This window comes from Chondrus crispus, genomic scaffold (assembly GCF_000350225.1).
Source record: "Chondrus crispus Stackhouse genomic scaffold, scaffold_66, whole genome shotgun sequence".
NCBI classification, from domain to species: Eukaryota; Rhodophyta; class Florideophyceae; order Gigartinales; family Gigartinaceae; genus Chondrus; species Chondrus crispus.
The window spans coordinates 76821-148909 of NW_005178610.1; the positions used below are offsets into that span (position 1 = coordinate 76821).

The 72089-nt window shown below is 51.6% G+C and overlaps 2 protein-coding genes; both read left to right on the forward strand.

The window, feature by feature from the left end:
- Positions 1 to 27474: 27474 nt before the first annotated feature.
- On the forward strand, positions 27475 to 27855 carry CHC_T00007206001 (hypothetical protein). The gene has a single exon (XM_005710692.1). The coding sequence runs from the start codon at positions 27475 to 27477 to the stop codon at positions 27853 to 27855; it is 381 nt and encodes a 126-aa protein (XP_005710749.1).
- Positions 27856 to 28360: 505 nt separating this feature from the next.
- CHC_T00007207001 (hypothetical protein) lies at positions 28361 to 30327 on the forward strand. XM_005710693.1 is given in 2 exon segments: positions 28361 to 30106; positions 30107 to 30327. 1 exon segment carries the CDS (start codon positions 28361 to 28363, stop codon positions 30104 to 30106), a length of 1746 nt encoding a protein of 581 aa, XP_005710750.1. The 3' UTR covers positions 30107 to 30327.
- The last annotated feature ends 41762 nt before the right edge of the window (positions 30328 to 72089 follow it).

Consider the following 72089-nt stretch of genomic DNA (forward strand, 5'->3'; position numbering starts at 1 on the left):
TCATCTTCGCGATTTCCATACCTTTGAGCTCACTCGCTATCTCATTCTTCCTGTCAACCATGCGTACTCCTCCACTCTTACCGCAGAATGCCTCTCCAAAATCTCCGATCCTAGACACGGCAACGCCATAAACCACATCTATGCGTTTCATTTGCTTGCGACGAGCTCACCCACTCTTTCCGAAATGCTTTTCGCGCTGTGGACGATGCCTACGCCACCACCATCGCGGAACGTTCGAAATCCCTCCCGAGCCCTGAGTCGACCGTCACCATCAAGCCCCATTACAATCCTTACTCTATCATTGCAAACCATATCGACGAGCCAATTGGAGAAAACGCTGACTATGTCAAGCCAAAAAAATATCCACTAGCACAACGGTCCCGAACGTTACCCCCATTTGCACGGGCGTAGTCGCCAAGACGCACACGAGTGTCTGTGCTCTTTCCTGGACAAAGCTAATGACTAATAGAAACGGAAAATGAGGACACACCCTACCTCGTCCCAAGCCACGAAACCAAACCGAAAAACGTTATGACATGCCTCACAACACTTGTGGAACTTCGCCAAAACGAATTTAAAAAGCTCCCGTCGTGGCTGGTGCACGAATAAACTTTCTTGTTTCAGCCCAGGAATTTGTTTGTCGACTTCAGATGGATTCGACGCACGTTTGGGGGTGCAGGCGCTGAGACCATGCATCAGGTCTCAACAGCTAGTTTTGCACACGCGGGCGTCGACAGCAAAACGTGTTTGAATTTTATTTGGATCGGTCACAAGAGACCGCGGGGACTTATTGACTGCTTGGGAAATAGTGTAGCCGGAGGACAAAAAATGCGTCGAGTGAGGAAAGAAGTCCTTCGCGAAGAACGCTGAAAGCTCGTCCCTTGCACAACTGTTGTCCAAGTCCTCCGTGTTTTCGATGTCCGTGGAGAGTGCAAGGGCACGTACAAGCCCCTTTGCAGTGTCAAAGTAGTCGCTGGTGTCAATCCCTATGTACGTCGCACGTAGCTGCTCGACGCTGGTATTCATCTGGCTAGCTAAGATCTCAAGAAACTCGTTCTCGTCGTGATTGGGAAAAACGCTCTTGTCCCTGTAGTTCTTCATCATTATCCTTGCGTAAGAACGTCGCAGATCCATGACCGTTGTTTGGGCCAGCGACGGCTCGCAAACCTTTAAAAAGCCCTGAAAGGTCTTGGTGATCTGCGAAGTGATCAAATCGAGTGCGTTCTCAATGTGTATCAGGAGGGGCCTGCTTGACACATGGGCCTCATCAAGTCCTGCAGCATCGATAATTGAGGGGCGAACAAAGGCGCAGTGGAATTCAATGTACTTCAGCACGAAGGCGGGGAAGAGAACAAAGGGCATACGGAGAGAGCGGTTCGTCTTCTCCTTTGCTGTCGCATCTGAATGAACCCATTGTCCCTACCCTCACGCATGTCCGTCAGATCGCCGTCTGATGGCAGCTGGAGTTGTGTGTAGAGCTGAGGCCTCTGACTACCGCCGGTCAACACTAACAAATTGATCAAATTGATGCTCCACTTGTTTCGTAAGCGTCCCTCCCGGAACAAAAGACAAACAGCAGATTTAACACCCTTCTCCGCGCGTCTGTCGCCAAAACTGACAAGTATGTCATCTAGAGCTTTTCGAATCCGCTTCGTGCAACGCGCAAAATCTGCCGGAAGAAAAATAGCAGCCCGGGCTACACGGTTATCGATTACACGTCTGTCCGCCGCGCGCTGGCGACCAAGTCCCTTTTAGACATTGTATATGGATCGGAGATGAATGCAGGCCTTTTCGGCGCTTGCAAACAGCAGATCGTCGCTCGCCTGGAAAAAAGCTTGCCATGCTCTGCCAATTTTTTGAAGTTAAATGCCTTGGTCATAACGGTAATGCAAACAGCTCTGACGCGGTAGTGATAAATCAGTAGATCTACAGTGGAGTTGTCCCACACTGCTCCGAACAACATACCGGGTTGGCACATATCGTCAATTTTTATGACGTTACAGACTACTGCCAGTCGTAACAGCTGGCCTGCCGCTATACAGAGCTGTTTAAACGATCCGTCATTGCCACCGCCCGCAATTTTAGGCTCATATTCAAGTCGAAAAAATTCCTTCAGGTCATGATTGTTGGAAGCCGATACAGTAACCGACTTATACGCCGGCCGCCCCTGCCCGATTGCGATTTGGTCTTTCAGCGTCGCCTCCTCAGAGGAAAAAAATCTGGAGCTGTGCGCAAGATCTTGCGCACCGGCTCAAGCCGGTGGAGAGTTTGGCTCCATGCCTCACGGACCGTAAGTTGTTCTTGAGGCGCCTGTGAATTTTTCTGGCTGTTTGCTTGGACGACTTTCCGCACGGGCACGGATACAGGGCTAGGAGACGTTCTAGCCGCGATGATGGCAACCTGTGTCTTGCGGACTTGGGCGATGTCGATTGTGCCCTTCTGAAATTGGGGCAGCATTGCAATGGTAGTGTGTACTTGGTCGTTGTTCTCATCTCCTTGTATTGTTTAAAACGACCGCCTAGGGGATTATGTGTAGTTCTGTCGTCAGTTCCCGCAAGACGATACGTTTTGGGTATATGTCAGGATCACAGGCAATATTTTTAACTTCATATTTTATCACGTACCGTGTCCCGCTTGTTTGTTTTCGACTGCCTTTTTGAAAACGGGAAAGGTTTTCTTCTTTCTTTTTGGAACTGTGTTGGCTGCCTCTTCGGTGCTTTCGGAGTCCACCGGGGTGCCGCTAATGGGGTTGGACTGGTCCGGGGTGCCCTCTGTTTATCGACTTGAGCTGAAATTCCAGGCGAGCGATGCGTCTGGTCATGGTCCGGGTGTGTGGATCCGACAGTTCTTGGTTGATCTGTCTTTCTCTGTGTATGGCTTCAAGTTTTCGTTTTCTCTCTCTTTCTTTTTGTTCCTTACAAGTTTCCTGAATGCAGACACTTTGTGTGAGCTTTTCAGATCGGGCTTAGAACATATGATTACAGTGACTAAGTGTAGTCTCAGAATCTTCTTCTGAATTGAGAGGCGAGATATCATTTCTCTTCATTTCTCTTCAGTGTATCGAGTCCGTTCTCAACAAAGGATAGAAACGTGTCCTTTGTGTTATTGGTTGTTGCCTTTTTGGCTGTTAATTCAGCTTTGCGTGCGTCTATTAGTGCTTGTAATACACTCTTTTCGAAGGTGATCTTGGCTTGTTGGAGGGCCCAGTCCATCATAGATTGATGCTCTTGGCTGACGCTTATTTTTATGGTGGCTCGTACTGACTTTGGTATTTGTTCCTGACTTAACATCGTTTCCATGTGTGCGATGTTTTTCTCTAATTGGGCAATGTTGTGGATCGATTGCGCAAGTTGGGAATATTGCTAAGTATATTACGCCATGAAAGTGTGCGCTGCAGGAGCGTTCTTGGCCGTCAGAAGAACAGAACGGTTATGACACAAAACGCTTCTGCACGTATCAAATTCGATGTATGTGCGAAAACAGAACTGCCAGTAGAACATGCCCCCCATGGCCCCGCCACGCCCGATTACTCGTTTCCAAACATTCCCGTCCGCAGAACTGTTTTTCCCACATTATCACGTCGACCCCGCCATGCGCCCTCTGTTATGCACCCACCCATTCTCCGCACATACAACAAATTTACAATACTGACAAAAAAAAATATGATTTTTGCCACCCCCATGCAGGCGCACGAGCAATATTTTTAATTTCAATTTCTAACCTTTCTGTTCAACTGACTAACCCTTCTGTTCCAACCCGCTAAACGCTTCTGTTTTCACGCCTTTTCATTACTACGTACTTACCCATGTGCACTCATTCAATAGTGCATCCCCTTCCCTTTTGCACGCCATTTCATCAGTCAAATACGACCATAAAACTAATCCCGCCGCAATTGCCCCAAAACACCTCATTTCAAAATGTGCCTCCCTCGCAGAACCGTTCTGCAGGGCACCCCCAAAAACACAACCGTACGGCACGATTTCCGTCCTGTCTGGCAAAATTCCTTGAAAACCGGTTCTGCAGGGCACCCCCAAAACACTACCGCACGGCACGATTTCCCTCCTGTCTGGCAAAATTCCTCGAAAACCCGTTCTGCAGGGCACCCCCCAAAACCCCAAAACACTACCGCATGGCAGAAATAATGGGAGTGAACGCAATTCTCCTGATTGCATTTGCAACAAACCCGAAACGACTCCTTCCCTTTACTGATAGTTATATGTACCCTGTGCTTCGTAGAGCGAGGGAAAGAAAGAGGAACACAAACAATAAAACGACCAACTGCAAATATTCACGTTTCATTTGCAAGAATTTGCTACCGCGTTCGTACGCGAGCTGGCCTTCGCTTCTGCGCGAGACCTCTATCCTTCTAAATACCGTTACACATAGATACTGGAAGACTACCCCTCCCCTTCGCCCCCGAGATTTCACAACATACTGTAGTAATGGCTGATTGTGTAATGTTTCCTGATGGCGTCCTAAGGACGGGGCGCTGAGCAGCACCATTGTTCTAATGATGGTCGCGGTCAAGCCGTCTGCAGCTTGTGCCGATGTCTGACACTGTAATGCACGCAGATCGCGTCCTAATTAGGACGCGGCGCTGAGCAGCACCATTGTTCTAATGATGGTCGCGGTCAAGCCGTCTGCAGCTTGTGCCGATGTCTGACACTGTAATGCCCGCAGATCGCGTCCTAAGGACGCGGCGCTGAGCAGCACCATTGTTCTAATGATGGTAGCGGTCAAGCCGTCTGCGATCCAACCGTCTGCTACTGTAGTGATGTCTAATAATGTAATGTTCTCAGATGGCACCCCACAGACGCCGAGTTCGGAAGACGCTGGGTTCGGAATTACCTTTCGCGGAACACAGAGTTCGAGCATTGCATTGGCTCGCCCACCCATTTTGATAGAAAGCTCATGCAGCCCCACATCTGGCATCGTATGATGCTCATGCCTTTAGTTTGTGCTCAGGCGGATGTTGTCCGCTGCCTGCTCAAAGTCCATCCTTTTCTAAGTCGTTCATTGCAAAGTGTTTTATGGTTGCCGTATTATCTCTTTCTAATTATATACCCCATCTGTATTTTGTATGAACGGCTTAATACAATCTTTGACATGCTGTTGTCTGTATTTCTTCGTATGGTTTGGGGGCTGATGGCGCTCGTTTGGGCCCGCTCGCCGTCGTCCTGACCGCGAACGGGCTCTCGCCTCGCTCCTGGGATCGGTACCGAGCCCGCCTGGCCCAGATGAGCGTTTCCCTGGACGAGACGGACGGGCTCATGGAACCCGTTTTCGAGGAGGGCGAGGCATTTATCTACGCTAACCGGTGGGTCCCGGAAGACGCACCTGGAGCGTCCAAAGTGGCCGCCGAATACAGTGGGTACCTGGTTCCCAACTACACCGCGTCAGTAGGGAGTGGACAAATTCCAGGGTCCCCGTATGGGGATGTGTCGGAGGAGTCGCGCCCGATGCGGCGCCGTGCGGTATTCGGAGTGCCCGACGGCACTGGAGTCCCGCTCGATGTGGGTCGCCTCCGATACCCGTGGTAGCCATACCCCGGAAGGGAGTGTTCCTCCGGGATGCGCTCGACATGCCGGTCGCGAGCTCCGACATCCTATGGTTGCAGATGGTGGCCGTGGATGGGAACGTGGACGCGGTGAAGTCCGCCTGGCAGAAGTTCATCTGTCAGGGTCCGGTCTAACAAATTCCGGACGAGATCCTGTGCGACCGGACGTTCTGTCACACGATTGGCCCGTCTCATCGACGTACTTCCGGTTTGATACTTGGAGCATTTCGGAGCACATCATGTGTACGAACCGGAACTTGCAGGTCAATACCTGCGATGCCATGGATGACGCCACCGCATCTCAGCTGAGCTCCCATGGCACGACTTTGAGTAGTGCGGATCAAACCAGCCGTACTCCAAATGGCCAAACACAGGCGTATGCGTTTTGCGATGTTCATGACACTGTCGGTAAAACCGTCCATCCTTACATAGATAATTGGGACCGGTTCAGTGACGCCGTCCGTACAAGTGTCAAGCCAGAGGCCGATGTCTGCGAAACGATAGATCAAAGCAATGTCACAAGGCGAAGACTGGAATTTCATGCAGGAGAACATTGTTGCGGAACTGAACACAGCATTTTAAGCCCCCTTCGTTTGGTTTTACGAAGACGCGCGAAGACAACATCATTGGGCACATCAATTCTCAGATCGGTGAATTGACGGCGTGTGAGGAGAAATTCATTGCGAAGGTCATCGAGGAGGCTGGAGCTAGGGATTGCGCGACTACCGAACCGGCCGTCGATGCCAACGATGAGACGCGGGTGTTGGACTGGGCGAGGGTGAATGAGGCCTTCAAGCCGCGCGTGGGAGAGCTGGGAACAGCTTGGGTGAATTGGCAAGTGACGGACGGTTCCTTTCCTGTGAACGCCAATGCCGACATCAAAACAGCGTTTAGCTGTTCGGATCCAATCAAGCTCGGAGAAGAACGTTTTGCCGGCAAATGGATTTAGAAAGGACTGATAGTTGCTGGGTCGTTTGGGAAGGTGTTCCACGCACTCGACGTCAACACTGGGGCTCTCGACGTCATGAAAGTCGAGGCCGCATCTCAAGGCTGTACAAATGAGACGGAAGTGCAGGTGTACAAGGCATTGGAATCGGTAGGCAACGTTCGGGGGTTCCCGAAGTTGCACTATTTTGGAAGAACGCCGAAGCAGAACACCATGGTGCTGTCTCGGCATGGCCCGTCACTGCATGACTTGATAACAGCAATATACGAAACTTTCTCGGACTGTACCGTACTCCTTCTCGGCTTGCAAGCGGTCAAGAGACTCAAAGTGCTCCATAGTACCGTCATATACACCGTGACCTAAAGCCTGAAAACATGTTGGTCGGTCTGGATGATCCGGACACATTGTACATCATCGATTATGGGCTTGCGAGCAGATTTGTGTATGATGATGATACTCATGTGCAACTTGGTCTGGTGGCAGGCCAAGTCGGAACGGTGGAATTCTCTTCTGTGCATGCAAACATGGGGTATGAGCATTCTAAAACGGATGATTTAGTTAGACTCGGCTATTCCCTGGTTTACATGCTGAATGGCCGGCTTCCGTGGTTTCATCCGACCGGCGCGAGCTATTTAGTAGAGATAATCAAGACTCTGAAACGGGAAACGGATATCTTTGTGCGGCGACCTGGAAGAGCTTACGGAATTCTTTGACTATGTTCTGGCACTGAAATTTGGAGAAACTCCGTGCTATGAGTTTCTCGAGGACATTTTTGCTCGCGAACTGTCTCAACGAGTCCTTCTTCGCGATACAAGGTTTGATTGGGTCCAGGTCCAGGTCGGGAGACCAGATGTAGTGCAATGCACTCGAGCTCAACAACAAGGAAAGCAAGAGTACTTCTACTGGGTGTTCGGAGCCCCTTTCCTGGTAGGTCAGGGTTGAACTGGTAGAACTGCAGAGTTCTGAGCGGTAGGGCGACACCAAGGGTGGCTGAAAGATACGGGTTGTAAGGTCGCGACACCAAAGTTGTAGATAGGAGGGACTTGTGACTATAGAGTCCATCTAGAACTGAGGGATAGGAGATATAGAGAAGGCAAAAAGGGTAAAGACAGAAAACATGCACAAACAGATGAACAAAACAAACAAAGGGGGACAAAGAAGGAAAGCGTATACACGTCGAGGGATCCCTTGGGGCGCTTCGCAGGGCGACGAGCAGAAGAGCGGGTGACCGAAGAGCGGGCTTCGCAAAATTGGGCGCACAAGTCGCAAGACCACCAAGGTTAACGTTTAGTGTAGGGGTACTTAGGCGCAAACCGTCGTCCCCTAAGTACTGTATGGGTGGAGTACGCGCTCCCTACCGGTCCGAGGCGAGCCCCTAATGGGTCGTAATAAAATGCTGCAAATATCTTAAATCTAAACTAAAAATCAATGCGATTTGTCTTTCTAGACAGCCATTGGTGCGCTGCCCTGAGGTTGGATGACGTCATTGCAGGACAGAGCGAAACCCTCGAATGGAGCCGTTGCACTACAGTTGGAAGTATGGTTGGAATGAAATGACATGACTTGGAATGTCTATTCTTGGATGTGTTCTATTTCTGTCACTGGCATTGTTGGACGGATTACAGTTAGATATGGATATGGATGCCACGTTGGAGATTGGAAGCAAGACGAATCTGGAAGCACTTTGTGCGCTGGGATTTGGACAGTAAGTTGTGCGCTGTCGTGAATTGGCACTGTCGTCTGTCGCTACGTGGCTCTGTCCTCCACTGCAATCCAACGTGGCAAGGACAGCGAGGATTGCATTGATGTCATGGTATAATTAGAACTGCATCCAGAACAACAAGGATTGCATTGATGTGATTACGGTATACTTAGAACTGCATCCAGCACAGAAAGTCCTGCATTGATGTCATGTTATTATTAGAACTGCTTCCAAGTTTACACTTGTTGCTAGGAATGTATTGGTAGTTTTGGATGTCCCCGCAATATCTTGGGTGACATCCTGTAGTGAGCTGAGATAGTTTGGTAGCGATTCGTAGTCGATCGGAAGAGCATATAAGCGATCGGAAGTTTGCACTTCGAAGTAGATCGCCACACTCGGCATCACATCTTCACTCAACTTTCAGCTTCAACTTCCCTTCACCTTCTCCCAAACCTAATCTTCAACAGTTTATGGGCCCGGAGCTACTCGCTGCATTGTTCTGATCTTCTGTTCTTCGTGTTGCCGTCTTCTCCGTCGTCAAGTTCTTCATCGAGCGTCTTCAACTTTGGGTTGTTCTTCGATATTCTTCGTTCTTCACCTTGTTCTTTGTTTGCACTTTGGGTGCTGTCTCTGTCTCTGTTTGGTTGCTGTCTCTGTGTCTCTGTGGGTGCTGTCTCTGTTTGGAACTGGGCACTTGTGGGCTGGATCGCCAAATGTCTAGGATTCTTCGTGCTTTTTTGGGATTACATACGTGTTGATCAAGCATTCAAGAGGTTAAAGAAAGAAAACAAGGACCCGCTAAACCTAGAAGTATATGGAGCACAGGTGTTGGAGGTATTGGAAGAGCTTATATTACAGCGATGCGGTGTGAAGAAATTCCGAAAAGAAAAGGTCCATGACCGCAAAAAGAGAAAGTAGATGAATTAGACCCGCACGACCCAAAGGTACATATTCCCATTAATTCTTGCGCTGTCGGATACCACCTGAAGTTAAAATTCAAACAGAGAAGTGTAATACTTACGGCCATTACATTCTCTTTATCGCTGTTCTCGGAAGAAGCCCCTTCACCTCCTGCTAAAAGCTTGCATTGTGCAACAAGAATCTGCTGCAAGAGAGAAGCCAATATCTCAAATCCCTTCTTCACAGTACAAGCCAAAGTGGAGCTCTTCTCTTGTGTTTCCTCTCTATAGGCCCACAATTTGATTGCAAACAGAGGTCGTCATTTCGGTCGTGCACTGACTCAAATTCACCATCTCATCTACCACCCTCCCTTCTCAGCTGTAAACGATTTCCTGGTTGCTTCGAAGTCGTCCGCAAAAACCTCAGCGGCGGTGGGCCTTCTCGCAGTAGCATTTTCGACACGTTTGCGTTTGGAACGGTCTCCCTTAGCGGAAGGGACAGCCGTGGGTGCTCGTGATCGCTCGTTGGGAGAGGTTGCGTGAGCAGATGCAGCGAGTCGAATCATCTTGGAGTTGGTCTTCCAAGCGACCAAACCGTTGTCCAAGAATGAAGCCGAAACCGAACAAGAGGGGCTCCTTTCGTCTTCGATTCCAATAAATTGAACCGTTGGCTCGTTTGGAGCTTATCCATCACATTTCGAGTGACCAAAACTGGCGCCAAAGTCGAACCGAAAGGAGAATGCAAACACTTCGCAATCGAGATGGTCGGCGAAGCGAAAGATACCTTTGAAGGTCCGGCTGGTCAAACTGGAAAGTAGCAAGGCCCTACCAGGGCATCTAGCAGATGATAAATCAGTGCGCTGGAGCCTCAACTAATAATGGGCCAAGACGTGGAGGCAAAACATACTTTTTTCAAACTTTTACATGATTTAAAGGTTTAGACATCTGTATTAACGCGAGATCACGTAGAATAGGAGGTCTTCTGGGAGAGAGGGACCAATCTCTCGGAGATTGGTACGGACGGACGGCCCTTCGTTGTCTGAAAGGTGACGTCATCGACTGAACCGCCGAATTTGATGCAAAAGAAGCATTGACAACAGTGTTGACGATTGGACGTTTCTTGGACGTACTTCGGACGCGCCGTCGCCTCTCGTACAGTTTCAAAAGCAAGGGCAAATCGTTTGCTCATGCCTTCGTCACAGAAACCAGGTTTAACAGGTCCTGTTGTCTACGGAAGGCGAAGTTCGTCTCTCAACTCCTCACCCTATCCTTTTACCTCCAATGTGAGATAGCGACTTCTCAGAGGCGACAAGTAACTGTGTACCTACAACCTGTAGCCATCTGCAGGCGCGCGGGCTTATGCACGCATATAAGCTCATATCCCTCGCTGTTGTCCCCCTTTTGTCATGCCAAGGTGGTTTGCGTGCAAGCGATGCCCGAGAAAGTACAAGGAAAGACTCAGACTACGTCGTCATGTAAAGCATGACCATGCTCCTCTCCCTACAAATCGACCTCGGGCCAACGATGGCTCTCAGGCAGCTGGATTTTTCGGTGCGTCAAGAGACCAAGAAGAAAAAACGACAAACGGGGGAAGCAGTCATATGGAAGCAACTCGCAGCGGATCCCAACCCTCTGTGTCTGTGAAAGGCCCTGACAACGCGCCCGCTTTATCCAATGAAGATGATTTGTATGAATCCCCGTCGGATTCCAACCTTCACTCACAGAACAATGTTTTAATAATAAAGTCCGTGGCGGAGGGACGCCATTTAGCGAGGTCTCATTGTTTAGAATCTCGCAACCCTGTTTCTCTGGATTTATGTGAGTTTTATAACTCCTTCGGAGATTCTACCTACACTTTATACCCAAACTTGGCACAGCTCCCAGCACCAAGAATTGATCTACCCCCTTCTGTCAGAGATATTCTATCACATTGTGCCAGTAACCAACTGACCCTTGGCGAGGCCAAAGCTGAATATTTATTGCTTAGAAAGGTTGAGACACATCTTCCCTCTGCCCTTCGATACGTGAGTAATGCGTTTCAAGACGAAAAGGCATTCATCAGATATTTCGATAAGACCAGGAAATGGGCAGTCAGAAGCGAAGGTTGGAAGGGGCCAACTATAAAAACATCATTTGGGGAGAACCGGACTGGAGCGTTCCGGTCGATCCCGGAACTCATGAAGGAACAGATCGACGGCGCTGGTGGTATGGACTCTGTAATTAATTTTCGAGAATCCATGTCTCACGGGCCTCATCGTCGTCAAGGCTCACCGCGTTGCCGCTCGTCAGTTCCACAACACGAGCTCTCAACGTTTTTCCGGCGCCTGTTGCGATATCGGTGCACAGCGTACCGTCATTGGCCTACAACAGGCCCGAGCCTACTGCCGAAAGAACCAGTTGAAGGGAAAATACCGTCCGTCGGACCACGCGTACCTCTTCGGCGACGGTCTCTACATGAGTCTCGGACTTTTAGAGATACGATTCCCGACGCCAGATGGTTCGTTCCTCGCCTTTGACGCTGACGTTGTAGATGCGTCGATACCCCTCCTCATGGGTATTGACGTCCTGGACCGCGAAAAGTTAGTCGCTGACAATGTAGACAACGTTCTACACAGTCGAGCCCAAGGCTGGAAGGTGCCCATCACCCGTCGTCACCAACACATGTACGTCATCTGAGATGTCGCAGCGCTTTTATACACTCGCTCCGAGCTGAAGAAGTTTGTGGATGCTGGTTGCCATAAATGGCAACATCTTCTGTTGCGGAAAGAAAAGTTCTACTGTACCCATAAGCGGAGTTATTTCGTGTTGTGTTTTACTGCGTGTGCTACCGAGGCTAGCTCGTTAGCACTCCGTTTACTACATAGACACTCTTGCCTCCCCGTCTCGACAGAGGGAGGCAGAGGTCGTTGAGTCATCATCTTTCAATTTCCGCTGGCGCGGAGGTACACTGTCTACAGAAATTTCTGTTCACCTGCAGGGGGACATTCTTTTCTCCACGTCGGTTGTTTGGTTTGTTGTTTGTCTGCCTCTCCTGTCGTGCAACCATGTCGCCAACCACACGAAGTGGAGCCGGGTCGAGCGACGACACATCTACGTTTGGCGCCTCAGGCGCGCTGTTTGCTCCAGTTCAGCACCCAGTCTTGAGAAGCGTAGACCCACAGAAGGTTGCTGCTTTTCAGAAGGAGAGGGAGCGCTACGTGGACGAAGTACTTGAAAAACAGAAGGAATTCCCAAATATGACTGTGGCGTCCTTCAAGGTCTCTGTCGATCGCAGTTTACTGAAAACAATGCACGGACTTGGCCGTCTAAATGATGTGGCAGCCGACGTTGCTTTGGCTGATCTTACTACCGAACACATTCAGACATGGGTTGAGGGACTCTTGTCAAGGGCCTCCCAGAAGAATGTGAACCCGACGGTGATTCGTGGTGCGCTTCGTGGAGTTAAGATGCCAATGTCGATCTCAGACCCGGAGGCGCGTGTCTTGCAGTTTGTTCATGAGATCTTCGAGAGACTAGATGGTGTAGGCTACGGGAACTTCAAGGAAAGCAACCCGGAAAAGACTGTAAAACTCATTCAGGAGCATGTCTATCCTACACACGTCAAAGCTGCTATGGCTGAGCATCTTGAGTTCCAGGCGGGACTGAAGAAAAAAGTCAATGAGTATGTCTCGCTTCTTTGTAAAGAAGCCATTATACAGGACAACGTACTAGCTCCTTCGAGCAGAGGTAAGCAAGAGGATGGTACCAAGTCAGGTTCATCCCTAGGAAGAGGCTCAAGCAAGAATAAGCCAGGTAACTTCAAATCTGGCAAGGGCACTGGGAGGTCAGAGAAGGAACTTCCGTGCCTGAACGCGGATTGTAAGAAGAAGGGTGTCCGCCATAAAGGCGGTGTTCGAAAATGTCCAAACACTAACGACGATCAGGCGAAGAAACTAATCGCCGATTTCGTGGGGGATAAGCGTCGGAAAAATGCCAAGCGCTTTGTGGACAACGGACCTGATGCTTCCTCCATCAATTCTACGCAGATGGGTGTTCTATTTGCTGGCATTGTCTCGTCTCGGCTCTGTGCTGACGGCGGTTCGGGTATCAACCTCATGCCACAGACTGTATTCAGTGAGTTGCTTCAGCAGCGTGCTGAGATGCAAATGCGGATGCTACACACTCCTAGGGAATTCGGTCTGGCCGCGTCAGAACTGTACGTAACATGTGACAGGGAGGTCACGCTCGACACTGAGCTTCTTATCCGTTATGGAAAGTCCCTTTTAATTCGGAACCTCCGCTGGTTTGTTTCAGTGAACCCGGTTGACGAGCCCCTGCTTGGTCGTCCCATTCAAGAAGCCCTCGGGCTCGATACCAAAAAGATGCTGGAGGCTGCATGCGATCGTTACGGCGGAGAGGTCGACGGCTCAAAGATGCTACACGGTGACTACAGGGACGGCTCTGTTGCTCGCATCCTTTCATCCGGTCTGTTCCACTCTGACCGCGGCGTCGATTCAATCGACGAAGGCCTCTGTGAGCAGCAAACTGAGATTGGTAAGGACACACCTGAAGATCTTTCGAAAGCCTTCCAGAAAATGTTGGACGAAGCTTCTGTGAATGGGGTCAGCTCCACGGGACTTCAGCTGTTGGAAGAATTGCTTCGCGAGTTCCGTGACGTCTTTCGCGTCCGGCTGGGCCCCGGCCCCGCGGCCGATGTGGAACCAATGGCAGTGAGCATCAAGCCTGGCTCTATGCCTCATCTCGCCAAGGCCCGACACTATCCTGCCGACCAACGCGACTACATGAAGCGTTTGAAGGAAAAACTAGTCGAATATGGCATGGCGGTTCCCAATGCGCATGCTGAGTGAGCCTCGCCCCCCCTCCTGGTGCCTAAGCCTGGTACAGTGAAATACAGGCTGACATTCGACCTCAGAAGAGTTAATCAGTGCACGCAGGCAATGGCTTGGCCTATGCCGCATTTGAACTTGGAGCTTATGGATTTCGCCGGCAGTCGCTGCTTCTCAAGCATCGATTTCTGTGCTGGATACTGGCAGATGCCATTGGCAGCCGAGAGTCAGCAGTATCACAGTTTTCTCACTCCGGCTGGTGTGTACGAGCCCACGCGCACGCTTCAAGGGGCAATGAATGCCGTACAAAACTTCCAGTCTCGTGTACAGCCCTGCTTTCAGTCCATGGAACAAGCAGTTAAGGCCTGGTTGGACGACTTCGCAGTCCACGCCGGTACCGAAGGTGCTCTCATTGCGCATCTTCGCACCTTCTTCCAGATCTGCCGCGACCAGAACCTTAAGGTGTCCGCCAAGAAGACTACTCTTTTCGACACCACTCTACAATGGTGTGGCTATGTCATTGATGGAGACGGGGTTCGCTGTGACCCTCGCCGACTAAGCGGTCTGAAAAATGCTTCGCATCCAGTTACAGCCGCCGAGCTCTCCCAATTTATCAACTGCCTCCAATGGATGTCAATGTACCTTCCAGACTATGCTTCCCGCGTCACGCCTTTGAGGGAGCTATTGGAAAAGGCCTACGAAATATCGGGCAAGCGTACGTCGCGCTCAGTCCAGAACATTCAACTTAAGGATATGTCATGGGGCAGCATTCACATTGACGCCTTCGAGCAGCTGCAGGAGCAGCTGCGGCAGGCCGTCAAGCTCGCGCACAGGGGCCAGTCAAAGACGCTCTGTATATACACCGACGCATCCGATGAGCATTGGGCTGCCGTCATTACTCAGTGCGAGTCATCCCGCATGACCCGGCCGCTGGAGGACCAAATGCACCAACCGCTGGCCTTCCTTGGATCCTCCTTTAACCAGACAAAGCAACACTGGAGTACTTTCGAACGCGAGGCCTTTGCAGTGTACCAAGCTTTCGAAAATATGGATTACATGTTGGCCTGTGAGGAAGACATTCATTTGTTTACTGATCACCGCAATTTGTTATTTGTGTTCAACCCCACCGCGCTGCGACCCACTCTCGGTCGACACATTATCAATAAGGTACATCGGTGGGCTCTCTATCTCTACAGATTCATGTATACTATCGAACATGTAGACGGGGATCGGAACATTGCTGCCGACATGATGACGCGTTGGTTTGCGGGATATCGTGGAAAGCGCCATATGGTACGCCGAATCAGTAGCACCTTGCAACAGCAGGACCTAGTCCCGTCCCCTCATGACGCAGATTTCATGTGGCCAACTGAAGAATCCGTGCGTCAGTCTCAACAACAAGCACTGCCGCATCCTGAGAATTTAACTCTGGGTGCTGATGGGCTTTTGCGCCGCGACGGGCGCATATGGATTGCCCCTGACAATGTCGAGCTCCAGTTCAAGTTGCTAGTGATTTCGCACTGCGATACAGCTGGGCACAGGGGAATAGAGTCCACCTTAAGCACCCTTGCGGAGGTGTACATATGGGATGACATGGAATGCGACGTCAAAGAGTTTGTCGCTAGTTGCCTTCATTGCATTGTGGCGAAAACCGGCCAACGTATCCCCCGCCCTCTGGCTCTTACGCTACACGGCTCATCCCCAAACGAAGTCTTGCACTTCGACTTCCTCTTCATGGGTGTCGGCACTGACGGTCTGAAGTATTCGCTCATTTTGAAGGATGACCTCTCCACCTCTCTATGGATTTGTCCCTGTGTGGCCGCGGACGCAAATACTGCGGCTCAAGAGGTCGTGCGCTGGATAAGGGTCTTCACTCCGCCCTACTACTGGGTGTCGGACCAGGGATCGCACTTTAAGAACAAGGTGATGGACGCGCTGGCACGACTGCATAAAATCAGGCATCAGTTTACTGTAGCCTACTCTCCATGGGTTAATGGGACCGTTGAAGTATGCATGAGGCATGTCCGCGCTGCGTGCACGGCCCTGCTCTCCGAAACCAAGCTAGGCCCACACGATTGGCCTTTGGTCATCGAGACTGTTATGTCTGCGCTAAATGAGGCCCCTTTAAAGCGTCTAGGGAAAAGGGAAGATGGGACTTTCCGCACACCACTCGAAGTCATGACTGGAATTCGTCCGAATCGGTCTACGCTGTCTGTTCAGCGCCCCGACGGCAGTAATCCTCTTACTCTCGGACAAGTCCGTGTACGACAGCTCATCAATATCTCGTTACTCCAACATTCTATTGATGCGATACACAAGGACGTCAATCACAAGGTCACACGGAATAGAGAGCGTCAGATACAGCATCATAACAAGAGAACAAACTTGATCGTGCCAAACTTTGAGGTTGGGGATCTCGTGGTTGTCAGGCGCGCACAGGACCGTGGGCACAAGCTCACCTTTCGCTGGACAGGTCCGCGCCGCATCACGCGCGTTATTAGTGACATGGTTTACGAGGTATCTACCTTGTCCGGCGGTCCTGTAGAGATTGTGCATGCAAGTCGCTTGCTCAAGTATCGCGCCGCCCTCGACGGTGCTACAGTCTCTGAGAAGCTATTGAAGCAGGCTGAGCACCTCGAGACCCGATTTGAAATGGTGGATAAGTTGTTGGATATCGGCGAGGTCAATGATGGAATTTTCGTGCAGGTGCAGTGGCTGGGGCAGCCGGATCGTACCGACTGGACTTGGCAGCCTCTACAAGAGCTCTTCACAGATATTCCTGACCGCGTTTCAACCTTTCTCCGCACTTGCGACAATACGAAAGTCGCTGCAAAGGCACTTTCTCAACTCGGCATCTCGGATTGATGCAACCAACCGACTTCGTGCTTGCTTGCATTGGGCAGTGTGGATGCTGGTTGCCATAAATGGCAACATCTTCTGTTGCGGAAAGAAGAGTTCTACTGTACCCATAAGCGGAGTTATGTCGTGTTGTGTTTTACTGCGTGTGCTACCGAGGCTAGCTCGTTAGCACTTCGTTTACTACATAAACACTCTTGCCTCCCCGTCTCGACAGAGGGAAGCAGAGGTCGTTGAGTCATCATCTTTCAATTTCCGCCGGCGCGGAGGTACACTGTCTACAAGTTACATCAACACTTCTTCCATCCATCAGCTCGGAAACTCTCTATAATCTGCTCAAGCGAATCGACCCCTCTCAGACTACTAATGACCCACTCAAGGTTTTGGACGACATCTCCGCTTCATGCCGCTCGTGTACAGTACACTCAGCCGGCCCGCATCGTTTTCGGGTTTCGTTTCCCTCAGACAAATGCGTCTTCAACCACGAGCTAGCTTTAGACCTCATGTGGTTGGATGTAAAACCAGCTCTACACGTCGTCGACATCCACACCCACTTCTCGTCCGCAATCTTTCTCCGCGGCAAGTCTACTCAGAATGTCTGGTACGCATTTATCGTCTGCTGGGCCTCGATGTACCCAGGTTATCCGGACAAGTTCCGCGTCGACTAGGAAAGCATCATCAAAGGTCTAAATTGGAAGCAGTTGTCCACCGATGCTGGCATTGAAGTGAAGCTATCAGGTATCGAATCCCACAACACGCTCGGAGTCGGCGAGCGCTATCACGCACCTCTGCGTCGTATCTACCACAAAGTGCGGGAAGATCTTCCCTCCATCAACCCAGACCTACCGCTAAAGCTCAGCGTTAAAGCCATAAACGATACCCAGGGCCCCGAGGGTCTTGCCCCGTCTCTACTCGTTTTTGGACCCCTCCCGCGTTATCCTCTCACGACAACGACGCTCCTATCCCATGTGGACCGAATGGAAGCCATGGAATTCGCCCGTCTGGAGATGTCCAACGTCACCTCCCATCTATGCATCCAACGCGCTCTAAGTTCTAAACTACCGCCTGCTACTCATTACCTCGTTAATCCCGGAGATGCAGTTTACGTTCACCATGAGGTGCGCGACAAGAAATGGTGCGGTCCCTACATCGACCAGCGCGTCTTCGACGAGCAGGTTTTCGTAGACCGCGACGGAAAGGAAGCACAGTACGGCCTTGACCACATTCTCCCTGTCGATCGCGCAACCGGCAGCGATATCATCAATCACGTCTACAGCTGCCTCCCTCGTCGCCACCCACGCCGCCCTCCCAGGTCTTCCTCACCGAAGTCCTGAAACCGTGAGACCGCCGGGGCAATGATGCCCGCTTCGATAAAGCCAAGGAGAAGGAAATTCTCGGCCTTATCGAAAAAGGCACTTACGACGTTGTACTCTGTGAGGATATCCCGACAGACGCCAACATCCTCGGTGGCCGCTTCGTATTAGCAATCAAGAATCGCCACACGGACGAAGAAGTCTTCAAGGCTCGCTTCGTCGTGCAAGGTCACTTGGATAAGGAAAAGCACAGAATGGTGCACAACAGCACCAACCTACGCCAATCCTCCATCCGGACCCTCACTGCCCTCGCCGCTATTTTCGGTTTTCGAGTCTGGTCTCAGGATGTGGCCCACGCTTACCTTCAGTCGGCCGACAAACTCCTACGGGACGTCTACGTACGCCCACAAAAGAATTTCGCCTTCGTCGGGACCAACTATTCAAGCTTTTAAAACCACTCTACGGTTTGACAGATGCGGGAGACTATTGGGACGTCACAATGACGCGCCATCATACGTCGATGATGGCCTTCATGCCGGTGATGCCGACTTTCTCACGCCGTATGATAAAACCCAACAGAAGTTTCAATCGCACCCTCGAGAGATAGACAACTTTACTTTCGCAGGCATACAGGTATAATCTACTCCAGCTGATATCCGTCTCCACCAAGAGACCTACGCTATGTCCATCAAGCCCCTCCCTCGCGAATGTTCATTTCGCGATATTCGCTCTTGTCGGCAGAAACTCCAGTGGCTGGTACTGTAGACAGTTACACTGCCACAAATCGACACCAGTGACTTGCGCACGACAGAAGGCGAAACGCAAGTCACTGACAGGAGAAAAAGATAAATTCACCGACACAAGCCGAGACACAAACCGAGAGGAAACGAAGCGAAACACTGGCAGCAGCGAAATCAGCTTCGAGCAACCAAAGCCTTCAGACTATAAGTAGCTAACTTGTAGGAGTAGAACGAGATATAGGGCCGAACTCAGAAGTAAACTCTCCTCTCAACACCAGTGGCCGACCACCCGAGTTCGACCACTACCCGGACGCTGTCCGTACCTCCGCACCCCTACCTTTCAGGGTACAGTTGTCTCCAGAAATTTCTGGCCGGCCGAAAGACGTTTTGTACTCTGTCTATGGGGCTGGAAACACGCGCTAAGCACTACCGAACCTCCCCGCAACGCTTTCATGCGCAATCGCGTTCGCCTGAAAGTTCGCTGCCGTGTACGATGGTCAATGAACCCGCTGATGGCACAAGCGGTGCTGTGACCGTGTTCCAACCAATCTCGCATCCTGTCCTGCGTAGCCTCGACCCAGTGAAGGTGAGCGTTTTATCGAGGAGCGCGAGCGCTACGACTTGACTGTTGTGGAGAGGAAAGCCGAACTGCCGACCCTTACAGCCGCCCCCTATACAGCATGCATCGACCGAGCCCTGTTACGCAACATGCACTTCCTCGGAGAGTTCAATATTATTGCCCGGGATGTCTCGGCAGAGAACTTGACTTCCGAACAAATTAAGGCGTTCATCCACGGTCTTGTCAAGAAGCCATTGACTGGTTACGATCCCAGGGCAATCGACGACGCCCTGAAGGACCTATCAATGCCAAACAGCATATCTGACGCACAAGCGCGGGTCCTGCACTTTGCCAACGACTTCTTTGAGCGGCTGGAGGCGATTGGGCATGGCGCGTTTAAGGCCACAAACAAAGAGAAGACTGTTGAACTCATGTGCGACCACGTGACGCCTTACCGGCTTCGTGAAGTAATGTCCCGCAAACTTGAGTTCGATAAATCGCTCAGAGAGGATGTGAAGGGATTTGTTAAGGCCCTGGTGGTTGAAGCACCATCATGCCAAACCTACTTTGTTCAGAACAAACATCATCGCGACTGTGGGCGCACAAATGATTCGAAGTCAAGCGCTAATAGCACGACTAAAGGCGACCACACTATCTTGAAGAAAAAAGAGAAGGATCCGGCAGTCTGCCTTTTACCGGTGCACAAGGCCAAGGGAATTAAACACTGGCTAAAGGACTGCCCGGACTGTACCGAAGAAAAACGCAAGAAACTTCGAGAAGAATATAAGAACTCGAAGAAAAGCAGCAAGAACGACGGAAGTGCCAGGCGTGTAGAGACAAATCCTGGTGAAGGCCCAAGTAGTGTGGTCTTTAGTGCTACCTTCGGAGACCGCCATCGGGACATCGTAATGGCCGATATTGGGGCCGACGTAAACCTAATGGACGCCAAGACACTTCACAAAATCGAAGCTGCTGGTTGCGACGTCAACATCAACACTCTCCCACACCCACTTCGCCTCAATATGGCTGCAAGCACTTCGGCATCTGGTGAATCTGCTATAATTGAGTGCGACCGAACTGCGGTCCTCACCCTTGAGTTACATGTGCGGCACGGCTCTACACTTGTGTTGCGTAACCTACGCTGGGTTGTCACGAAGCAACATGTTGGTGAATCCCTCCTCGGCCGCCCTACACTGGAAGCTCTCGGACTTAACTGTGTCGATATCCTCGCAAGTGCCGCCGATCGCCTTAATGGAGAAACCGATCTGAGCTCTTTGCATGCCGACATTATCAATACAACCGAAGGAAAAGTCTCTAGATTGTCGCATGAAGCGGTGTTTCACAGTGACAAGGGCGTCGATGACTTCGCCGAAGACGAGGAATGGCTTGATATGGGTGATGACCAACCGGAGGAAAGAGCATCCGCGCGACAAGCCCTATTCAACAAAGCTGTCACAAATGGGATCTCAGGTGAAGGAGCGACAGAGCTGCACAACATTCTAACTGAGTTTGACGACGTCCTGCGTATCATACTTGGACCGGGACCCCCGGCGGATGTCGAGCCTATGACCATCGATCTCATCGATAATGCAAAACCTGTCCAAGCGCGAACACGCAGATACCCTCCGGACAAACGCAAATTCCTCGAGAGGTACACAGGCAAGCTTCTCGAGTACGGTTTCCTCAAGACCACCAACAACGCTGAATGGATAGCTGCGCTACTCATCGTGCCTAAGGCACCCCTGGCTAACTTCCGCCTAACCGTCGATCTACGTCCGGTCAACGCCGCTACAAAGCCCATGGTCTGGCCGATGCCCAACCTGGACGCTGAGATATCCGACATGCATGGCAGCAAGTACTTCGCTTCCATCAATTTTGTCAGCGGCTATTGGCAGCTGCCCATGGCCGAAGAATCGCAGCCTCTACATGCGTTCATGACCAACAATGCTGTTGTACAAGCAACCCGGACATTACAAGGTGGCCGTAATAGCGGTGCTAACTTTCAGGGCAAAGTTGAACCTTTATTCTGCGAACTTCGTACTTCGCTCAAGGCTTGGCTCGACGACTTTGCCCTACACCACGAAACAGAATCAGGATTGCTACAAGTAGTCCGCAAGTTTTCCCATATATGCCGAAAGCGTAACTTGAAGGTGTCCATGACTAAGTCTCACCTGTTCTCGAAAGAACTCAAGTGGTGCGGGCGGATTATTACGGGCGACGGTACACGGTATGATCCTCGAAAGTTTGACGGACTGCGCAATTGCCGTTCGCCTATCACCGCGGCAGAACTTTGTGAGTATGTACACTGCGCGGCATGGGTGTCACAAGGCATTCCAGATTTTGCCAAACGAGTCTCACCTCTCCGTGCTCTGCTCGAAGCAGCATACAAAAAGAGCGGTAAGAGAACAAAGAGGTCGATTTCCAAGATCACTCTAGAATCTATCGGCTGGCAGGAAGATCATGAAACTGCGTTCCGCGACATACAAGCCCAACTCCGCGAACAAGTCGAATTGTCGCATCGCGATCCTTCGAAGAAACTCTGTGTCTATACTGACGCAAGTGAAGCATACTGGGCCGCTGTCGTAACACAATGCGAACCAGCAGAACTCCTGAAGCCAGTGTCGGACCAAACCCACTCGCCACTTGCATTTCTCTCCGGTGAGTTCAAGGGGCTGCAAATTGGCTGGACTATTTACGAAAAAGAAGGGTTCGCTATCGCCGAAACATTCCACCGTCTGGACTACATGCTTATGTGTGAACCAGACACACGTGTCTTTACCGATCACCGTAATCTCCTGTTCGTCTTCGCTCCATCTACTCTCGAACCAAGCCTTGGTAGACACAAAGTACTCAAAGTCCTACGCTGGGCCGTTTTTTTGTCACAGTTCATGTACCGTATCGAACATATCGATGGCGAGGCAAACGTAATGGCAGACATCATGCCGCGCTGGCTCCGCGGCTATCGAAACCCAAACAAAGCGATCAAACGCGTTGCACACATCCTACAGCAATACGATGTTGTGCCCTCATCCGCCGACCCCGACTTCGACTGGCCTAACATGAAGCAGATCTGCAAGTACCAAGATGAAAACTCTTCAACGCGCCCGATGGAAGCAAACATTGACGCCCATGGTGTTTATTGTATCAAGGGCAGAAAATGGATTCCCGATCAAGCTGACGAACTCCAGCTACGACTTCTTATCGTCGCGCATTGTGGTACCTCAGGTCATCGCGGTGCCGAAGCAACTGCAGACGTCCTCCGCGAAGAATTCAATTGGTCTACAATGGAAAGTGACTCTCGTGCATTCGTGTCTGACTGTATCCATTGCGTCATGGCTAAGACCGGCGACAGAATCCCTCGTCCTTTCGCATCCACACTTCATGCAACGAGACCCAATGAAGTCGTGCATTTCGACTACTTGTACATGGGGCCGAGCTCTTCAGGTGAAAAGTACATACTGGTTATCAAAGACGATCTCAGCAGCTACCTCTGGCTCTTACCAACTACAAACGCCAACGCAGGGTTCGCAGCAAAATCATTGGCTCGGTGGATCCGAACATTCACCGCCATGATCGTTTGGGTGAGTGACCGGGGTACCCATTTCAAGAACGAAGTCATGACCCTACTGGCGGAAGACTACCGCATTACGCAAACTTTTACGACGGCATACTCCCCGTGGTCAAACGGAACCGTTGAAGCCGCCAATAGAAACGTCATGGCAGCTTGTCGCTCTCTTACTACCGAACTAAAGCTTGGCCCGCATGACTGGCCCGAACTGGTGCCTATTTTGGAGTCCATCATCAATGAATCCCCAACCACTAGGCTCGGTAAACGACCTGATGGTGTATCCTACTCACCGCTCGAAGTCATGACCGGCATACCCCCTCGCCGTGAGCTACTCCGCGGCAACCATTTGCGAAATGGCAGGGTCGAACGTCTCGCCCTCGACCGCATCCGTGCCCAACAAGTGACTTCTATATCAAAGCTACAATGTACCCTTCACGCCATGCACAAGGTGGTGAACAACGCTGTGTCAAAAAACCGAGCTCGACAGCTACGCTTTCACAACATGCGCACCAACATCATTGAACCAAACTTTTCCCCGGGTGATTTCGTCTTAGTACGCCGAGGGCAGAACAAAGGGCATAAGATGAACTTCCGCTGGATGGGGCCGCGTCGAATTCTCGAACCCGTGAGCGAACTAGTCTACAAAGTGGCCAAGCTCGACGGTTCTTCTGTTGAGCAAGTGCACGCCGCGAGATTACGCCTCTACCGCTCTAGCCACGAAAACAAGCCAGTATCTTCGGAACTCATGGAACTAGCCGAAAGGACGGAAGCTGTGTACGAACTCATTGAACGGGTTGTCGATATTGGTGAGGATAGCCATGGGATCCACTTACGAGTCCAATGGCTTGGCCTCCCGGACGAGCGCGATTGGACCTGGGTTCCCCTCATGACAATGAATGAAGACGCCCCCGCTATGCTCTCAGAATTTCTCTCTACTTTCAAGCGCAAAAAGAGCTTGATGACAAAGGCAAAGCAGTGTATCCTCCAAAACAAGTGACCTCACTACTTCGTCGCAAGCTCAGGGGCCGTGTAGACAGTTACACTGCCACAAATCGACACCAGTGACTTGCGCACGACAGAAGGCGAAACGCAAGTCACTGACAGGAGAAAAAGATAAATTCACCGACACAAGCCGAGACACAAACCGAGAGGAAACGAAGCGAAACACTGGCAGCAGCGAAATCAGCTTCGAGCAACCAAAGCCTTCAGACTATAAGTAGCTAACTTGTAGGAGTAGAACGAGATATAGGGCCGAACTCAGAAGTAAACTCTCCTCTCAACACCAGTGGCCGACCACCCGAGTTCGACCACTACCCGGACGCTGTCCGTACCTCCGCACCCCTACCTTTCAGGGTACAGTTGTCTCCAGTACACACCCGCCCGGATATTGCGTGCGGCGTTAATATGACAACGCAGGTCACCGAACCCTCTTTCGCTCATCGACACGTCGACGTTATCAACAAGATTGTCCGACACGTCCATCAGACCCCTACACGCGGCCTCGTGCAGCGCAAACTAGATCCGGACACCCTCTATCTCCGAGTCTACCCCGATGATTCGTTCGCCGATAACGAGGACCTCTCCACGCAATTGGGTTATCTCGTATTACTCTGCGACGCTCACAGTCACTGCAACGTATTACACTACAGCAGTCACAAGAGTAGGAGAGTGTTCAGGTCAGTTATGGGAGGCGAATTCTACGCATTAGCTGATGGAATGTATTTAGCGTTAACACTATGTCCCGATTTGGAGCAGATCGCGAACAAGGTTCTATCGTTAAAGATGTTTACTGACTCTCTCAGCTTCTTCGATGTAGTTACGAAGAACACAACCACCACGGAAAAACGCCTGATGATCGACGTCCACGCTGTCCGTGAGTCGTACGAGCGAATGGAAATCAGCGACGTCGCCTGGATACCATCTACATCTAATCCCGCGGACGCACTGACCAAGCTCCAGCCCAAAGCTGTATTAGACCGCATCCTCGACGAAGGTATCGTCGAGAATGACGAAACAATGGATCCCTCTCACCCAACCGCAAAGTGACGCAACTTTCACTTCTTTAAAAGGGGGACTGTAGAGGATACCCGGACACGGCAACCGAAAAGGATACCCCGGACACGGGGGACAAGAGTGACACGGAGGACAAGTGTACAGGTTAGTAAAAGGTCGCGTCCTTTAATACTTTAGTGTCGGTGGGAATCCATAGAAGATAGAACAGTAGTTAACCGCAGCTCCTCCACTCTGTGGAGAGAGAGACAGAGGTAGAGATGTCTCGAGAGGTTTCATCCACAAGGTAAAGGCAATCGCCACTGCAACACCTTGGACGCTCTCACCTTTGGCTCGGCGTTTAGCCCGTCTCGACTCCCGGGGTCGAAACGTTGAGCTCCTGCCAATCGGCAAAGCCAATCGGCACACTACAAGTGTGTTTCCACCACATTAATGAAGGTGAGAGCGTCCAAGGTGTTGCAGTGGCGACGAGTGATAGGTAACTTCCAGCCTTGGGCTCGACTGTGTAGAACGTTGTCTACATCGTCAGCGACTAACTTTTCGCGGTCCAGGACGTCAATACCCAGGAGGAGGGGTATCGACGCATCTAAAACGTCAGCGAATGCAACCCGATGTTGGATGCTTCAGTTGGAAGCTGAAGACTGTAGCCGATAGAGCCGATGGATACTTAAGGTAGCTTTGTTCTAGACGGTGTAGTTTGTAGACACAGAAGGTCAACATTTACATCAGCTTTAAGGTTCAGAAGGAACAACACAACGGCGGCAATGCCTCAACCATTAGCAGGCTCAACATGATGCTTTGACATCTCATGATGCTTTGACATCTTTGGCGCAAGCCTTGAGTCCTGCTGTTGCTAGAACATGGTCTTCTCGAAGTGTTCCACAACACTTACGAATGTAGAAACACTGTACTCGCCAAATAAATTGACCCTTTATTGTAGCTGGTTTCTTGACCCAAGTGGCTTTCCCAAGATCAAGCTCACAAGGGTCAAGAAACCAGCTACAATAAAGGGTCAATTTATTTGGCGAGTACAGTGTTTCTACATGGAATGCTGCAATTTTGCCGGTTTGGAAGGACCAGATCAAATCTGAATTCACGAAATGGAGGTTTTTGATTGGCTGAGGACAAAGAGAGCGGACTTGTGCAGCATCATTTCCATTTGGAAACCGCCAATTGGCGTCCAGAAGGGTGCATCATGGACCTGTCATGCCACAGTTCCTTTGAGAGGCCATTTTGTCTCACAAGCCCAAGCCCGCACATTCGATCTAACCTCCGCTTCCAGCGCTGAGCGATGCCTCAAAGAAGCAGCAAAACTATCCCGCAAAGCTGAGCTACACGCTCAATCTGTCGTTGCCGTACCTGCGAAAGCGCCGTTTACCAAAATGTACATCGATACCTCATCTCCACACATCCAGCCTTTCACAGGAAGTGGCCTCATCTAACCAATAACTTAATTCACAAAAAAACAGCAACACCGCTCATGACGACGTCTCCGAGTCTCGTCTCACCATCTCATTCCAGATATCCTTCAGCGCCTCAACTGAGATCGTACTCATTCCATCCACGCGTCCCTCCGGTCCATCTTCCAAGCTCCCATCCTCATTCAGCAAGCTCGAACTCGTCTCCCTCTCACCTCCCAGCTACCGCACCGACAGCCTGTCGGGACCACCGCCCATCGACCCCTCCGCCCTCACACTCCATAGCTCCGTGCTGATAGACAACGACCTATCTCCGTCAGTTGCCCGCCGCCCGGTATCCTGTGACGAAATTGCAGCGGAGCTCGACGGCGCCTTTGTCGTCAGGGAGCTGCTCACCTGTGTAGTATCTGTCATGGTCCCCTCTGCGATGACGGAATCTATCTCCGGCGCGGACGCCGCGAAAGATCGATCGTCGTTTTCGTCGTAGCTGGATGCGTCCCCGCTATTACGTGGTTCCAGCTTTTCGAAAGAGCGAAGCTGAGTCTTCCGACTGCCCCGCAACGACGGTTCAGACCCCAGTCCGTCGCGACGGTCTTCTGTGAAGCGACGCGATCCAGACTCGAAGTTGAAAGCCATATCCTTTGGCTCGTCGTCGTCCGAGCTTGAAGATAGACTGTAGTTCTCCGAAAAGTAGTCGATTCCCATTGAGCCTTGTCGCGCCAAATCGTCATCACTTGTTGAATTCGCAGATCCGCCACGGCCAGAGATAACGCGTCCTATTCTGGTGTTCGACTATCCTTGGTGTTCGACCTGTTGGCAAGCGCGGCTAGTGTCAGAGCAGGACCGGACCCGACTCTGGCAGCTGAAGATGGCTGAGTACTTGACTCGCCTGCGCTCGCAGCCGTGCTAGCTGCAATAGCTTTTCGAGTCACGAGTCGTAGTCGAGGTATCGGTGGTTCCGCTTCTGTCGATCTATTGCTTGAAGTTTTTGTGAGAGCGCCGGCGGAGAACTTTCTTCGCAGCGCTTCTAATACTTTTGGTCGTTTTGTACTAGAAAGAGCTTGCAGAGCCGAAGAGTCAATGACAGTCTCCTCAGCGACGTGTTCGGACTCGGCATCGATCGACGCAAAGGCTGCCAGCAGCGTGTCGGCCTTGGCAAAATTGGTACCGCCATCGCCACCTCCGCCTCCCAAAAGGGAAGATAACGCATCTTGGCCACCGCATGAAGAGCTTCTCGACAAGAGTCTACTCGAGTTTGTCCTCGTCGACGGGACTGTGCCCAGTTGGCTATTCAGGCCATCTCGTGAACCACTTGCTTCCGACAAGTTTCGGAGCGAAGTCCGAATCTCCAACTTCTTCCAAGCTGCTTCCAAGTTAGCCTCATCTCTCGCGTTCTTGAACGCCACACTATCCAAGCTCGGTTGCACGCTCTTGTCGCCACCTTCGAGCACGGCGTCATAACAGTGTTGCTCGACGTTACTTTCCTTTCCCAGCGGCGACACATCAAAGGGAAGCCCAGTCTCCGAACATAGCCTCAAAATCGTCTCTGTGCACTTGCCTCACGTCACTGCGTCAACAACCGCCCGCAGCGCCGACCAAGGTGGCGAACGCATCGCAAGCAGGACGTCTGTATGCGGATCGCGGCTTGTGCGATGAGGAGCTTGGCGACGACGAGGCGCAATGTTGGCGACGGGTAGGCCACTAAGGTTACCTCGATTGGGAACTGTATCCCCCTTATTATACCCAAGGGTACAGAATGATGTCGGAAGGCCCCTCTGCAGATTCCAGATCATTGTCGATGAGCTGATCTCATCTCAAGATGATCTCGATATCTGATCAGATAAGATCATCTCACGACTTATCTAAATGAATCATAACGCGATTCGATCACCCATGCCTCCAGTGCATCCGAGCTTAAGGTCCACTGCCTCCCCAACCCAGTCTTTCTTCATCACGCACCCCCGCCATGCCGTCGTACCCTTATCCTCCCTCACCGTATTCCGCTGCATACTGGTCTCAATCTCAAGATCAAAATTACAGAATCAGTCTCCAGTTGCCCCCAACTCGCCCGCACGTTGTCTTCACCTATACGGGGCACACCAGTACGGACAACGTCTTCACTAACATCTTGCCAAACCGAACCTCTTTCGTCGCATGGGATTCTTTTGCCTCCGCTGTTCAACAAGCCAGGGATGACAATGCCGAACACAACACTAATTTGTCGTCTGAAGAATTGCTACAGGTGATGGTCGCATTCGTAGCCGCTCATAGAAACCTCACCAGGCAAGTGGAAATCACAGACGAGGCCTCTGTCTCCGGCCTCGTTTACGACGCCTATTGTTCCGTCGCAGAAATCCACGGACTTCTGGACAACGCGAATACAAGACTTCGAACCGCCCATCGCGCACAGTTACCTTCCGCCTTGTTTCGTTTCGGCGGTTCCCCAACAATCGACTTCGTTTTCATGGTTTCGGACCTCCTCCTCGCTGATGTCCGGTCTCGCCATCGCCTCGTGGCCGTTGAATTCAAAAGAGCCAGATTCCCGCTCACTGCCAGGGGTGTGGTACCCAACACCCCCGCCCATCTAGCTCAGCTACATAACACAGACTACAAAAGTGGCGCACCGGCGTGGTACATCAGAATGATGTCACAGGCTCTTACATATGCGATGCACACCAAGAACGGATGTGTTATCGTAACAAATCACAACCACGCCATGTTCATGAAGGTTGAACCCACACAGAACCACACCGATATATGGAAGCTCCAGGTGAAGGTTTCCAAACTCTACAAATGCAACGCTCTGGCCAGCTCCTTCCACGCTGTTCTGGCCATTCTACGAAAGAGCATTGCGGCCGAAGATATATCCTCCTCCTTGAAAGACGCTTTCAGACAGTTGCAAGGTCAACGTCTCCCCGCTCGGCGTACTCGTAGTCAGACCAGATCTGCCACATTGCCCCGGAGAAGGTCCTTGAGGTCTGCGAGCCGTCGTTCTGGTTCTGGTTCTGCCTCTTCCACGGCGCCTCCTGTCCGTACAGTATATGACGCAACTCCTCAGCCTCAACATGTCGACTCTGCTGCTGAAACCGTGCTCGCGTCGCTCTACCAGCCACAGCTCATTCGCGAACTGATGGAAAGTTCTGACAACATCATCACGGCTGACGGACACTCAGCTGTCTTGCGTAGCCGGTACAATGAGCTGGACGTAGCCGTGAAGTATTGGAACTGCGCCACGAGGCTTGGTCTACGGATGCTATTGAACGAGATTGACGTGTACGAGGAAGTGGTGTCGAAACACTCACACTTGCTGGGCACAGTGTTGCCTCGCCTCGTTGCTCTTTGGAAGCAGCCGCCGACAGACGCTGTGATTGTCTCAGAATACGTCGGGGAAGCTTTGACAAGGCGGACTGACAGTTCCGCAAAAACGGAACTACTCCTTGGAAGCAAAGTGTTGGATACTAATGACTGTCGCCTCCTTCAAGATGCCGCTTTCGAGGCGCTTGAAAAGCTTCACAGCACTGGGCTGCGGCATAGGGACGTGCACGAAAGGAACATCAGAGCAACGCGTGAGGTGGGTGAACGGGGTGATGTCATATGGAAGGTATGGTTCATTGACCTTGGCCTTGCTTCCCTTTCCGGAAACTTGGATGAAGCCGCACAAGATGAAGATGAGCTCTGGAGGGCCACGTACTACAGTGGTCCCGCGCTATAAAAACCACCCCGTGCATTCGTCCTTGGAGTGTTTCTTATCAAGGCGTGTCTCTCAAAGCGCCGGCCAATCATATCTTCATTCTTTAATTTTTTCAAAAATGAAGAATGAATAGCGCTCGTACGCATTTTTGCTCCCAGATCTCATCCCTCGGACGAACCCCTGTGCCGCAGACCTCAGCGTGCCTCTTACCGAGGCGTGTTTAATAAAGATGGGTTTAATATCGCGGGACCACTGTGCTCGGGAAACGACGCGGAGTGACGAAAAGCTCGATCTCTGTAATGCACCGCTTTCCGATAACTACTGTAAGAACAAAACCTTGTTTTTGTCTCCTGCATAACTCCTTCGATGAAGCTGTCGACATCGACATCGACAGCTTCCTTAACTTTCCTTGCACATCCTTGTCTATCGTCCAGTGTGCTGCGCATGTAGCGCAAATAGACATGAAGCTGCCTTAGGGCTCAGTCAAACAAGCGGCAGAGAAATCTCACCAATTCACGGGCTTCACAAAGCGTAGCCCATTCTTGCCTGCGCGACTGTCCCGTCCTGATGGCCACAGTTGATCTTTTCTTTATCCACGTCTCCCCGTTAACTCGTGATAGGCCAGTAGCTCCGCAGCAAAGCATTTAGGGACCGAGCGCACACAATGGCCCACAACTCTGCATTTTGGAGATGTTCACTTATCTTCAACCTCTTGTCACATGCTCTAGTCTTTTGTGGTCAGCCGATAAAAACCTTTTTTGAGGGTGTTGGAGTATTTGCTTTAGTCGTGTTCTTTGCAGGTAAATACCGCAATGTCATTACGAGACAAGTGCTTTCACTTCACATTTCATGATCAAACTCAAATCACAGGCTTGCAACGAAATTTCTTAGTTTTGTGTCATTTTTCAGGATTTCGCGAATGACCGGGCACAGATTCGGACCTTGTGAGAAGCTACCAACACTAAGAATAATATAATCTCCTCCGCAGAAGCTTTTTTACGTGTTCATATATGTACAATCACAGTAAAGAAGGCCCGACGCCGAACTGATACCTTTCAAAATACCGACTGCGGTAAGAGTAGTCATCATGGTATCGAAGTTTGACTCTGTGTCCTATTTCGCTTTTGTCTCAAGTTCATTCTCGGTAGTAAAAGTGGCCCCGCCTTCGATGATACCCCTAGTAGCAACCCATTTCAGTGCTTTAATGGAGTTAGATTCGAACTCAGAGAGATCTGGCTCTCAGAAATCTATGCGGTTTGATTCCACAGTTGCGTTCGATATCGCGAAAAAGGATCTGGAAGTGGTACGTTAAGAACGGCAAGCGATTCCATGCGTTCTCTATTCAACTTTTCATCACAAAGCAATACTGACGAGAACTGTTTGCATACGCAGGAGGCTTCCCCAAACTGTGACATCCCGGAAATCGTGGCAGCGATTGAGAATGAGACCAATGTCAATATTTCGCGGATGGCAGAGTTTTTGCGTTCTGGTTCTGAATCGCAACGCGCAGTTATTCTTTTCGAGCTTGAGCACATGCTCGATATTTGCTTCGAAGAGACTATAAAATGCTTGCTTCCTGTCCTTTGTGATAGAATAGGTGACTAGTCCATCGAACTTCATATTTCCGCAGCCGAGGCTCTGGTCAATGTCATGCAAAAACCGATACCGAAGCGCATTTCAAAGCTTATATGCGAGGCAGCATTCCAAATCGTCACAAGATCAATGAGTAGTGACATCTTTGAAGCCTGGGGAGAGATAGTGTTCGTTGTCCTGCCGAATGTTCAGTGGGACGGCAACTACGAAATTTCTTCTGTAATCGCTATTCTCGATGACATCACTTTGTCCTCAGACGAAATTTGCAGAAAGCTCGTTGCTCGGGTACTAGGTTTTCTTTCAGCATGTTTGAGTATGGCTGAAATTGAGTCTTACGTGCTCAATCGGGCCTTGCATCTAGCAGATGACTCTGATACTGACGTTTGTTGCAGAGTCATCGGCATTCATTGGAGATGTGGTGGATATTGAAGTGGTCGAAAACAGTATTTGGCCAAAGCTTCTCTGCTTGCTCAGAGATCCTGACGCCAGAATACATGCCGCGACGCTAAGAACGATAGTTCATATCTTAGAAGCACACAGAGACAATTGTGAAACATCCCCGCTATTCAAAACGCTGCTACCCCCTGTTTTCATAACAGAATGCCGCTTTGCTCGTTGTGCAGCCGAAGAAGACCAAAGAGTAGTTGACGATGATACTTATCTGCTCTTGGAAATCTTTTCAGAGGTTTTCGGTCCTCTTTTGTTCGCGACACACCGCATCTTTGCAAATGAGAACGAGAAAGCGCATGCATTTGAGGCATTCCCCGCAATGTCAACATGCAACGGCCAATAGTTCGCAGATATTGCGCCTTCAACTTACCAGGCGTCGCAAGAAGTCTTCGGGAAGGCTATACATCTGAGATATAAGGGATTGTAGAGTTTTTGGCAAAGGATTCAGATCCTGAGACACGGTGGAATCTTGCGGCTGGAATCCACGAGACATGTCGAATTCTTATGGGAATCGGAACTGTCGATAACTTGTTTCAGACAGTGGTTTCCTTGCTCCAGGATAAGAATCCATTGGTCCGCATGAACACATTGGAGCACTTTCACGAGCTTTTGTCATCTTTGTCAGATGAAAATGATGTTTCGTCCATGAGGAAGCTGAGGCCAGTGTTTCAGAACCCGACATCGCTTTCAGAGGGAAAATGGAGGACGCAAGAATTACTTACCAAGCAACTTGAGAAAACCTCAAAGTTGGTACCCCCTGATTGCTTACGAGAAGACGTGCTTCCATTGCTGAGTTCGATGGCGGAGGAAAGTACATACTTAGTCAGGAAAGCAGCCATGCCAGCTATAGCAATAACTCTAGGTTGTCTTCCAAGTCCTGGTGCAAGAGAATTGGTAATGAAGGAATTCATTTCTGATTGGGCTGAAGGAGGAGTCTATTGGATGAGGACTGCATTCATTCAGGGGTCCGCATCGGCGGGACCTTTCAACGGCGTGGTCACGAGTGTATCATTTTCGGAGAGCGAGGACTCAGTTCTTGTGTCGGGAGAAAAGTTCTGTTCAGTCGTCTGTGCACTGCACTCATCTCGAAAACGCAAGCATGGGGACGATGCAAAAGTGACCGGCTTTGAACCGTACGCATTGAGGGTTGGTGACTCAACACTTGTTTCACGTGTGATTGGTGCATCCAGGATTGCGGTTGTACGCAGGCGTTGGGATCTGGTGCAATACTCTTCCTCCTTGCCGGATGCAATTCCCAAGAAGCCGTTCGGAAGTTAAGAATCATTTAAAGTGTTGTTAACAACATTAGGAACAAATGTTTTCGCCAAGTTGTTATATAGTACTCCTCTTATTCTTCGTATCGTGTCATTTGACTCTGAAGAGTCGAAGCGGTTTCCAACGCACGGTTTCCACATTCAAAGTCCCTTCGCGTTTTTGGAACACTTGAGTGATTGATACAGTATGTCATCTACCAATGTGCTGCAATCTGCAGGTTAAATTGCTCTACACCATCGTCTAAGGTACTTGTGGGGGAGATTTGGGGTACTGTACAGGGTACAGTACCCAGGAGTGGCCCCAGGACCAAAGCCTTCAAAAGATGATTTTATTGGTCTACGTGTACGCCAGGTGTACACGTGGACAATCTCCCTTTGAAGGGCGGCGGTCCTGGGAAGTGGAAGATGCTGGCGGCCCCTCTATAAGAGAAAGGGGCGCGCCGCGACACCCCGCGACAAGAGGGACAGAACATCAACAACACCCAGACCGACCCCCCTCTTGAAATAAACATCTCGCTTTTCTCTCTCCCCTACGAGCGCAGCCCCCCTTTTTAGCTGTCAACATGGTACTCTTGTGGAGGGGTGGCAAAGAAGACGGCTCCCTGTCACAGTTTGACGGGTCGAAGCCGGACGACGTTCACAAGTTCTTCTTCGTCTTCGAGAATGTTGCCACCTCTGGCAAGTCGGACGAAGAAAGGGCATCTGAACTCCTTCGCTACCTGGAGGGAGATGCATTCGACTTCCTTTATCAAGCCTTTGTCAAGAACGGAGATATCAGTGCAGATGGCTCCGACTACCAGAAGGTCAAGAAGGCCTTGGTCGAGCGGTTCGCCCCGGTTGAATCACCTGAAGATGTGATTTGGGATGCGATGGCCGCTCGCCTTTCTTTCGGGGATCTCAGTGGGTCCCTTCGAAACTCAGACCGTCTCTACGAGAAGGCGGGATTCAACGACGAAGCGAAGTTCGGACTGCTTCGCAACGCCGTGATGGAACATCTCAAGTTGGCCCAGTTTGCCATCTATCGAGGTGCGAAGACCTACAAGGCCCTATTCGATGCAATCATGGACTTCTGGTCTGATCGCTGCGCCTTTCAGGCGGCGGCGAACTCCTTGAGCAATTCGCGCTACCAGGGGTCAGAGAGCTCGCAAGTTATGTATGAGCCGAGAGGGCAAGGTGGGTCAAAAAGGGTCATGATGCGTTCAAAAGCTCCCTTATCTCCACTCGAGACGAAGGTTGACGCTTTAGCTGATCGACTAGCCGATATTTCCCTTATTATCAAGAAGAATCAGTCGAGGGATGACGCAACAGCATTCCGCCCCGCCCACGATCGTACTTGTTCTTATTGCAAACGACCGGGTCATGGCGCTAATAGATGCGATGCGAATCCGCATAGGGACACGAAATGCCCTCGCTGCGGAAAATTTGGTCATTCAGAGACAAGCTGTTGGGCTAGAATTGGTCCACAGAGGGGAGGTAGCAGTGCCTACCCTCTTAAGAAGACCCAGACGGATATTGCCGTGTCGGGTACACAGACGGGCTCCGCAGAAAACCAGGTGAGTGTTGTGACGCACGACGAACTCCCTGCTGATGAGAAGTTAGTGGCATCAGTCAACAGAAACGCCGATGGAGAGCCGGTGGCCAAGAAGCGAAAGGATGGTGGCGGCGAGCCAATCCCGTCCCTTCTCAACCCGCGTAATTACTGGACTCCGAACCACATGAGGAAACCTCCTAAGCCCGGCCGTCGAACAAGAAAGAAGAGGACAAGTAAGAAGAACGCCGTCCAAGAGCACTCGGGGAAGTACGACGTGGTTTCTTCCCTCGCGAACGACCCCTCTGGTTTGACGTTCGGTCAACTGATTCGAGGAGATGGCGACGAGGCTAAGAAAGAGATCCGTCGTTTGTTCAACAGTCGCCCTAGACGCCCCGTAGCTGCTTCGATCGGTACTTTGCCGAAACGTCTGAAAGTAGTTTCTGTACAAGTCTACGGGACACAAATGAGGGCGTTGTTAGACTCAGGAGCTATCCCTAATGTTATGAATGCGTCTGTGGCATCGAAGCTCTCTCTGTCTCCAAAGCCGACCTCGACGAAGATTACGGTCGTCAATGGACAAAAGACAACCTGCTTAGGTTCCATCGAGGAAGTTCCTGTCACGTTCAATGGTGCTGTTACTTCACTCAACTTCTTGGTTGTTGAAGGATCCCCAGTTGATATCTTAATCGGGTATCCAACTCTCGAAGAACTTCAAGCCTGCATCGATCTAGGTCACCAGTCTGTTAGAATGTTGATCGGAAACAAAACCGTGAAAATGAGTCTGGAGGTTGATCAAGTAAGTCCTATCGTCGCGGATTCGGAGACTGATAGTGAGGACTTCACTTCTGATGTCGAGTCATTCGCCTCAGAAAATTCGTCGGAAGAAGAGACCTATGTTGTCGCCATCCTCGGCGATGAACCTTTCGAGCTAGACTTAACTCTGGACGGAGCGACCGGAGAAGATGAGGAAGTAGAATCACCTGATTCGAATTTCATCAACAAGGCCGTGAAAATGCTTCGGGAAAAACTTGTGCATCTTGACAATGAAGCTCAAGCAGTCATCGAGACCTCCCTGATGGATAAGAGTATCGTTGCTACATCCCTTGACGACCTTCGGCCTGCTGAAGTCCCAATCAAGCACCATTTCGAGTTAGATGATACTAATCCGATCTATCACTCGGCGAGGAGAATGGCTCCCTTGCATAACGAAATCGTTCGGAAAGAGCTGGACAAAATGCTGGAAGCAGGAATCATCACGCCTTCCAGCGCCGCATGGTCCTTTCCGGTCGTCATCGTATCCAAAAAAGATGGGAATCCACGCTTCTGTGTTGATTACCGTTCTCTGAACCAGAAGATGAAAGCAGACAGATGGCCTTTGCCGAAAATAGAAGAGATATTTGATGACTTGGAAGAAAGTGCGTACTTCTCTTCTCTGGATTTGTTCAGTGGTTACTGGCAAATTCGGGTGGCACGACAATGCAAAGAAATGACTACTTTCGTCTGTCGCTACGGGACGTATAAGTTCGAAGTCATGCCCTTTGGATTGATGAATGCGCCTTCGACATTTCAGAGAATGATGGATACAATCTTTCGCGGAGTGCGGTTTGTGCGTGTGTACTTCGATGACGTTGTGGTGTTCTCTAAGACTATAGAAGAACATCTTCGCCACCTGCAGCATGTATTTGATGTGCTTGACGAGGCTGGTCTTAAGCTTAAGCTGACAAAGTGTAGCTTCGCCCAGGCGAAAATCAAGTTGCTCGGTCATGTTGTTGTCGACAAAGGCGGGATTGCCGTTGACCCGAGCAAGGTCGAAGTGATTCGGAATGCACCGATCCCGACCACTACGACTGAACTTAGGAGCTTTCTGGGGTTAGCAGGCTACTACCGTCGTTTCATCTGCAAGTTTGCGGACATTGCTGCGGTACTCCATGCGGCTACATCCGGAAACGGCAGATTGAAATGGACCGGAGAAATGCAAGAAGCCTTTGATGAACTACGCATAAAGTTAACTTCTCCGCCAGTCTTGGCTTACCCAGACTTCGAGAAGCTCTTCGTCGTTGAGACGGATGCGTCATCGGTCTCCGTCGGGGCTGTGTTGGCTCAAAAGAAGGAAGATGGGAAAATACACCCCATCCAGTACGCAAGCCGTACTATGAATACATCTGAGCGCAAGTACTCCGCTTGTGAGCGTGAGGCGCTTGCGGTCATCTTTGCTTTGAAGAAATTTCGTGTTTACGTGCTTTCGACTACACCTTTCAAGTTGGTTACCGATCACCAGGCTCTTAGTTATGCCTTTCGCAAGAAAGACATCCACGGTCGTTTGGCTCGTTGGCTAGACTTCTTAGCCGAGTACGACTTCACCGTGGAATATCGTCGTGGATCCGCAAATAGTGCAGCCGATTACCTTTCTCGCATTCAGCCCAAGAACGGCGACAACCCAACTTGCCAGGAAGAGGGAGACCTTGCCCTCGCTATCACGACCCCGATCTACTCTCCAGAAGATCTAGAAGAGTCTTGCCAAGATATCATGTCCTATCTGCAAGGCGAAACACCGGTTGGGTTGGATGATTACAGGAAGTCTCGCATGAAGAATAATGCGAAGAACTTTCTTGTCTGGGAGTCGAAGTTGTTCCGCCGCACCATTCGTGGCCTTCGTGTTGTTGCCCCAATTTCCGATCGCGAAAAGATACTGAAGGGTTTCCATGACGACATTGGTCATTGGGACTTGAAGACCACTCGTCAATTTGTCACGGAAAGGTACTGGTGGCCGACCGTTTGTATGGACGTGGGAGACTACGTGAAGAGTTGTGACGGGTGTCAGAAGGCACGTCCGATTCCCAGGTATAAGACAACTTTGCGCCTTCCCATCACAAGCTTGTTTGATGTTTTCTCTATTGACTTTGCTGGACCCTTCCCTGTCACTTCGTCTGGAAATCGCTTCGTGTTGGTTGCGGTCGAACACCTCACAGGATGGCCAATTGCTCTATCTACTGCTGATAGTACTGCTCAAGTGGTTCTCGACTTCGTCAAGAGAGAAATCATGTACTCATTCGGCCCTCCGAGAACCATTGTCTCTGACAATGCTACCTGCTTCACAGCCTCGGCCGTTTCTAGCTTCATGGCTCGGCACGGTATCACTTGTCGCACCGTCCTCGCCTACGCTCCCATGTCTAACGGTAGAGCAGAGAGAATGGTTGGAACTTTGAAGGCTGCCGTCCGTAAGACAGTTCTTGGAACTGGAGTGGAGTGGGACAAAGCACTCACCCAGGTCCTGTATGGATGTCGCCGACGTGCCATGAAGAACGGCGTGTCGCCATTCGAACTGATGTATGGGATCCCGCCTCGGATGGATTCCAGTGCAGAGACAGGTGCAGGCCTAGTTGTTCCTTCTTTAGACCATCATCGTCGTTTGGAGCTCCTGACTGGATCTGTCCCACTAGCGGTTCGCTCGGGGGCCTCTGTGGAAAAGAGGCTCGTAGCGTCGTCGTCTCACTTCTTCGAAGTGGGAGACAAAGTTCTTGTCGCTCGTGGAACTTCATTCGGTGGCACGAAATGGCCTGCATTCGTATCAAAGTTCTATGGGCCATGCAGAATCGTAGAAGGACGCCACCCTCGCTACGTGTTAGAGTCGTGTCATGGCCGAATGTCGAGGAAATCTATTCATGCTCGTCGACTCGTACCCTATCGTGCAAGAAAAAGTGAGCAGGACACCATGGAGTGAAGACGCATATAGATTGTAGCAAAATAGTTAATTGCGTTATTGCTCAAAGCTACGTAAGATGTATGGCCCCTTTTATGCATTTAGAAATTAGAAACGACAGCTCGATTGAAAACCCACTGCATGGGACGAAGAAGATACCTGTGGCGGCGTACGACATCTGGGCGTCGCACCCCAGGACCGGAATGCTCAGGATAACTCGTTTCATCTCCTGGCAAAATGTGAACGACAGCATGCCGTCGGAGGCCGAAAACAATCCCTTGGAGAAGCCTGCGTGGAAGAAGGTGCATGTGATGTTTCTTTCGTCAAGAACAACGCCGGAAGCGCTGCAGTTGACGAAGAGGACGAGACAGCCGCCGCACCGGGTGAATGCAGAGTGACGCACAGTTGATTCATGTTTCCATGCCAAATGAGACCGCTTGCAAGGGGCAGACCCGAGGATTAAAACCTCACCTGAGTCCGCCACACAAACAATCAAGTCAAGTATCTATGTCAAGCAAACGCCCGAATCTGCGTCACGCTATGAACGAACTTCGTGCAGAAGTGAGGAAAAAAAGTAGTTAGTATGTGCACTCAAGTTGTGTGAACAATGGATTAAGGTTAGAGAAAAATACTTACAATGAGGCTCCAGGAACACACGTGGCAACGTGGAGCGATTGGGGAATTGGTGTCGATGGTGACACTAAATTGTGTCAATTGGATCGTCAAGGTCGAGCGCCGGTTCCCTGACTCAAGCCGATCACCAGGAGCAAAGGAGCGGCCAGCGGTCAGTATGTATGTTGCCCCTGCCCGGGTGTGGGGCTGGGGAGGGGGTCGTGTAGGGGAGATTTGAGGTACTGTACAGGGTACAGTACCCAGGAGTGGCCCCAGGACCAAAGCCTTCAAAAGATGATTTTATTGGTCTACGTGTACGCCAGGTGTACACGTGGACAATCTCCCTTTGAAGGGCGGCGGTCCTGGGAAGTGGAAGATGCTGGCGGCCCCTCTATAAGAGAAAGGGGCGCGCCGCGACACCCCGCGACAAGAGGGACAGAACAACAACAACACCCAGACCGACCCCCCCTCTTGAAATAAACATCTCGCTTTTCTCTCTCCCCTACGCGCGCAGCCCCCCTTTTTAGCTGTCAACAGTACTCTGAAAATATGAGAGGGCCGCTCAGGGACAGAGGAACAGAACAAAAGCTTTACTATGGATCAAAGGTCGTAGTGAGCGTTGTCGTTGCTCAGTATCATCAGCTCTCCCCTTTTCTGCTACGGTGGAAGGGACGGGTGTATTAATTAAGTAAAAGGAGAACTTGGAGTGTTGGTGCCAAACAAAATCGTTGTGGGAGAGTGCATGTCATCCTGAGGTTGCATTTCGTGGGAGCGTGCAGGTCATCTTCAAGTTGCATTTCGTGTGAAGCTGCATTTCGTTTGCATTTGGATTGTTCTGAACTGTGTCAACAATCTATCACACATCACCCACAAGTTTCATATTCCCGCCTTTTTGAGAAGTTGCGCTATCCCAGTGAAGCTCTTGAGTCCCGTACCTGAGCTTGGTCCAGGCCCATCTGTATAGAACCATCGAAAAGCATTAACTGTAAGACAGGAGAGACGTGACTATATCTTTTTGTCAACGGATCGGCAAGGTTTGTGGACCCAGGTATCCATATGATTTTTCGGAGCTGCTTTGTTTCATAGTAGTAACGCAGCAGTTCAAGATCAGCCCGAATTGATTTGTCCGCTGGCACTCGACATGTCGATAGAGATGTAAACAGGTCTTTCGAGTCAACTAGAACGGTCAAGGGAACGTGTCTTTCCAACAGTTTAGAAAATGTTTTTGAAATCAAGTTCCCTTCATCCACGCCTTCACGAGCTGCAAGAACTTCACCGGAGGCAATTGACTTAACAGGACGTTGTGAAACATGAGAATTCCATTGAAGCGTATGTATGATAGACCCGAATTTGTGAGGTCCGAACATGAGTCCTGCTATGAATCCTAGTTGAGCATTCGTTGAGGGTTTGCCAGCATCAGCAAATACCACGACCGAAATCTTATGTTCCCTTTCGCAGGTCTACGATACAAGGAGTATGAGCCCAGACTTTGAACTAATTTCAAGAGTGAGCCTTGCTTGACCATATTTGTGACAGTCGGAAGTCCATCTGTTTGCTGAAGGTGACTTGCTGCAAAGCAGGAAAAAGGGCTTACATACATTCCTAGGAAACCCAGTGAGCATTGACGGATTGGAAGTGAAACTTTTCAATCGAATTCAGATGAGATTCAGATTCTTTGCGGCGATATCTGGGAAGCATGTATGTGGAGATGTCATTTAGCTTCTGTTCTGAAGAAAGGTGAATTTCACCATTGTCTTGTTGGTCCACCTTGAGTCCGAAGAACAAAAAAGATCCAGGCATATGGACAAAAGTACCCAACTTGTACCGAAGTGAGAGTTTTTTGACAAAATCGTGACGGTGTGTCTCGGATCCACCAACCAGAATATCATCTGTTACTTTGGCAGCAATCAGGACAAGGTTTCCATTCGAGATCATATAGCATAGCTGTGGTATGTGCACGACGGAAGATAGTCCTAGATCGCCAAAAGTATGATCTGAATGCCACTGCCACTTGGCATTTGCATTCACTAAACCGTATGTCACAACATCTGGAAGCCAGTAGAAATCCTTTTGCGTGCACTCGCGTGGAGGGCAAACGTACACATCGCGTTGCGCTTTGCCAGACTGTAGAAATACACTTTTGATATCTATTTTGCTCAGGTACCATTTCATTATCACTGATATCGAAAATACGATTCGTAGGTCGAGAGGAGGACAGGATGCGGAGTCCGTCTTGAGATCGGCCTTTTCTCTGTCATGGTTACGATGGGGCGCAATGCGAGCCTTGCACAGCTGTGACCCATCATCTAGGGGCTTGATCTTGTACAAAACGTGACTAGATATGACGTTCGATTTAGTCGGAATGCGGGACACAGGAATCATAGAGCAATGCCTGAGGTATTCTTGTTCTTCTGATTTATAAGCATTCAGGGTAATTTGGGAGGGGAGACCTTGTGCTTCATACAGCATGAACTCTTTTGATTTGAAGCAAGTGAAATATTTCTGAAGGTCGTCCTGTTCAGAGTTCGTGAGAAGAGCACCGGGTATCAGTTCAATTTCGATTGTCGTAATTGCGTTGGACGAGCTTCGAAGTTGCATGGAGTGCGTCTTTTGTGCAAATTCATCATGTGGTGTATGCGTGAGGTCTGCTACAGAGATTGGATCTTGAAGATAGCTGCTGGATGCTTCTGCACTTGCGAGTTCAGATGCAAATTCCGGGGCGGGGTCAGTTTCGTCCAAAGGAGAGGAGCGTGTAGGCTCATCTTCACATTCATTTTGTACTTCGGAGCAGTGCTGTTCAAGGGCTTCACCGATGAGATTTGAGCATTCATCAATTCCATCTTGAACTAATTGGTCGAGGGACTCTTTCTTTTGGGCAAAGCGTACGTCCTCGACCGCAGCTTGCAATTTCTGCGTTGTTTGCCAGCGACCGTCACAGTTTGGGAGTCTGGCCCATACTGTAGAACAGGGAGAGGCAGGTTCCATTTTGCTCTTTTCTCGTGACCTATGCGTATAAATACTTCTATCATGTCGCCCACTTGGATTTGCTTGTCTTTAATCGCCTTGGATCTGAGGATTTTGTTCAGTTTTCGTTTCGCCAGAAGCTCATCGTGTGCCACTCTAATGGAGAGAGGAAGCGGAACTGGTTTTGCCTGAGGTAGTATAGGACGTGTGTATCCTTTTGGCTAGTTCGTTTGCAGATGCGACATCATTTCCATATAGATCATTGGAGATGCGAAAAGCGCTTTGAATAATGAGATGAGTATCTGTCTCGGGGTGTTCGTCTTGAACGCGAAGGAAGATGTCCCGTAAAACACGGTGTTTCGACTCAAGAACATTTTTGTTGTGACGTCGTGGCGGTACGGATCGGAAATTTACGCCGAGTTGCTTGAGATAAAGCCTAAAGTCATTTTTGTCGAAAGCTTTATCACCAACAATATGGGCAGGAGACCAAAAAGGAGATATCCATTGAGCGTCAAGCACAGTTATAGCGTCTGTCATGTTCGGGGATTCGACCACGGATCCGGCTGAATATCGAGTGGCTGAGTCCATGATATGAATAACAGTGAGCTTGTCGAGGTACATGTGATCGATACACACGACATCATTGAAGCTGCGCGATATAGAACTGAGTGAGACTTTCCTGCATCCTTGTTAAGGTCGAACAAGCCGACAATGTTGGCATGATTCAATTTTTCTCCTGAGATAATCGCCAATGTGGTCATCCCACAAATTGTTTCGCTGTAGCAATTTTTCATATCGTCATAGTTCGAATGTCCGCAGACATGCTTGTGTACCGTATCAATGATATGCTGCTTTTCACCCCAAGAAAGGTCAGCTCTGTTTGCTGAAATCATAATGTCTTTAAGCTGCTGGGATCGAGCACTAAAGCTTTGGAACGATCGAAGAGTTTTTCTGGGTAAGTAGCTATGGAATTCATGATCAGTCAGCGTAACTGTGAGCACAGATCCCGACCTTGTGGATAGTTGCAAATAGTTTCCATTTTTGTGTATTATATTTGCGTGACTTGTAATGTTTCTCCCAACAAGCCATGGAGATGATCCTTCAATAGAGACTATACGCTTGCGCTTGTGAGAAATAAATATGAGCAACTCTTCAGCAATTGGTTGCTGAAGAGTTAGACGGAAATTGATAAACTCACGAAAAATTTCCTCGTATATGCATGCCAGCCTCAGGAGTGTGACAAGAGTAATACACTCCAGGCCTCAAAACTTCATCGCCCGCACGAGTCGATGCAAGGCCCTCGTCGTGCTCGTCGCGTCGCGCGCCCACCGCCGGCGAGAAGTCCTGCACCCCCCGTCAGAGACGCTCCGCCGCTACGTCGCCGCCTGCCTCGACGCCGCTGCACGCGCGGGCTGGAGATGCTCCTGAGCGCTCACGGTGTCCCTCTCTCCCGTTGCGTTCCACCATGCGCCCCCTGCACCTGACCCGCTTCGTCGTCCTCCTCCTCATGGCCACATGCGGCACTGCCGACGGCGGCCTCGCATCGAATGCAATCAGCCTCTTCATCTCCTTATCAATCCGAACTGATCCCTTCGATCCCCTCCAACTCCCCCTACCCTACCTACAACCGCCCCTTCCACATGCCACGCACCTACACCCCAGCTCCCCAACCTATAAGGTCTTCGTCCTCGACACCACCACCACCGGCCTCTCCCCAGACTCCTCTTCCCTCTCCATGCCAGCCGTCCGGGAGCACGACTCCCCCGCCAAGTCCTCTTCCCCTCGCACTTTTCCAACTATATCCGCCCCTCCCACCTCCCTCTGCGTTCGTCCCTCCCTGAAATCCGTCGACAACATCTCTACCCCGCCGCGCTCACATGCCCCGACGCCCCTCCCCCCGCCGCCGACGCACGCGCCTTCCGACCCGCCCCCGCCGCAAACGTCTCCCACACACGCCGCTGCCGCGCCAAGGTCAACAACAACTTCGACCGCCTGCTCCAGGCCGTCCTGCCCAAGTCCTTTGGACTTACCGCTGCTGCCATTGCTGCAACATCCTTCCAACGCCTCCAGTTGCAATTTAACCACCCGCGTTGTGCACCCCTCCCTCTCCGCCGATTCCTCTCACCGGCGGCCCTGCCGCACGCCGGCCCAGCCGGCATAACCCATTTTTTCTCGGGAGGAAGCGCAATCGAGATGGAAGACACCTGCAGGCGCGCACGTCAGCATTTCGCGATAGTCCGATGACCGTGGCCTAGTTTTTGCTTTGCTCAGAAATATTTATTCGCGCTTACTGGTAAAAGCTTCCATCATGACTTTAAGCTTCTGTAGCTCGAGCTTGTTCAAGGCCTCAAGTTGTGCTGGACGCTCGTCTCTGTCTCTCTCCCTGTCAATGCGATCAGGAGCGAAGCGTTCGCGCTGCAAGGCCAATTACTCGCGTTCCAATTCAATTCTTGCCAAGTTGCTCTCTTTCAGTTGTTCCCCAAACGCCGCCAACTCTCCTCGAAAACCTGAAGCCATCATCTTCTTGCGCTTCTGTAGTGCAATACCCGTCTCGGGTAGGGGGAAAAAAGGAAGTGAAAAAGGAAAAAAATTGGATATTGTAGTCCGGGTTTGGGGACACACGTGTGCGACGAAGCGCACGATTATTTTAATTATTTAATTTATTTAGTAATTAGATCTAGAATCTAGAGCCGGGAGCTACTGTACTCGCCCCGGCGGGGCTCTATATAACTTAGCCCTTTGACCGAACAAGTCAATGAACCAACCCGAGTTGCCGGAGTTGAATGTCGCCTTGGTCGAAGTCCGGCTCTACCAAGACGCTCCCTTTTACCTAAGCCTACGGCATCCTCTATCGCCCGGGGTTCCCTTTTCTCTTTCTTTTCTTTCCCTATCCTTTTCTATCTCTAATTCTACCTATTTTCCCCTTATCTTGTGTTGGTGCCATCGGCCTCGGTTGCGACCGAACCGGTGTAGGTGTCCTTGCCGTCGGGCGACACAGTTGACGTAGCGCTGCTACTGTGACCCATTTTCCGACGGAGTCCGTTGTAACGACGTCTCCCTCGAAGGGCTCCGTCGTGTTACGAGCCAGTGTTGGTGCCATCGGCCTCGGTTGCGACCGAACCGGTGTAGGTGTTTCGAGCCATCGGGCGGCACAGTTGACGTAGCGCTGCTACTTTCATTTCATCCCGTCGGGCTGCGTTGCGACGCCTCCGTCGAAGGCCTTGTCGCGTTACAAGGTGTCGAAGAAGCTCAACGAGCATTGGCCTTACAACCCAGTGGAACCGGGGTATCTACGTACGCGCCCCACCCCACACTCGTCGAGGAGTTCTCTTCGCAAGTCTCTACCACACCGATCCCGGGCCGGGCTATTTCTCTGTGCCGCCACCCCATCAGGGATCTGAGCTACTACGAGTCGCGAGCTCGTTTAAACGGAGAAGGGAGAGTCGGACACTCCGTAGCGCTGTGCCATCGGCAGTTCCTCTTTTTGTTGCTGTTGTTGTTTTTGCTGGACCATCGGACCGCGGTCTCTGCCTGACAGGCGCACTGCACTACAAAAGTGGTCTCCCGACCTAGAAATTGTTTTATCTACGATAAGGAAGTGGTCTGGGTAACGGACTCTTTTTTTATTTTTCCTTTTGTTTGTAACTTTTTTGCTGCGTAGGTCCGCTCGTACGAGCGATGTCAACAAGCGCACCCGAGGACGTCGGTCCCGGGGCGAGTAGAAGCGGATAGGCACGAGCGTCGAGGATCCCGAGGGGTCCTCGCACCCGGAGCCAGGCCAATACGGCCACGGACCCCGGAGATCAAGAATCCCCTACGGGGATAGCCGCCGACAAGACTGACCTCGACGAGAAGTTGGAGAAGATGAGCAGCGAAATTCGCGAAGAAGCGAAGAAAAATCTCGAGGCGGAATTAGCCCTCGTCCGGAAGCAACTAGAGTTGCAAGCATCCGAGTTCCACACCGTTTTAGGAGAGCTATCGGCTCGAGTGGATCTCGTCGAGAAGGAGCGAGGAGATGCGACCGACGGTCTGGAGCCGGAGGTCCTAACCTCGTTGAAAATTTCGGTCAAGGACGCGAGGCGCGACGCGAATCAAGCCTTGGAGTCCTTACGAAAATTTAGAACAAGCATCGATGACCGATTCGATCGCGCCGCGCAACGTCTCAAGGACCTCGAGCAGGCCGCGGATCAAGCTCCGCAAGGATCGGACGACGAGCCGCTCCCTTCGGGTAGAGAGGGCGACCGTCGGTCGAAGAAGGACAAGCCCGCTCGGCAGCGGAGTTCCAAGTCGAAGCCCTCGAAGAAGGACAAGCGACGTACAAGCAAGGGTCACTGTAGTGACGATCCGGAGAACCGCGACTCACAGTCGGAGTCGCTTGGTCCCTCCGAAGATGGTAACGGCGGTTCGTTGAACCATTCGGGCGATTCCGAACGCCGTTCAGAAGACGGAAACGGAATTTCGTCAAGCAAGAAAATTTCCTCCAGACGAGGCGGAGTCACTTCGTCCGCCTCGCGGAGAGACAAGGTCGCGGGGCCCGAAGATGTCGCAACGCGGCGCGGGCCGCGATGGGAGGAGTTGGAGGAGCTGAATCCGACCAACTACCTCTTCAAGAAGTTACTTTCGTACCAAACGTACCGCTTGCGGAACCCGCAGACATATTTGTCAAGTTCTCGGCGGACGGCCGTGCGTAAAATCAGGAGAGATATTCTGCCTAAGGTGAAGAAGGAAAACACGTTCACAGGTGAAGACGGGGTCCTTGTGTTGGATTTTTTGGCAAAATTAGTTCAGGAGTTCGATACTCAAGAAATGAACGAGGGGCAAGCGATCCGCCTGTTGCCTGAATTTTTAAGCGGCATCGCCTTGAGACAGTACACTTCGGTGTCTCAGACAGCCGGGGCCCATCACGGAAAGATATCCGTTTGGCCGGAGGCCGTACAGTGGTTGTTGAGGAGTTTCGCAACCGACGAGGCGATCCGTCAAGCCGTGCTCGCATTGCGAGAAGTTCAGCAAAGACCGTCTGAAGACGAGATGGAATTTTATATCCGTCTGACGGACGCAAGCAACCGATGTGGAAACGTATATTCGATGGAAGAACAGATGACGATGTTTATTGAAGGACTCGATTCGAGTATCAAGCCGATGGTATCTCAATACCGACAAGACAATCGGGACGTTTCGTTTTTGAGACTACTTAATTACGCGAAGGCGCATGGCTCGGCGAGCCGCGCTAAGGACAAGAAGACCAAGAAAGTCACGATTCAGACGCCGTCGACAATTAGGGCGGGTAAGAAGCCGAGGGCTTCTTATCCCGGTCGCAAAAGTCACGCCGCAGTCCATTTAACCGAGTTCATGTCCGCGTCAGATGAGCGCGGTGCGCATGGAAGTAGCGAAAATCACTACAAAGGAGCGTGAGTAGCCGAAGGCGAGTTCATTGAGCCATCGGAGGGCTACGGACACGAGGACTACGGGGACAGCGGGTCGTCAACTTTACCGACGCCTGCATACACGACGGAGTCGTTTTCAGAGCCCACGGATAACAGGGGTTTCTGGTAGATCGGTTTCTAGTGCAAAGATCGTTCTTTTCTTTAGTTATGTTATAAGCCCACCAAAAGTTGCTTAACCATTCTGCAGTCATTGAAAACACTAGACAATAAGTAATGAGAGCCCCTTAGGGGTTCTGCAAGTATTTTAGCGTCTTCTGCTTGCATTTTGACCCAGGGAGGTCTCTTGGTGCTCTTGTAGCCCTCTCCGTGACTGTCACGCCATCACGGTAGCCGGTAAGTGTATATTTAATATGAAAATTTCAACTAAATACTGTACATTGCAGCGCGAACCTTACGTACTGGACGTCGTCTTTGCTAGTCTCTTGTCCGGTCGTCGTCTTTATTGCCTCTTCCATTCCATTACCGGATGCCATATCCACATTTCCCTCATCGCTGTCGTCACCGATCGTATCTGCACCCACCTGCGCCACTTCCCTATCTCGACAGAGCGGTCCTGGAGCCGAAAACAGTCGAGGCCTGAACGAATAACGGTCAACCCAGTGGCGGAGATGTTTATGAACCGGAGTATAACTTTCGCATGCGAAGGGCTCATCATTTTTACAGCGATTTTATCACACTCGACATGATGAACGACTGGAATTCACATCGACGCGATCAAACGCCCATGACTACAAGTCCTGAATTGACGCGGTTGGATACGGCTGCTGTCGCTGAGGCGCGGCGGTCGGGGGCTGATGGCAGTTATTTCGCTTTTGGAGATGGCAGCAGTGCTGGTGGTGGCGGTGGCGGAAGCAGCTAGTAAGGTTTTTTGCCCTCGAGAGTTAGATGTTGTGTATGTATTTATATAGACTCGGAGCGAGATTTGCCTATGTACCGTAGGTAGATATTACTTCGGGGGCAATCCTGGTCGTCTTTGCCCTCCCACAATATACGAAGATGATGCAACGTTTTCTCGTTGTTCAAAAAGTCATTTCCACGTTTATATATGTCTGGAATGCTGTATTTGACGTGCTACACACATAAGTCGAACTAGTAGTCATCCGAACCCCAATCATCTTCAAGTTATATCTACCAAGCATGAAGGCCCCCTTTCATGGTGCCAAATAAGTCGCATCTGCAGTGGCAGTACTCCCCGACCGACTTCCTGACTGCTCACTGACAGGAACACCGTCCTGTCACTTCTTAACCCCTCCTCAGCTTTCTCAATTGCTGGTGAAACTCATCTTTCTCCAAAGTTAGAATAGCGAGTGCCATTTTCGCCTCTCGCAAATCACGCACGACATCTGAATAGACGGGCTCCCTTGAAAGCTTTACCTCCAGATCCCCTACATCTCGTCTCAGAGCTGTGTTTTCTGCCATCAGTTTTTAAGAGATTCTGCGTCTTCTCCATACCGGCTGTCCTCTAGCTCCCGTTCAAGCGATTCCTTGTCTTGAAGAAGTTCATCGTTCTGTCGCCTGAGCGCTCGATTTTCCCTACGCAGCTTGTCACACTCAACCCGTGATGGTCCTGCCGTGTTAATGGCACCGACGTCCGTCTCAGTACTTCTAAAATGACTGCTGTATGAGGTTCCAAGTGACAAGTCAGTCCCTGAAAACACGGTTCTCGGTGACGCAGATGGCTTGCGTTGTATCTTTGACTTCTGTACAGGATCTCCAGGAGCGGGTGTATTCCCTTGACGATTAAGATTCGAGGGGTTTCTCAAGTATTGCTGCGATTTAGGTTGCGGTGGTTGTACGTTAAGGGTAGCATCGTCAACACCGATGTCGTCTAGAGAATCACCGGCATCGATTTCCGACCTTCGTCGTCATCTCCGACCGTAGATGACTGGTCATCTGATCCCGGATCGTAAGAGCCGAAGAGGGCTGTGCCGCGAGATGGTTTCCTATTTTTGCCTCTGCGAGAAACGTAGAAACGACGCACATGGCGATACGGCCACCACAGGAAAGCGGGGCGCCCACGCGCTTCGAGTATGACGGAATCTCAACATAATCGGCAAAAAGGAGCTTAATCTTGCCGATAATCTTACCACGCTGAGAGTTCTGACGAACGGCAAGCCTGTAGACTTTGTCTTCGAAGTTGGAGCCCTCCTTCTTCTTGAAGAGAGTGACTTCTTGTGAAAGAACTTCGCCTCCGAAATGAGCGATGCGAGAAGACCTGTCAATTTTTGCAGCCTTCATTAACATAACCTTGGCTCCCCGTTCCCAGGTAACGACAAAATCACTTGACGCTATAATCTTGTCCGCGGACTCGATGTGGAGGTCGAACCCCAACTTGTACTCGAGCTTGTTCAAATTGCGCATGGAGCTCACCTTGCCGATGAGCTTTGAAGAAGAGCGCTTCATATTGTGATGGGAGGGTGAGACACTGCGAATGGGGAGAGGGCCAGGGGAGCTGGGCTGGGGATAGAGCAGGGTGCGTATAATAATAAATGTTGGCAGGCTGGGGGGAGGTGAATGAATTGACGGGGGCCGGCCTATCGTACGGAACAGCGGAGTAAATTAGAGGGTGACACAACGCACAACGCGGGCAACGATTGGGTGGGATGCGGTCGGATCAAAGCGGCGGATCGAATCCAGCGCGTGGACGTGACACAACTCTGCTGATGCCGCGCTAAAACCCCACTGCTCGCCTCGATCTTGCGCTTGCGGTCTTGCAGGATGGCGGCAAGCCCGCTTGAGAGGCTGATAGGCTTGGAAGAAATAGTGGCCATCTTCTTGATGCGCCCGGTGACCTGCTCCTGGAAAGCCCGCACTGTGGGCAGGTCGCAGCACACGGGCGCGGTCGCGTCGCGCGGCCACTGCGCCCCGAACGTGAACGGAAACGGGCCCGAAACCAGCTTCAACTGCGTCGCCTGGTTGATCTGCCGCTCGTCCAGGATCACGCGCGACAGGTCCCAGTCCGCGCTATCGCAGAGCGCCTTCGAGCGACCCGTGGCCAAGCGCTCGCGAGAGGCCCGCGCAAACGCGCTTTCAGCCTGCCCGTCCTTGCGACGCTTCTTCATCCTGACCCCCTCCCAGCTGCCCCACCCTGGCAGCACTTCTGCGCCCAAGTCCACAGCCTTAGGGGAAAGTCCGTCCGATTTCACCCTCCTTCATCGCATGAAAGTCTGGCTTGTCAGTACCCCCTGCTCCGAAAAATGCCTTTGCCACTAGATTCATCCGTACCATGTCGTCATCTCACTCTCGTCCTCAGCATCATCGCGTCTGACATCCGCTTTTGTTTCCTTCCTGTGCGTCGTTGTCTTTGCTTCCTCATCGTTTTCATTTTTGAACCTCGTTTCTTGCTTGTAATCTACTACCGAGGTCGTCGGTGTTGTCCCCGTTCCGCTCCTCTTGCACGTCTTCTTACTATTCTGCTGCAACGCAGTAGGGACCTAACTGAGAGCTGAGAAAATTGACAGCAGAGCTGTGCTTACTGAGTGCACTAAGTCGTGATTTATTCTTCGTTGTCAAGGCGGACCATTGACAGATGTCAAGGACTTCAGACAAAAAACATCCTGCACTACCTAAAGAGGCCAGGAAGAAACTTTTACATGCGGGCTGATCTCGCTACCATCTTCCAGCATGTGAGGGAGCAGTATCCCGGCTCGCCATTCGCTGGCTCGCCCCACAAATCCAGCTTCTTTGCCGCAGTGCTCATCCATACCTTCCCTGCACACATATCATGCAGACGTCCACCGCCATTCGCATCACTCGCGCACGCCATGTTCCCGCATTTCATGTCAAACGTCAGCTCATCATCACTGAGAACTGCGCAGATGGAGGCTGCTGCGCATCTAAACCCTCTGGCAGCTGTCATCCTCCGACCCCTCCTCTTGCGCATCAATGGCAAATTTCTGCTCGAAGACATTTGATCAAGTAGCTGCAGGAGTTGCTGATCCGTGTCAGCATCGCCGCCGGCAATCTCCATCTTTTGCTTCTTCGTAGGCGGCTCCGCCTCTTCCCTTTCGTCGTCTTTGCCGATTTTTATTATATCGCAGCCATCACGAATTGCGCTCCTTGCTCCTTCACCGCTGCCTGGCTCAACATTTGCATCGATTTCGCTCGCATTTATCATGTCGTCATCACCAGCGTGGCTCTCTTGTTCAGAAACGGATCCTAAATGGGATGAGACCTCGGCTTTTTCAGGTCCTTCGTCGGAGGAAGACTCCGGCAACGTGTTTTTGCGACGCTGGAGATGTTTCTTCGCTCCTTGCATCATCTTACGTTTCTCTAGAAGCTGCAAAAGCAGCGGTGCGGATGCGTCAATACAGTCGAAGTCAATGTCCGTCATTACAGCAGGAGATCCGAGTTCAAGCGCAGCAATCCCGGCTGTACCTGTTCCGCACATGCAGTCGTACCAGAGCCCGCCGGGCTTGCAGTACGCAAGGCCCAAGTCTTTCAGGAGGTCTATCGACTTCTGCTCAGGACTAATTTGCTTACGGCGCCGCGAGCCGCGCGGCGCACGGAGCCCAGAGGTCTGAGTGCTGTAGACGTCGTCCGTATCGAGGTATCCCTCAAAATAGGAGTTCCACAGGAACTTACCCGAAAAGGGACGGACATGGTCGATAATATTCACTGTTCGAGCTCGCGTCGTATGTTTAAGATATGAATAGGGCTGGTCCAAATGCGTAAATCGATCGATGCTTTTGTAGAGCACAAGAACCAGTTCCTGTCCGTTATCCGGTCTCATCATCTTCCCAGGCGCTCGTCGCCGAAGCACTACTTCCCTCTCGATGGTAATTGGTATTATGTTGAAGTAAACCGGACAACTCGAGCCCATGTTCTGTAGCGTTGTCACAATTAGGACATAGGTCTGCCATGAACAGAAAAGCAGTATATTCCCACGCGTTGCACAGGCCTCTGCTGCATGAGTTACGACTCGCTTCACATCTTCCGCGCTAATAAAGTCTCTAGTGCCCTTTGATACGCCAATATTATAGGGTAGATCGACAATGACGAGCATTGCTCTGCCTCGAACATGATCTCCAAAGTACGATTTTGATGAGAATAATTCGAACGACTCGCGGAACATTTCGATATTCATGCAAGAGAGCTTTTCTCTTGCTACAGCGGATGCTTCGATGTTGAGCACCTGCTTCCCTTTCGGTAGGGGCATCTGTAGAGCCGTGGGTGAGCCTGGAGTGTTTGGATCATTGGGTAATCCCGGCGTATGTGGAGCACTCTGAACATCGTAATCAGAAAGGGGGCCTTCTCCATCAGATAATTCTGGCTGAACCGGTGCAGGACCACCGGTTTCGCTGTCGCCCATTTCATTTTTTTCTGCGACCCCGTTTCGAGACACCTGAGCGACGTTAGTCCTTCCCTCAGCTACGCGGCATCTTGTCGCGCTGTCCTCCCCCCCCGCCCGTGCCGCCTGCAGGAGTGCGGGCGGGATCATGTGGGAGGTGTCAGCAGCTGTTCCCTGGTCTGAAATCTGCTCTGCAATCAATTTGTCTGCCGCGCCAGTGTTCACCATATGCAGCAGCTCGCGACGAAATTCACCCGTCGGGGTTTTCTCTGGTACTGTACAGTTCTCGTCCACTGCCTCGAGGCCAGCATCATCGTTCACGTAGACATTGTAGCCCAGATAGCCGAGTAGCCGAGAAATATGCGCGGACGTTACGGCCATGGCAAAGCTAGCAGCATCCACCTGTGATTTTGTCACCGCCCCGGTATCTTTCTTGAGAAATTTCACGCGCGTAATCAATCTCTTTTGTTGTAGGCTAGTCAGCTTGTGAATCCCAGTTGCCTTCGTGTTTGAAGACGTCCAGAGATTTTCGTATCCGATCTCCGTCATCACGCTCTGCATGAGGTAGAGCGCCGGCCAATGAAACTTCCGTGCAATCTGCAGGCGCTGCCGAAATGTGTTCTCAGATTCAAATCCCTGAGCGGGAGAAGAGGCAAACTTGGAATTGTCCGAAATGCGGGCATAGGCTGCTGCATCCTTTCTGCGGCCATTACTGGCAAGAGAATGATACATGTCCATGGCCCGTCGCACGAGGTGTAACTCTCCATCTACAGCTCTGACTTGGTCGAGAAGGTGCTTGCCAGCCACAAGCATATCCGCGTAGGTGAGCTTCACGCGATTGGATGACGCGGCATTAAGCATCGTGCCCAGCATAACCATGGAATGCCTGCTGCACGTTCGGAGCAGTCGGGCTTGTGGCCGCATCTCCTTGAAGTCCTTGCGATCTTGTGGAGTGGGAGCCTCCTCTGCCAGCATAACCAGGGCTTCGAGCAACGCGGCGCCATCGCACACACCATACCACACATTTCCCGTCTTTTCCCCCTCTTGGATTGCGCGCTCGGCGGTTGGGTCGTCAACGGCCTTGCCGGCTTGAACGAGATCCGACGGCAGCGCCTTGTACACAGTCAGGACCGCGGAAGCTGACACAAAAGACAGAGCTGAGATGCTGTGGGCGAGCGCACGTACACGAGATTTAGAGACAGCGCGAATGCGCGCACCGGGCACACACCTCGCCGGGTCAACGTGCACGAAGCCGTCAAACATGTCGGCGAAAGACATTGCGCTCTCGGCCTCATGACCATCACCGGCCGGCGGGCTTTCCATTTCGCCGACTTCGAGCAGATGTGCGATAAATCTAGCAAATTGCTTCTGATCGTAGTCCTCTGCAAGCGAGCTGCTGCGCGATGCGTCCTCACTCGATGTTGTAAAGGATCCAGTGCCATCAGCACAGTGAGATGACTCGGCTAGGCTGAGTTGGCCTGCTTCATGCGAAGCAGGCCAGCACAGCCTAGCCGACGCTGATCACCACGTGACCGTCGCCACGTAGAGAAGTTGACGTGTTCATCAGCTCATATCCCTATCCCCATAACACTGTCAGCAAAGAACGAATAAACGATACTCGGTGTTTGGAAGAGGCAAAAATATTAGCCAAGGCAAAGAATATCGACATTTCGGGATATCATACCCTTACTTACAGCGATCTGAGAGTTATGACAGTGTTTTTTTCCGAAGTTTTACGATTTCCTTCTGCCAACAAATATATTTGGACCTCTTATGACCTCAATAAACATTATCGGGTGCTTGCTGACAGTGGGTTCAGTCTTCGTCAATCGAAACAACGGCAGCGTGGATTCCGAGCGAAGAAATGTAAACAGTGGACAGGATTCGGCTCATGCATCTGGGAGGGATCCTCGCGAGCCAAAAAATGTGAAAGTTGAGTTCGAGAAAGTTGGAGTGGAGCATTGTACACAGAACACTGGGAGCCATATATTTAATCTTTCACCCTTCCCCCTTCCTAGCCCCTCTTTACTTTTGATATTCAATTTCCAAGCCTTCCGTCCCCGTCTCCGCACTTGGTGCGTTTCCGCCGCTATCGTCATTCCCTGGTCGCCTTCCAATGCGTGATTTGCCGGTGACGGCGTCCCCGAGCACCCACACATTCGCTTGAGCTTGGCGACCAGTTTTTCCGCCTCGCCTTCCTCCATTCTGCGCCGCGATCCTGACGTGCGTTGCTGCACTTGATCGATCTCCCGACATCTCCGTTTGAAGATGAGGACTGATATGGCCTACCTAAGCAGGATTCCATGTATTATTCATAGGGGTATTTGTTCGTTCCCTCTCACGGGAAGTTTGTATGCGATTGCTGGGGATATACAACATCTCTGTCACCCGTTTATAGTTTGCCGTGAACTGACAGATGTTGACGCATGGAGACAGTTCAAACAGGACTAATGTGCTGAGCGAGGTGTGCATATAACAACAACATGGAACTGGATTTGAAGATAACGACATGAAATCTCCCTTTTTATTTCTCTCCAACTCATAGTCAACTTCGGAGCTCCGGGCACCATTTTCGTCATAGAAATCCGTCTCTTCCTCCCACAAACCGTTGTAACTATCATCCGCAAATCAAAAAACCGCCATCGACGGCGCTATAACGCCGTGTGCAGAGTCTGAATATTCATAAACTGCACTAAATCTCCGCGAAAGCCTCGGTCCGTCATTTTTAATCCATGAGCGCGCTGCCGAATACTTTCTATCCTCGCTTGCTGATCTAGCCACCAGCATCTCGAGATTCACACGTGACTAACGTCCTCGATATTTCCTTTTGTACTTTCACTGGGAGCTGCCCGCTCCGGAGAAGCTTAGGAAATTTGCAGAGAACGGAATCGACATAGATTTCGTCAGCATCGCCAACCGCAGGGCAAAATTTAGCTGTCAGCTCTGCGACTCCATTTTCGGGTTCCATCCATTGGACCCACAACACCGCGATGCGTTGCTCTTGCCCAGGAACAGGATTGGTCTTTTTCCGCTTCACTATCGCTCCAATCCAGAATCTCCCGAACTTGAGCTGGGTGACGTGCGGTCGGACCACAACAAGATCTCCCACATTGTACTCCACGCCCGCGATCGGTATCTCATCCATGTCGAAGTCAGGCTCCTCATCTTCAGAGCCTGGCGAGAGCGACTCTCCGCATCGCCCATCAGGCAGCCGTTCTCTCATGTATACTGCATCGCGTGTGTAATGCCCGTTCATCTCTGGACAAGTGCTTAGGTTCCAAGGGCATGGAACTTCGCCACCAAGTGTCAGTCTTGCGATGAGAGTTCTAAGAGCTTCCATGCTCGCCTGGGAACCGATCCGACGTTCAACTGCCTGAATGCGTCGCGTCATCCTGTGCGCGTCTTCTGTAGTGCTCTTCTTGCGTACAAGAGGAGGAATTGTCATTTTTCGTAGGTCCAAACTTAAGCCTGGGCGCAGAAACCCCCCCGGCAGCCCAGAAGACAGTAGAGACACGGAACTCTGCGAAATTGCCCAAAGCTTGACCTCACACGTAGAGGCACCTGCTGCGTCAACTGTGAATGAGAACTCGTGGTACACAGTAAATCCACTGAGCTCTGAGGACGGTCGAAGAAGCCTATTAACCTCGAACAGAGCTTTCGTGTTGATAGTTGAGTCAATATGTGATATGATCGGCTGCGGAGTGAAGCTCTCCCCAAGCGCGGCATGTAATTCAGGAATAGTGCATATGTTCTTATCACGGATGCCTGCCCCAGTCCTAGAAAACATCTGATCAATGTCCTCATGAGTGTGACCTTTAGGCAGATAACGTGCCACCACTTTTTTGAATACTCCTCGAACGACAAGCAGCTCAAAATACCCATGAGTGAACGAGTTTTTGTTCTCGCGGGTGCAGTTGTCGAGTTGAACAAAGAGCACGGGCGGTAATATGAGATCCAAGGCTTGTAATCGGTTACTCTCGGACGTAATAACTCTGTGAATCACCTCGACTACGAGGTTGGATCCAGTTAGATTGTAGTCCTCCGCAGTGAACAAAAATGCTCCGGCACCAGCTGACTTCCCTCCGTGGTTCAGTACACCAATGAGATGTATGGGAATACCCAGCCCAATTGAAGAAGCCTTCGATTTGCTCGCAAAATGTGGCAATGCGTACTTCACTTGATCAGCGCCGTCTACAATCAAGGAAATCGTCCTGTCAGGGCGGAGCTGCGCTTCGTCTCTTGTCGCGTAGTACATGGCACGACTTGCACGTACGAACTGGATATGCTCGGACCGTCTCCGCAGCGTATCCTCTCTTTGCTCCGCGGTCAGAGGTCCATCCAAATCTTCGTCAAACTCGACGCATGTATCACACCTAGCAAACCCGTGCAGTCGTCTCGTCTTGATCTCAGGTGCAACCTCCTTCCAGGTCCGCACGAAGTGCGTGTAACCGCATGGGAGGCGACCAAGCGCCCTCTCCTGTTCACAGTAGTCTTCCCACACCTCTATTTTGTTGCGTTGTGGGAGATGGAAAACATCGCGCTCCGGACTGTGGTCAGCGTCTCTAGATTTCACTCCGAGAAGATACGCAGCAACAAGGGTGTGCTTGCTGCCATCCAAAGATCTTGCGCGCCTATTGGCATACGGTGAAGACGGCGCATGCGGAGTACCAAGCACACTATTAAGTAAGTCCGGCGACGCTGTTGTTACACTGCGCATGTATGAATGACAGACTACGATCCCATGGTACTGAAAAACAGGCTTGTTCTTGCTGCTCGATCCACTATCAGAATCTCGGTCGTCAAGCGCATTTCGATCGGCCACGAGTCCGATGAGAAGTCGTTTCCGGTGAACTTGAGTTTTGCCGGCGCAAAAGGAACGACGGAGGCCCCTCGACTGCTGAAATGGAATGATCTGGCCACATCGTTGTGCGCAGCACTCCACCGGTGGTTTGTACGTCCCCGCTTCATTCGCAAGCGCATTACGCCTCATTGCAGCAGAGGACTTTGACTTGCTGATTGCATTGCGATTGCGAGAGCTTCTTCCGCGCCGCACAGAACTGCGTTGGGACTCTGAATCAGAGCTGGAGCGTGGCATGGGAACCGACGCCGAAGTCCGAATGCGGACCGCCGTGGAATACTGCTACGACAAGCAGCAGAAGCATGCGCCCCGCGTAGTGGCTGACTAAGGTCCGGGGCATACCAGGCTTTCGCGCCTAATGTCAAGACCAATCTGCAGCCTTCGCTGGAATCTATCGAGAATAAGCCCTACAGCAATGATGCCGAGAGAAGGCTGGAAAACTCTTCGGCAGGGGAGCAACGCCCTGCCGACGCCGCCACCCCTTGCCCACGGCACGTCCCATTGGGCAATGCTCTCGCGCAGTGCAACGGCTGGCGTGCCAAGTGGTGTCGGCGGGCGAGGAGAGGCCGCTGCCCGTGCCGCACCGCGAAGGGCAGGACAGGGCGACATGATGGAGCACATGCTGCATGTGCCGGGCGGCGGGGACGCGGTGGCGAGGGATGGGGACCGCATGACGGGGCTAGCGCAGCTCAGGAAGAAGCTCCCGAGCATGATTGAGGGCGGGAGAAGGCCCTGGCCCTGCCGCTGCACGAGCTTGTCAGAGGCAAGCTGGAACGCGAGCAGGCGTATAAGATCGCGTCGCAGAAGGTCAGCGCCAAGTGCGCGCGGGTAGTTGGCAAGAATTGCGAGAAGGAGGTGTTCAACTTTGCGAAGGGAACCGCAGAGACGGATAGGAGGAATATGAGCGCTGTTGAGGAGGGCTTCAAGATGTTTGAGGAGCGTGAGAAGGAAATCCAGATGATGCTTAGGAATGGGGGCGTGGGGAGCGATGTGCTGGTTGTGAGGAATGAGGAGAAGTTCTTCAAGATCAGCTGGAAGTCGCTGGAGTGTCCAAAGAGGAGCTTCTGGAGCTCCTCCTTGGACACCCCAGCGAATTAATGATGGAAACTCTGACGACAGTGATTGTTAAAACTCTGGGTGTGCACAGCATGCGACAGAGAAGCAGCTTGATGCCAAGATAGAGGAAGTAAAGCATTCTCTGAATCAATAAGAGAAGGCAAGTTCGAGATAGAAGAAGCGAAAAGGAGTGATAGGAATGAACTTCATGCACATAGCGTCGCGCTGCGCGGCCGCCAGTTCGACGCCCGTGTCGCGCGCTGCGTACGCCACGTCCACCAGAAGCGGATCACGGCCGCCGAGTGGCACCGGGCCGGCACCCACATCGGCACGGGAAACAAGGCCGGCATCATGGGCTTGTGAGGCGTCAGCGACGTCCGCCTCGGCGACTCCCTGCACGCGTGCTGCCGGCCGCAGCGCCGCCTACGTGCACTACTGCAACCTCACCACCTTTGCGTTCGTGCCCACAAGGGACGAGGTGTACAGTTGCGCGGCAGACAGTGTCGTGCAATGGCTCGCGCTGGAGCTGGTCGCGATCACCGCACAGCAGGAGAAGCGGAACGAGGGCGTCAGAGGTGGGGAGGAGGTGCTCAAAATGAACTCAGAGGGATGGCATGGGCAGCGCAATTCTAAGATGGCGTACAGCTTGGCGGGCGACGGAAACGGGTTGTACATCGGTGATGGTGCCGGCTAATTGTGGCCCGTGGACTCGCAGGAGGCCGGCAAAAAGGGGGTGTGCTGGCGGTTGCATAGAGGCAAGGTGACGTGCGCGGGAGTCAACGTCGCGGGGGGAATCTGATGGCAACGGCGAACAATGACCGGCGGGTGTGTGGGAGGCGTGGCGGATTGAGTGAGGCTCCGAGCTGGGGTGGTACTCTTCGTCACGGACTCCAAGTGCAAGTTCCTGAGCTTGAGACCAACGAATATATAAAATATTTATCGGGTACCGTGATGGCGTGACAGTCACGGGGAGGGCTACAAGAGCACCAAGAGACCTCCCAGGGTCAAAATGCAAGCAGAAGACGCTAAGATACTTGCAGCACCCCTAAGGAGCTCCCATTACTTATTGTCTAGTGTCTTCAACGACTGCGGAATAGTTTTGTAACGTTTTAGTGGGCTTATAACATAACTAAAGAAAAGAACGATCTTTGCACTAGAAACCGATCTACCGGAAACCCCTGTTGAATCCCGTGATGATGTTTCGGGGGCGCGGCCACACGCCGGCGCCGCGCATTCCGATGGAAGACAAGGGTACGACGTTTCGAAGGCCAGGCTGGATGGGAAGGCCGCAATGTCAAGGAAGGCCGCCGGCCCGTGGAGGACCTAGGACGCCGTATCCCGTCAAGACGCACGGTCTGGTGTGCTATCATTGCTATGAAAAGGGGCACGCCGCGCCAACGTGCATTCTTTCCCTCCGGGAAATGCACCGAGTTTTGGAAAATTACGAGGCGTTGTCTCCGATGGAGAGGTTAGGGATACCATCGACGAGTTACCTGAAGGTCAAGAATTGGTTTGATTCGCAGACGGCGAGCACGCCGAGTGCTTCAACGCCGAGGTCGAACCAACCCTTCAGAGGGCCCACCGCGGGGCCCGCGCCGTCGGATGTGAGAAGGATCCCGCAGCGGCAGGAAAACTAGAGAGGGAAATCTCGCATGAGTCGCGAGAGGCACAGGGTCGACGTACTGTGCCCGGGGCTCAGCCCCGTTCCCCGTCTCTAAAGGAAAAATCAGGCCTCGAGGAGGAGGTTGTTGGATTGGTGGATAAGCCCAAAGGGCCAGCTCAAGTCAAGAAAATTTTGAGCCGAGCCCGAGATCATCCGCTGGAAGAAGTTCGAAGACCCTGGTACAGGGTTAAGCGAAGGGAGTGTCCCGAGAAGATTTTGGTTCTTGCGCGAAAAAACTACAAAGTTTACGTGGACATCGGACCCACAATTGGATTGATGAGCCGGGTGTTGTCTGTTTTAGACACCGGCGCGGGACCAAACCTTGTGCGAAAATCGGAACTCCCAGCTGGAATGGAATCTCTAGTGTCCTACGGACCGACCCAAGATATCGGCGACGCGAAAAATAGGCCACTCCGGACTCTCGGCACAATTAGAATGCCTGTGAGGCTTGGAAAATTTGTGGCCGCAGCCGAGTTTGTTGTATGCAAAAAACTAGCCGTTCCGCTGATTCTAGACGCGGACTACTGTGACCGGTTTGTGGAAGCAATTTATCCAAGGAAGAAAACGGGTGAGTTGGCGGATTTCTCGGAGGTCCCGATAGTTATGCGGTTCTCGACGAGAAAAGGGAAGAAGGATCTCGTCGCGGGAGAGGACGAGAATGATGGAAAGGTGGAGCGAATTTCCCCTAAGGTAAAAGTGGCAAGAGCCACGACTATCAAGCCAGGGACGCAACGGGTCGTAGATTGCACCTCGAAGAGGGCGGGCTTGGTTGTGGTTCAGCCGTACTCGTCGTTGTACGAAAGGCACGGGTTGACGTGCACGAATGGTGTCGTTCAGGTTGAGCCTGACAGGCCATTTCGTTTACTCGTTGCGAATTTTAGGGCGTACCCTGTCAGGGTGAAAAAAGGCCAAGTGGTGGCAGAATTATTACCGCACCCGAGAGCCGCGCTCGAGAGCAAAACCACCATTGGTGAAGTTTTCGGAATTCAAGAAAGGAAGAAGGAAAATTTTCCTAATTCCACCAAGACGCCTACGGGCGAGACAAGATGCGAACCGTCGGATCAAGCGCGCGAGGACCAGCCAGAAGAACGGTCGGCAGGGCTCTCCGCGTCGGCAGCTACGAAGCCGCAAGGCAGGATTGAGCCGCCACCGCCGGACGTGGAGGACCTTGACCTGAGCCACGTGCCGGAACGGCTGCGCGAGCGGTTCCGTCGGATGTTGAAGAAGTATTCATGGATGTGGGATGGGACGCTTGGCGAAATTAATACCACCGTCCATCGGACCGAGTTGATCCCCGAGACTCGTCCCATCGCACAAGCCCCGTATCGGGCCGGGCCCAAAGTCCGCGAAGTAGAAGATGCAGAGGTGCAGAAGATGTTGGAGGCAGGAGTGATAGAACCAGCGCAGTCAGAATGGGCGTCGCCCGTGTTGCTGGTGCCCAAGCCGGACGGGTCAATGCGTTTTTGCGTAGACTACCGCAGGCTGATCGCAGTGACGGTGAAGGACACGTACCCCTTACCGCGCATGGATGAGTGCCTGGACTCGCTTGGTGACACCAAGGTTTTCTCCGCGTTGGACGCGATCTCGGGATATTGGCAGATGCCTATCCCTGAGCGCGACCGCGACAAGACCGCATTTTCGTGTCACTCAAGACTGTATCGCTTCTCAAGAATGCCCTTCGGGCTAACTAACGCGCCAGCGACGTTTCAGAGAGCAATGGATATCCTGCTCTCTCCGTTCCGTTGGAAGTGCTGTTTGGTGTATCTGGACGACATAATAATTTTTAGCAAGTCGTGGGAGGAGCACATCGTGCACGTGGATGAAATACTTTCTGTATTGGAGAAGGCAGGTGTGAAGCTCAAGCTTCGCAAGTGTGAATTTTTCGTCGAAAAGATCAAGTACCTGGGCCATGTAGTTCGGCCAGGTACATTGGAAGTGGACGCTGCGCGAACCGTCGCATTGGAACAAGTGAGGTACCCTCAAACGCAGACCCAGCTCAGGAGCTTCTTGGGACTTTGTAATGTCTACCGCAGATTCGTTCCGCATTATGCGAAAATCGCGCATCCGCTCAATCAACTGTTGAAGAAGGGACAACCGGTCCAGTTGGAAGGATTCGACGAACCGTGCAAGAAAGCTTTTCATAAGCTCAAGGACGCCATCTTGGCACCGCCGGTGTTGGCGCTGCCGAAGAACTACCTACCCTACTCGGTAGATACCGATGCAAGCGACTACCAAATAGGCGCTGCACTATTTCAAACACACCCGGATGCGCAACGCAAACCCATCGGGTTCTTTTCGAGAACGTTAGCCGCAGCCGAGAGAAACTATTCTGTATCAGAAAAAGAATGTCTAGCGGTAATTTGGGCCGTACAGACTTTAAGACCATATCTATATGGCGAGCACTTCATTGTGCATACCGACCATGCCTCATTGAGGTGGTTGATGAACGTAACCGACCCCAGCGGGAGATTAATCCGATGGAGGCTACGCCTCTCGGAATTCGATTTTGAAATCAAGTACAAAAAGGGAAAGGCTAACAGCCAGGCGGACGCTTTGTCAAGGTTGCGAACCGCAGGAGAAACCGTCGACGAAATCGATGACGAAATCCCGTGCTTTATGGCCGAACCGGCCGAGGGTACAGTTGAGGACGAGGAAAGTTTTGACGCGGCAGACGACATCCTCGCTCTTGAGGGGGGGACCGCCCCTGATTGCCTCGATCAATTCCAAGCTGTCACTCCGGAGGAGCTCATTCGCGAGCAAGCCGTCGACCCCTTCTGCAACTGCATCAAGGAAGAAATGGACGCCGGAAAGGTGAGAACGTTCAGCACGGAGACCGAGGAACTCGAAGGAACTCTATGCCGTACTGCGGCGGAGTTTGTACAAGTGGTGATACCACAATCGTTAAGGGACCGCGTCCTAGGGTTAAGCCATTACGCAAAATTGGCAGGCCACCCAGGAGGCAGGAAACTTTACAAGACTTTGAGAAGATATTTTTATTGGCCTACGATGGCCCTAGACCGCTATGCAGTCGCGAAGAATTGCGCCGCATGTGCGCGGGAAAGGGTGAAGTTAAAAAACACGAAGGAAATGAAGCTGTTCATGCCCAAAGCTCCGCTGGAATTTGTCGCCATCGACATCCTCGGCGAGCTAATTACAACTAAGCGAGGAAATCAGTATATTCTCGTGATCAGCGATTGATACTCGAAACTGGTACGAACCGTACCGTTGAAGAAGATATCAGCTGCGCACATCGCACAAGCCTTCGTTCACCATTTGGTATTCGTGTACGGACCGCCGGTCAAGCTGCTGTCCGACAATGGAACACAGTTCACGGCCCGGTTCTTTCAGAATGTCTGCCGAATTCTTGGCATCCGCAATGTGTTCACGACTACGTACCACCCGCAAGCCAACGGCCAAGTTGAGAGATTTAACCGCACGCTGACTTCCGCGTTGCGAAAATATGTTGGAGAGCATCCCAAGGACTGGGACTTATTTAGCGACGCTGTCACGTTCGCCTACAACACACAAGTTCATCGAACTACGAACATTGCGCCCTTCGAGCTGGTGTTGGCCCGGGCGCCGAGAAACATTGCGTTACAAGCGCAACCAACATTGGAGAATTTCAGCTCGTCACGAGCATACTACCTGAAATGGCAGTCGTGGTTGGAGAGCCTAATGCGAATCGCCGATAGGAGTTTGCGAAAGGAACAAGCCCGGTACAAGCGAAATTTCGACGCACGCCTTCGAAAACCGCAATACGAGATCCCACCGGGGTCCTACGTGTTCCTCCGGAAGGAGCAGGGCACGGCTAACGAACCGAAACACAAGCTGGCACAAGTCGCTACAGGACCTTATCAGGTCAGAAGATCGGACCAACATACGGTAGTCATTGCCATTGGCGATCAGGAGGAACGCGTATCGCGAGACAGGGTGGAGTTAGCCCCAAGCCCGATGGACTATGCGCCAATAACTGGCCTACGTCAAGTGCTACAGTTCTTAGGAGAGCCGGAACTAAACGAAGAAGGAGAGGTACGGGAGGACGACGAACGTCCTCACACCCGTGCGCCTACGTCAGGGGACCAGGATAATTTAGTTGGTCAAACGCCGACAGCGGAGACACCTCCCGGTCTACGAGAGTTCGGAAAGTCCAGAGATGAGGATGAGCCGCTGGCTCTTCGGAAGGGGGAACGACAGTTGGACACGCAGGGAGAAGGAACTGAGAGTCAGGAGTATGTGATCGACAAGATCGTGGACCACGGCTACGACGGGGACAAATTAATTCTCAAGGTGGAGTGGTACGGTTATACGCCCGAGGACGCGACGTGGGAGCCCATTGAGCAATTGCCCCGCAGCGCGGCCGTCACGTATTTCTGAAGGAAAGATTTATCCTTGCCCGCGCAGATCGCGCAACCGCAATCAGGATAGTGGTAACCAAGAATTTCACATGTCAGTGTCAGTGCGGTAATCCGCGCGGGGCAGAGCGAGCCGACCTGAAGGTCGAGAAAAGGAGAATGATGAGATGGAACGAACCAGGTGAGGGGCCTTCAGACAGCCAACCCGCAAGTAGACGCAGCCTCGCACGAGTAGGATGAGCGTCGTGATGAGATACTCAGGTCGGAAGTCGCGTAACGATGTGCCAAGCGAGAAAAGAACGCTGGAAGAACGGGGACATAGACTGGATAGTCCACCTCCTTCACTCTTACCTTCATAACTGTTCGGTCTCGTTTTTGTTTTATTTGTGATTGCTTTTGTGTTGTTCTATTTTATTTTATTTTTGAGACGTTAGGGACACGACCCCGCACCGCGGAGGTCCGTCAGCAAGTCTATGAGAAGTCCAAGGGGGACATTGAAGAGGCGATGATCTTCGAGATCAATTCCGCCTTTGACAAAGTTACGGCCGACGCCCGCGTCGCGGGATTCTCACCATTCAGGGCAAGGCCGAGGAGGAGCTAAGAGACGTAGGAGAACATGACTCCACGACGGGTGTTCCTACGTCGTGGATGGAGCCAGAAGGAGATGAGGCACTACACACGCGCTTTACGAACGGGGGGTATTTTTCGACTCTAAGGCAAGACGCCAGAGAGGCAGAGCTGAAACAACGATTCTGCCATGCTGTCTGCATCTCTAGGGGACATGAGGGAGAGGACAATCTGTCCAATCTGACCGAGCTGGAGGAGGTGCTAACAGGGGTTCAAAGTTGGGTTGCAGGTCGTCGAAGCCGGTTCGTTTTCGATAATATATGGTCGCGCAACAAAAATGACGAGAGGAATTTGCTAGAACTCTCCCACGCTGCCAGCATCGCGGCGCGAAATGGTGAGCCAACCGGCAAGGTTTTGTACCCCACAAGAGATCCGACATCGACAGAGCGGGGCTACAGGAGTAACGGTCAAAAAGAAAAATCAAGAGAGGGTTACACCGGAAATATACCGGAGTTGTGAAGGTGGTACCTGAAAACGCTCAAAGAGACCAGAGGGACAGGGGGAAATCGGCGCACAGGAAGCAAGGGACGAGTACGAATCGCTCTACGCAAAGCTTCGCTCGTCTGTACAGGTTCTGGACGCCCGTGGCAGCAAAAGGTCTTCGTCTTTCGAGGATACGCACCGCGCATTGCGTGTCATGAACAAACCGGATATGATCCGTCTGGCAGAGTTGAGGGATTCATGGGGAAAAGGTGATGCTGGCATCGCAAGAAAGTATGCGACGCATATGAACAGTGTGGGGTCGGTTGACTTTCGAGATTTGGCGAACAGGAAAGGCCAAGTGGTAAGTCCTCATGATCTTACGCAGGATCTCGCAGTCTACGAAGACGACCGCGGGTGGAGGCCCTACCTGGAACCAAAGGTGGTGTTGGAAGCTGTCTGACAGCTACAGGAAGAAATGACTGTGGTCAACGTTATTGTTGACGATAAAGGTCTCGAGGGTAGCGGGGCGGACAAGCGATATTTTTTCGAAAATATTTGTTGACTGCTGGGCAGAGCTGAGCTGTTTGCTTGTTAGTGCGCGGTGGGTGATCAAGGTTTTGGTTGATAAAGGGTGTGTGACAACGGGAGGCGTACCTCTTGAGGATGAAGAGACGCACCACGATACGAGGGGAGAGTCCGAAGGGCAGGCAGTTGTTGTTGGATGGCCCACCGCGTAAGCAGCGGGACCTCCCCGAGTACACAGCAACAACACCCCACAAATATCGACAAGTGTCGCGATGCCCAAGTGGAACACAGGACACCGCTCGGAATTTTCAATTAATTTTAAGGAGAAAGCGACGCCGTCGAGCGCATGGGACGCTGAGCCTTTTCGGGATAAGTGAGCTGCACACGGTTCGCGACCACGACGAACGTTGCCTCTGTCGAGACAACGTCATCCGATCGCGCTTATCTCCTTTCTTTTGTCAATGTTTTTTGTTTTGGGGTTGCTTTCTATTTTGTTTTGTCACATCCTAGATGTGACCCCCCCACCCCACCTCACACCACGGACGCCGGTCAGCCGACATGTTACAATCAAGAGGTGGCTCAACCGGGACCCGTAACGAGAGGGATAACTCTCCGAGGTGCGCGAAGGACGATCAAGAGAAAGACCCGAGGGATACAAAGCTGACAGTACGATCTGCGTCGCGGAAAGACGTGTTGGAAATCGTGAAGGATGCCCGTCGACCTTCTACCCAACTTTAATTCCGTGGCGACTCCCTTTATTACTATTTTTCCTTCTGGGGATGAGCACAAACCATCGATAAGACACACATCAAAGTACAGCATCCGATCGCGAGAGCAGGACGGCGCTCGCCGAAGGGAAACAATGGCCCGCGTGTAGAAGAACAAACGTTTCGTGGACACGAGAGGAAGACGGGTACGACTACCGAAAACGAAAACGGTGTGCAATTAGCAAGTAATCCTCGCAAGGACTTTACCAAGTATCGACGATTTGGTACTGTAGGCTCTAAAGCCTGCGCGAGAGCAGAACCCCTTCGAGGAGGTCACATTTCGTGGCACCTCGTACGAAGAAGATCGTATTCTTCAAAGACAGGAATGTCATGAAGTGATACGAGCTCCGACGCCCTTTATGAATCTTTTTATTGTTGCAGTGTCGACGCGAGGGAGATTAGAACAATGGACACAGATTTCTGTTAACGTTTCGTGGACACGAGTGGCCTCGATCGCACGACTTCCGAACGGGGAAAAGAATGAGGTTGTTGTCCCCACACCCCGCCATCACCCTCCCTATTAATATTTTTATTGCACGACTAAGCAGGCCTCAGGCGACAAATGACGAGTTGCGGGAGTTCGCAACTACTGCACGGGGAAATCGACAGGAATTGTCTCGAGGGATCTAACGGGGCGAAGAAGAAAAAGAAAGAGAACGTAATGTCGCACGTTCCGCTGTCGACCACAGTCTGTGAAGGTGGTCTCCACGGATCGTGAGAATCATGTGCAAAACACCCCTTCAGTTGTGGATCGCGAATTTCCATTTGAAGGAAGCAGTAAGTCTCGCGTTCATTTGCAGAATGGTTTCCGGTTCCCAACTTACACCAGGAAAAGGGGAAGGGAGAGAACATTGATATGCGGAGAACAGAGGGGAATTTGCACGCGACAGTTCACTTTCAGCACACGCAAACAAGGGAGGAGAGGAATTCGACAGGTCTGCTTTGATAAGAATCGTAGACGGGACCGCTGCTATGACTGAATTGATTACGCATGGTGACAAGCTCGGGACGATCTCGCCGGGTTGTGCAAATGAAAAAAATGGACACGGGCGACTCATCTGAAACTGCAATGAGGGTGTAACTTTCCATGGGCATTGAGAAGCAACGCTATCGTTTGGCACTACGGGGACCATACACTAGAACCCGGTGTCGGAAATAACCGACTCAAGCGAGCGCGACCGAACGGGTCAGGCAGGTTGATAACGAACCATATTTTTTTGTGAACCTCAAAACCCCCCTACCACTTTGTTGACCGTGATAACGGACGTCTACAGTGGCGTCGCGATAACAGTTGAGGGATGACGTCGCTCGTATGGCGTCGACCATATTGTATTTTTTATGAGAACCGTGTGAGGACAGCCTCACACAAAAAGGGAAATTTGGGAGAATGAGGAGGAAAATGGGAGACGCACGCTGTGATAGGAGGATGGCAGAAGGAGGACGTGTGAGAAAGAGGAGGGAAATGTGACGAGAAAAAAGGAGAAGGGAATGGCAGAATGGGGATGCGACCGCAGAGGCGGGACGCATACAAAAAAAAGAGGAGGAAAGTGAAGGTAACGGCGGATACACAGGTGATTCATTATATTATCCAAAAGCTACCGGATGACGTCAATAACCGGACATCACCCCAAACGGGTAATAATCTGAGAACGGATCACGGGGAAGTCGCTCTAAGCGGTAGGTCATTGGGGTGGCACACCCAAGGATTTTTCCTTCGGGAGTGAGGTAACGAGTCGAGCAAGGACTCGCAGATCATCGAGGGAAGCCCCTTGGAGAGCTTCACCTTCGATGCCATGAGCGCGGAGCAGTGTGCAGTACATGTCAATGGCTCCGTCGCTCTTTTTGGGAATTGATGGGGACGGTGGGGAAGACAACGCTTCCCTAACCGACAGAGTTTCGGCATGCCCTGCCGAGGGGATATCGACAGCAGGAGGAGCAGCAGCAGGGGCTGCAGGGAGAGGGGAATCTGGAGCAGACGGCCGGGGGCAAACGTCGTCTGCGCGGGGATCTATGGCTCGTATGGGAGCTACGTCAGGGGTTGGAACTTGGTTGCCGAATTGGCGACTGAGGCGCGCTTCGGAGGGAGAGCACAAGGCGGATGTCCAAGGGTTGAACCAGACAAAGTCACCCGCCGCACTGTGACTTCGTCCAGGAGAAAAGGACGGGCGTCGCCTCGCGAAGGATCGGGATGAGTTGATAGGGGGAACAACATCCCAGTCGACCTGATTGATCTTTTCGAGTAAGGAGTGCAGTTCGAAGTCGGTGTCTGCTCCGCCCAAGGGCACAGTATAGTTCAAAAGGCACATGAGCTCGACGAGCTTCGGAGGAAGATACCAAAGCCACCAACAATCGTACGCCTCCCAGAGCAAGGTGGCGGCTACCTTCACGCACCACTCCGTCAAAAAGACAACCCACAACCCGTGACGAGGATCAGTGAGATGGCTTCCAAAGTAGGTAAGGATGGGACCGAGCTCTGCCCAAAACTCTTGGCAGACCTCAAATTGTCCCCACCATGAGGGGAGTTGCTGGTACCGGTTGGGGTAGTGTGACCGAGCAATTTACCCCGCCTCAACCATTTGGTAAGCTCGGAAATATCCCGTGGCCGATCTCATCTTACGCTCGAATCGGACCGTATGCTGGAAGAAGGGGATGTTCCCGCGTTTCATATATCGGAAATTGAGGGGGAGGATTGCGCGCGTGTATGACAGGGCATCGTTAGTCACCGTCAGTTGGTTATGCCACAGGCGGTCCGCCTCGAGCACGGGGTCACCCCGTGTCCAGCTGAGGAGGTTGTCAAGGTAATCACGTTCCCCCTCGGTGCGAAACTTCCACGTGTCACATCCGAAGGACGAAGGGATGAGGGCAACGGATAGGGATAGGTCGAGACGGTCGAGAACGGCTTCCATGAACCGCAGGGATAGGCCCTGTCGGCCACGAGGGGAGGAACGACGCAGGATAGAAGGGGGAATGGCGACACGGGCACGCCAATCGTAGGAGGAAATGGCTTGAAGGGGAAGGTGACCCGGCAGCATCCCCGCACCGTCGGCAAAGTCGCGCCCGATGCTATTGACGTCGCGCACGTCGATGGCGGAAAACCAAGGAGTGGCCGCGTACAGTAAGGGATAGTCGCGCATGGATTTACCTTGGAGCTCGGCTAGTGAGGGGTATCGACGAGGGGCTGATGAAGGATTGAGATCGGGATGGAAGACCCGTTCAGGAATGTTGGTGTCCGGGGGAAGTCGGGGAATGGAAGGAAGGTCGCTAGGAATGGAAGGCGTGTGTGAGAAGCCCACACCGCGGCGACCGCGGGTGGTATGTCCGACAGTGGGATCCGATGAAGGAAACATGGAGATCGTCTTACTCTCACGCGAGCGGCGACCGATGGTCCGAAGAAAAAGGAAGAAGTTGGGAAGCAAGGGAGTGAAGCCGCTGCGCGAGAGCGCTCAGAAGGGGGATATGTAGTGCAATACCCGTCTCGGGTAGGGGAAAAAAAGGAAGTGAAAAAGGAAAAAATTGGATATTGTAGTCCGGGTTTGGGGACACACGTGTGCGACGAAGCGCACGATTATTTTAATTATTTAATTTATTTAGTAATTAGACCTAGAATCTAGAGCCGGGAGCTACTGTACTCGCCCCGGCGGGGCTCTATATAACTTAGCCCTTTGACCGAACAAGTCAATGAACCAACCCGAGTTGCCGGAGTTGAATGTCGCCTTGGTCGAAGTCCGGCTCTACCAAGACGCTCCCTTTTACCTAAGCCTACGGCATCCTCTATCGCTCGGGGTTCCCTTTTCTCTTTCTTTTCTTTCCCTATCCTTTTCTATCTCTAATTCTACCTATTTTCCCCTTATCTTGTGTTGGTGCCATCGGCCTCGGTTGCGACCGAACCGGTGTAGGTGTCCTTGCCATCGGGCGACACAGTTGACGTAGCGCTGCTACTGTGACCCATTTTCTGACGGAGTCCGTTGTAACGACGTCTCCCTCGAAGGGCTCCGTCGTGTTACGAGCCAGTGTTGGTGCCATCGGCCTCGGTTGCGACCGAACCGGTGTAGGTGTTTCGAGCCATCGGGCGGCACAGTTGACGTAGCGCTGCTACTTTCATTTCATCCCGTCGGGCTGCGTTGCGACGCCTCCGTCGAAGGCCTTGTCGCGTTACAAGGTGTCGAAGAAGCTCAACGAGCATTGGCCTTACAACCCAGTGGAACCGGGGTATCTACGTACGCGCCCCACCCCACACTCGTCGAGGAGTTCTCTTCGCAAGTCTCTACCACACCGATCCCGGGCCGGGCTATTTCTCTGTGCCCCCCCCCATCAGGGATCTGAGCTACTACGAGTCGCAAGCTCGTTTAAACGGAGAAGGGAGAGTCGGACACTCCGTAGCGCTGTGCCATCGGCAGTTCTTCTTTTTGTTGCTGTTGTTGTTTTTGCTGGACCATCGGACCGCGGTCTCTGCCCGACAGGTGCATTGCACTACAGCTTCGTACGCATCCGCGGAGTACCATCTGAGTCGCTGGCGCTATCTTTCCCATCACTCCTGTAGTAATAAGGTCTTTTTGAACGGAAAACCGCGAGTGTCGACCACTTCTTCCCTTACGCTCATCGCCTTCGCCACTGCTTGACGCGGACAAACCCGTCTCTTTCTCTACAGTTGCCATTGCGCGTTTGCGTTGGGTTTTTGAGGTGGGCGGAGGCAGATTGCTTGCGTGTGAGGTCGCAATGGTCGCAAATGTCAAGTTCCCGCGATTTTGCAAGACATCTGTCCTCAAATACTTTCCCATGGCTCTTCACTAACTAGTGGGAGATGGGGAATGTTGAGCTGACATCCATTGCAGAATTCTGCAAAAGAATTTTCAGTGTAATGTCTTTTGCTCACAA

Coding starts and splice junctions, on each gene's coding strand:
- CHC_T00007206001 (XM_005710692.1), top strand. CDS start 27,475: ATGACAGTCTCCTCAGCGACGTGTTCGGACTCGGCATCGATCGACGCA.
- CHC_T00007207001 (XM_005710693.1), top strand. CDS start 28,361: ATGCCGTCGTACCCTTATCCTCCCTCACCGTATTCCGCTGCATACTGG.